Source organism: Ceratotherium simum, chromosome 19 (genome assembly GCF_057802395.1).
Source record: "Ceratotherium simum simum isolate JZ-2026a chromosome 19, ASM5780239v1, whole genome shotgun sequence".
NCBI lineage: Eukaryota > Metazoa > Chordata > Mammalia > Perissodactyla > Rhinocerotidae > Ceratotherium > Ceratotherium simum.
Genome location: NC_141918.1, coordinates 38,984,917 through 39,057,005, shown reverse-complemented (window position 1 = coordinate 39,057,005; position 72,089 = coordinate 38,984,917). Strand labels below are relative to the sequence as shown.

Sequence of the window (72,089 nt, the reverse complement as noted above, 5' to 3'; positions counted from 1 at the left end):
GGGAATGTTTTAACCACAATTTGGACAATAATTTAAAAGACGATTCTGAAGAAAGAGTCCTTTACTACCACGCAGTTAATCTGCTCCAAATTACCTTGCCTCCTCTGAGGACTAAAGGCGACCTCTTCCTTTACTGCTCACAGACCTGTATTTAACCCACATGTTTGCCACCACCCCCAAGTCCCCAGAGACACAGTGGCTTGGGTCTCTTGTAAGTGCAGCATCCCTCTCTAGAATTTTAAATCAAATGGCTGCAGCAATATAGGATCCAGAACAAAAAGCTAAATCACAATTTTTTTCTGGAGCACACTTTTGATATAACAAAATTACAAGGCAACAGAGAAACATAAAAGATAAGTTATTTAGTTTTACTGAAACGATTAAAATAGAGGCAGGATTTGAGAAAGCACCCAAAATATAAAACAAGTTGATTTGAGAATGTTAGTTATGTCCATTTTCTACTATGTCTACTCTATGAAAGAAAAATCTAGAAAGGAGGACAGTGGCAAATGAAACTAACTAATAGCATCTGGGCTTGTTTGGGCAAAGCCCAGAGAAAGGTAGTCAGTCTAGATTCATTAAGCACTATGGGTACCCAAGGGACACAGCAGGTTCTCACAGAGCCCTCTAATCGGTTTTTGATTTTCAGAAACTCCTGGGGGACACTCTGTGTGTCTTAACAGTTTCTCCAAACACTGAACAAGGACCAGGCAGTGTTATCTGCATCACTAATTTCAAGCCTTTTCAAATGATAAACAAAACCCACATAGCAACAATGAACAGACCCAATGTGTTGGTGTTCATCATTTACAATTTTCCTGCTTGGAAAATTGTATCAGCCCTTCAACCCACAAACTCTTGTTGAGCTCCTACTGTGTGCCGAGCACTAAGCCAGGCTGCCCTCAAGGACTTCACATTGTAGGGAAGAGCTAGAGAGGCGGATACAATAATTTCTGATTAGTGAAATGGAAGAGGTAAACACAAAGTGTAATGAGAGCAACGGGGAGTATATTTAACCCAGACTGGACAGTGGGGAGCTCAAGAAAGTCTTTCTGAAAGAAATGATCTCTCGGACTAGGTTTTTAAAGGTGAGCAGGAGCTGTTCTAACAAAGAGGTCAGGGTGAGTCGGTGCTGACAACGATGGTCCAGGCAGCCAAGAGATGCTGTGGAAAAGCACAAGGCAAAAATCAGAATGATTTTTGGGGCTGGTATTTGGGGTTCCATCTAGCATGGAGGGGAGGGCACAAAGGGTTAAGGGTGGTGAGGGAGATGCTGAGAGGTGGAGTTAAAGAGGTAGGCAGAGGCCAGACCTTGAAGGGCCTCTGTATGACTTATGGAGTGTGAATTTTATCCTAAAAGCATTAAGAAGCCATTGTGGGATTTTAGCAGGGAAGCTCACAGTTTAAGATTTGTATTCTTAGGGCTGGCCCAGCGGCGTAATCGTTAAGCTCACCTGCTCCGCTTCAGTGGCCTGGGGTTCACAGGTTTGGATCCCGGGCACAGACCTACGCACCACTTATCAAGCCATGCTGTGGCAGGCGTCCCACATATAAAGTGGAGGAAGATGGGCATGGATGTTAGCCCAGAGCCAATTTTCCTCAGCAAAAGGAGGAGGATTGGCAACAGATGTTAGCTCAGGGCTAATCTTCCTCACCAAAAAAAATATATATATATTTGTATTCCCACCACAGCTAAGATAGGAAATGGACCCAAGATCACAGTGGTGAGACAGTTTTGCTCAGGATTAAGTAGGTGTCGTTCCCCTATCAGTAGAAGTACAGGGGAGAAGGAACACTTGGAGAAGAGAAAAGAGGGAAAGAAGAGCTCAATTTTGGAAATGTTAAACTTGTTGTACCTGTGATATGTCCCAGTGAGTGTGTCCACTTTGATTTATGTAAGAGGTTTCGGATGGCGCTACATATCTGGGACACAGGTGACCGTTGGTGCCATAGAGTCAGGGCTAATGCTCAGTTGGTATGCTCTGGCACGGCTCCATCAGATGCTGTGGCCAGCGTGTTCCGATTTGTCAGTGCCCAGCCGTGCCAGTTGTTAATATTGTGACTATCACCTCTGTATGAGATGATACAGAATAACAATAGGAAAGTGTTGCGGATAGAACCCTGAAGAAATGTTCATACGTTTACTGAAGGGCAAAAAAGCAGGAGGAGGAGGAGGAAGAGAGGGAGGAAAAGAGGAGGTGGAAGGAGAGGTCGGAGATTCATAACAGGAAACACCAAGAGGAATGTTTCAAACAGAGTATAGTCAATAGTGTCTGGGGAAGGGGAGCAGGTGAAGGAGAGAAGATTCTGAACACATTTATATTCTGAGAGAGAAAGCAAGGAGGTGGAGGCAGGGTAAAGCAGCAGAAGGGAGCTGAGAGGAACACTGGGATGACATCCCTAAGGAAATAGGAAAGGATGTGGTACAGAATCTTCTACCACAAGGGCATGTGGATCTATATAATTGGAGGAGGAATTAGGATAGGATTGAGAGAGAGAATGTAGCAGAAAGTTAAGGAAGCTCCTCCCATGATGTAGATGGCAAGAGTCTCAACTGGGAGCCTTCAGAGAGGTGATATGTAGAAAACTCGAGAAGAATGCTGTCGGCTGAAATGTGAGGCGTGGCAGAGGCAGCTCACCAGAGCTAGGCTGGAGACTGTAAACTTATAGATCCTCACTGAAGGATAATTTTATTTTTCTAATAGCTCTCCAGAGACTGGGTATAAAAACAGAAGAGGTAGTCACCTGGTTTGATTTAGCAGTAGGGTTTTGCCAGAAAGATGCAGAGGAAAGACGAGGAAGCAAGAGAGTTGTCAAAGAATGTTATTAATAACATCATGACGTCTATACTTCTTTGAGACATAGAAAAGAAAGGAGGGAGAACAAGGAGGAACTGAAGATCAGGAAAAATTGAAGAACAGGTATAATGTGAGTATAGAAATAAGAGGGCTAGAGTAATAGGAAAAAGTGGTGCAAAAAATTGTAGATCTTTAGGATTGTGCAGGTGGAGCAATTCAGATCGCTTCAGTGTAGCCCAAAGCTGAAAGGGGCCGAGTGGTGTGGGGGTTGGTAGAGCTGCAGAGGGTGTTGTCGTTCTGTCCACGTTATAGCCATCCTCATAAGTAACATTTATTTATCACTTTCTATGAGTTGTCCATTGTGGTGAGCAACTGACTTGCATTGTCTCACAGCCTTTTTGAAGTAAGCACCATTATTATGTTTTACACAGGGGAATCTAAAGGTCGGAGAAGTTATGCAACTTGCCTATGGTCACACAATTGGTAGAGGGTAGAGCTGTGTTTCAAACCCAGTTTCTTTGAGTCCAAAGACTGCTCCTTTCAAGAATGATGGTGGGGCTTGGAAGAAGAAGAAGACATGAGCCATAGTCCACAGTCCTTACTGAGTCTGGAAGAGTGACCAGCTCTGACAGCTACAAGGAGGAGAAAGATGAAAGGCCTGAGACTTCAAAGAGAGAGGGCTTTTGCATGAGCGTGCAGGAGTCACGGTTTACTAGTGGTGTTGGGAGTTAGGAGAATGCCCTTCAGCTCCCATCCTGAGGTTCTTGGACAGAGGACACTGATTTGTGATCAGTCCTCTGCAGGTTCTAAACCTGTTGTTGGTAAGAAGTTATGATATTGCCTCCAAAGAAACCTGAGTCCAAATTCGAAGGCAGAAATTAGACTGGATGGTTCCATAGGCCCAACCATACATTGCAAATATCTGGAGTGCCCAGGTAAATAGGACAGAGGAGGATTTAGGCCTCTTTAAAGGGAGCCAGCCATAGCCTAAATGATGACATTTCTCAGGGAGTGGAATGTCTGCTGAAAAAAACAAAACAACACAGAGAAGCTATCATGTAGGCTTCATAAGGAAAACAAGGCTTTGGCTTCTAGGCAAATCATTCTTATTATTGAAGACCCTTGAAGGCTTTGCTGATGACCTCAGTCCTCTTGATCTCCATCCTTTTGGTTCCTACAGTCTCTGATTTTGTCTTCTATCATGCTATATATTATTCATTGTTGTATATTTGTCATTGCTGAATGCCCAAATAAATAGCTTGTTCATTCTAGCCAAGTGCTAAGCACACTGTAGGTGCCTAATAGGTATTTCTTGGACTCTCTGGAGGAAGTGATGAAAGACTTTAATGTACCATTTTGTGTTTGTTTTCATCATCTCTTAATATATATTTCTACAGCTTAGACATAGTCTCAGTCTCCTTCTGAGAATTTGAAGTCCATTAGGCAAGATGTGCTCTGGGAGTAGAAGAGTCATAACATAAAATCTCCAGGAAAGGTGGCCTAAACTTGGCCTCAACTCTGTCCGCCATGCAGAGACAACTGGGAGAAAGAATACCACCAAGAAGGAAATGGGCCCTATGGAATCTTCACAGACTTAGGCTCTCAGGCATGACGCAAAGGTAAGGAGAGTTTGGAGTCCACTTTTGCTATTTAACCAAAGAGAAATGATTTGCTTTGCTAAAATAGAAATTACATTTTCTGAACAGCATTGAGAATGATTAATAATTCCATTTTCTCCATCCCATTCAAGCCTGCTCAGTGCAATGGTGTATTGTTTAACCAAGAAAATGTATCTCCTTTTAAGGACATGGCCAATGGGAGACTTCCAAAGCTGTTGACAGGTAGGTTATTTTTGAAAACTAGAACATGTCTACTCATGAGGACTGGGGAGCTGCAGAAGAGAGAATTTAATAACAAATAAATTTGCCTCAGGCTCACAATCCACTGCCCAGTCTCTAAAGACCATGAAATATCTGGCCCATAGATACATATTACTGCTAAACTTCATCAAACAGATACATGAAGAGTCTTTTAACTCTCAGCAAAAGATTAGCTGAACAGCCAAACTGGTCATCTTCACTCACCTTGGAGAGTAACGCAGAGAAGGCTGCATTGGTCTGCCGCCCACACAAGATCCTCAATTATATTCAGTCATTTGCCTGAATGAACTAGGAGCTAATACATGAGACAGAACCTGAATGGATCCAGGCAAAAGCTAAGGGAAAGTTTAGCTCTTGAAAATAATCAATATGCACACTCTGACTACCTCAGGCAGATTTGCTTTTTGTTTATTCACCTGTTTGTTTTTTAGTGTGCTTGACTCAGCTGAAGTAGGCTGTAGAGTTTAGTAAGTATGAGGACCAGCACAAAGGATGGCCTAGAGTGAGAGGAGAGTGGCGTTGACGTTGAGAGGCTGGCTGGGGGGACGTGAGGAGTTTGTGCTTTATTCGAAGTTGGATGAGAAGCCTTGGGTGGGTCTTGAGAAGGGAGTGGTGTGATCTGATTTTGTTTGTTTTAGGATCCCTCTCCTGCTGGGTAGAGGGTGGGTTTGAGGGGCAAGAGTGGCAAGGCGGGGAGACCGCTGGCTCCACCTAGGACGGCAGCAGTGGGAATGGAACTTAGTTACGAGGTCCAAGGTAGAGGCAACAAGAGGTAATACTCAATAATTGAATTTTTTCAAATGGAAGGAGCAATAGAATTAAGAACGAGCCATGGGATGTATCATTATTTTTGATCATTTTACTAGGATTTTATCTCAAACTTGAAAATGTTTATAATATTTTTATCCCCCAAGTCCAATAAACACCAGATTCTGATAATGAAAAATAGCAAGTTAAATGAGCAAAAACTCATTTGTTCTGGTCTATTTACAGCATTTCATGTAACGGAAAATAATTATGAAAAGGAATGTTAAGTCTGGTGGAAGTATCAATAATTGTTCTGGAAGGAATTCTACCTAACATGATTTAATAGGCTTTACAAAATTCTACGAACAACCAATTTAAATTTGACACACCAAGATTTAAATCTATAAAATGACTTTGCACTTAGTTTCAAACACTGGTGTTAGAACTGTCTCAATCACATATCTACTCTTAAAGTGAATAAACATTAACAAATATCATAAGTGGCTGTGAGTTCATAAATTTATACAAGTGTGTAAGAAATATCCAGTTATTGTCTTTAAATCCATTTAAGATCAACTCTGATCCCTCACCCCACTCAATCCTAGGGCAGTAGCTCTCAACAGGTTCTTTGACTTCCAATTTCTTTACTCCAAGGGAAATCTCTCCTATCCCCTCTCTGTAACTTAAAAAGCATTCCCCTCTGTTCTCCTCTGTACCTCAAATAATCACTTCAATGAGATCAGACTTTTTGGAAAACAAAAGCCAGAGATTAAAGTATATTAAAGGCGACTTTAGTTTTTGCCCCTAACAGTAATTTCTCCTAAGGGCTGGACTTAGAGACTTCCTTTTAACAAATAGAATATAGCAAAAGCATTAGGATGTCACTTCCATGATTAAGTCAAAAAAGATTGTGACTTCTGTCTTACTGGCACTCTCTGACCCTCTTGCTTGTTTGCTCTGACAGAGACTAGCTGGCATGTTCTAAGCTGCTGTACAGAAAGGCCTCTGTGAAAAGAAACAGAGAGGCAGTGAGGAACTAAGGCCCTCAGCCCACCAACCCTTGAGAAACCGAATTCTGCCAACAACCACATGGGTGAGCTTAGAGCAGCTCCTTCCCCACTCAAGCCTGCAGATGAGAGGCGCCCTGGCAACACTGATGCAGCCTGTGAGAGACTCTGGAGCCAAGGACCCAGATAAGCTGCACCCAGATCTTGACCTACAGAACAGGGAGATATAAATGTTTCAAGCCACTAAGACTTGGGTTAATTTGTTATATATCAATAACTAATACAAATTGCCAGCATTTGTAGTGCCCTTGTCAAAGTATGAAGTTCAGAAAGCCAGTGGAAGGGTCTTACACTGTTCATACACGCTACCTATCAAACGCCTGGTCCATTATATGTATTTAAAAAATGTGTTGATGAATGATTGAGTAAAACAAAGAGACAGATACACCATAGACAAAGATCTTGAATAGCTTTTTTTTTTTTAATTTTGTAACTTTTTGAACTAGTAGAAAATTGAATAACTGGTAGTGTTTTAATAGGGTCTTCGAGATAAATGATGATATGTGAAAATTTATACCAGAGTATAAGCAATATACCATATTAAAAATGATGTAAAGTGATCATTTATTATTAATTATTAATAAATAATATTAAGATATTAAAGTTGAGACTGAAAATTATGCAAATCATAACAAAAATTTCCCCTTTACTTTCCATATTGTTCACTATCTGGATCGTATAGAAACAAATAAAATGAACATTCTAACTGTAAATGGTAATGTTTGTTCTTTTCACATCCCGGAAAGGGCAGAGCTGCACTTGGAACAAACACTGGTGCTGAGGAAGACAAGTTTCTTTAAGCAAAAGACAAGCAATGGGAAGGGAATATGTTTTTTAGGCCAAATCAGACCTGCCCCGTAGAAATGTGACTCTGGAATCTACCACATTCCTCTCACGTTTTCGACCCTAGAACGAGGTCTGTGCATTTGCCAATGTCAGCTAATGACCCAGGGAGTAGTTGCCAGATGAAGCAAATAAAAATACAGGAGACCAGTTAAATTTTAAATTTCAGATAAACAATGAATAATTTTAATATAAATATGTCCCCCCAAATTATTGTTATTTACTTGGTGGGGAAGAGTGGAGCTTCCCAAGGGAGGGCAGACTACTCGATGAGGAGCCCTGAAAGAGGCTGCTGAGCGAGAAGGCTGGAGAGGAGACAGAGAATGAGGAAGCGTCCACAGGTGACACTGAATAACTAAGTGAGGAGGCTGTGGTGTTCCTTTATAAGGTACAAGATGGCGAGTTGGTAATATTAAGTTATAAATGTTGTGCCTTGATTGGTTTACTTAATTGAACCCACGTCTAAGCGGCACCATTCACATTGAAGACCTAACGATTGTCTGTTGCTTACCACAAGTTTGCAGCAGAGGGCAGTAAAATGTCTTCGAGGAAGAAGCAGTTATCAGTCAGGCACCTACTAGGAAACTGAGCCCAACTCGGATGATTCAAAAGACTTGAATGAAGAGACTGTTCACTACTCCTCCCATGTGTGGACAGGCTAAGGAAACCAATAAGGGATACTGCACTTGGAGATTAGCAAGAGCAGGAAGCCATCACTGCTCCCGAAGGAGCAAGGCAAGGAAACGGTGTTACAGAATCCAGTGGGCGCTGGAGCTCGGGTGGAGGTGCAGGCATGGACAGGTGCAGCCACCACCAGGAATGCAGCCTCAAGCAGGGAGGGAGAGGGAATAAATGTCCCATCTCGCCTGCTCTCTACTCTCCTTCTGGGGTTTCCCATTGGCAGAACTCAAGCCTGTTGACAAAGGGGCCTAAGTGATGCTGTCGGGAGAGGTCGGCCTCCCAAGGCAGGGAAGTATGGAGAACAGATTGGTCCCAGAAAAAAAACACAGCAAAACCGGGTCCTTTTCCTAAGTCGCACAGAGGCACTGTTTGGACTAGCAGCAGCCCGACTTTTGTTAAAGAAGTGCTTAAACGCCCATCAGAGTTCTATAAATCTAGCCTGTGAAGTCAAGTATCGTGGTAACTTATTAATTACTTAGCGAGTACGAATCAGTATGCCCGATTCCGGGGCAAGAGATACTGGTAATAACAATAGTGAGCATTCGTGGCTCGCTCACTCTGTTCCAGGCACTGAACTAAGTGCCTTACAGGCATTGTTTTATTACATCGTCAGGCCAGCCCTATGAGTTAGACGCTGTTATTTTTAATGACATCTTACAGATCAATAACTGGGCTGCGTGGAGGCTAAGTAACTTGCCTATGTCACGAGCTGCCCAGACGTGAAATCATGTTCATCTGACTGCAGACCTTGGTCCCTGGCCTCAAGGAACCTAGTCCAGTAGCAAAAACACTGGTTATTGTTAAATGAGAAAAAAAAAAAAAGGTTATTGATGGGGCTGGCCCGGTGACATAGTGGTTAAGTTCAGTGCATTCCGCTTCATCGGGCGGGGTTTGCAGGTTTAGATCCCAGGCGCCGACTTACACCACTCATTAGCCATGCTGAAGCGGCAACCCACGTAACCTGTGGGAAGCAACAGACAAAACTGAGGAAGATTTGCACAGATGTTAGCTCAGGGCTAATCTTCCTCACCAAAGAAAAAAAAGGTTACTGATAAATGCTATGTTTGCGGTAACTGTAGGGAGTCATGAAAGAAGAGAGGTGGGGCTGCTAACCCAGAACACAGTGAGGGAGAGGGCAGGTGGTTATGAGGAAGCTGTGGGGAATGCGGACTTCATCTAAGCGATGGCATCTGTCTTATAACAGTTAAGTTACATGCCGCTTTGCAGTACAGCTATTTTGTGCACAGCCCATGTGCCTACGTTAGTGGTCCTCAGACCTGGCTGCACATTAGTATCACCTTAAAAAACTTCCTGGACTCCATGCCAAGCCATTTAAATCAGAGTTCCTGGGAATAGAGTGCTGACATCAGTGTTTTTAAGTCCTCCCCAAGTGATTCTTCTGTGCAGCCAGAGGCGAGAACAGATGTATTACTCTAAAATTTCTTATGAGTTAGGAGCAATGTCTTATTTGTCTTATAGCTTATAACTTTGCCTTACATATAGCTCCATACTTAATTGAACTAACTTGAATCAAATAGCTAAAGGGGATAATTCATGAATGGGAAAAATTATAAAACTGTATTTAGATTACATAACATGGAAGGGAGGAGAATAATTTCCTTAATTAATGCTCTTTTCTTTGAATCTGCAAAGGGCATAGAGCTCTTGTACTTTTCCCAACGACTTACGGGCACACACAGTTTTTCTCAAGAAGCACTTATTCATTCAAGTGTCAGGAAACTAACTGAGCTATTTCCATCTACATGCCACAAATAGCATTTGCGTCAGAGGCAAGAAAATCATGCATGGGAAAACTATATGAGAGGACCTCACCAGCATGGGTGTGCCCCGGCGGAGACACATGACATGAGTAATGGTAAAAAGAGAGTGGTAAAAGTGTTGGAGTGCCTGGAATGGGAAGACAGCAGAGAAACAAACCAGCAGGGGAGAAATAGAGTGTGTCTGGTCACTCCCCTGTGCTCTGTGGCACATTTCCTGGCTCCTCAGGTTGGATAAACCTGAAGCGTGGATCAGGGTTGAGCCAAAGGGATTTGAGGAATTGCAATGAAGTAGTGCGTTTGCAAGCTTGTGATATCTATCTGCATGAGTTGATTTGAATGGGGGAAGGAGTGGGTGGAGAACATCTGCCTAGAGAAGCATTTGCTCAGGTGCATGGGAAAGGAGAGACAGAGGGAGACAGCATGTGTCTGTCACCAGGTGGACAAGTGTCAGAGCCCAGTGGAGAGAAGTACAAGGGCACGAACCAGCAGGACTTGGCTTATTCTTGCTGATGGGAATAACTCCTCCAGCTGCCAGAGCCTGGGTAACACTCTCGCCCCATTCTCAACACCCTTCAATTTAATGTAGACAGACGTGACATTCACTTTTTTAGGACAACCTAAATATAGCCATTAAGCTTTTCAAAAACTAAAATAAGTGAATGAGGAAATTTGGGTTAATGAAAAATAAGGCTAAAAATTACAGTATTGAAGACAGAGCTGATAATAATACTCAATAAAATTAGAACAACTACTTGGTTCTGAGCATCCTTGTAGTCAGTGCAAAGGGAGAAACAGAATCTGTTGCATGATGATGGACAGTGTCAATAGGAGAAACATCAGCTAGTAACTCAGAAGTACAACGAATTCTTCACTCCAGAAGCCCCACACCTGAATATTCTCAGGAGACACCAAAGGAAACTTTTCTCTTATGAGGTAGGGATGTATATGTCTAATCAATTCCTATACTCTGATAGAAGAATTTGGTCCTTTCTATTTCATGTAGCATATGCAATAGAAATATGATTTCTCCAAGTAAACTGCCCTTAAATCATGTGTCTAGCCATGAAAATAAAACAAGAAAAATGAACACAATGGATATGACTCTACCCCTAATGAAATGGATAGGTGTTAAGGTGACCTCAGAATTTTGTTTCAGTTGACTGATTTGTCAAATGCTATTTTTGATACAACATCACTGGGAAAAAACAAAGAATACATAAATATTCACCACACAAAGACTAGCATATTCAACACTTGCTATTTTCCATCTGATAAAGATCATTAAGAAGTGAATCTGACTTCATCAGAGCCAAATATGCTTAATAATCACTTTGTTGAAATATGCTGATGCTGCAACTCTTTTTGAGAAATGGGATTTATACAACAAGCCATGGGTAGCAACAAGATTACTGCCTCAAAAAATGGCCCTTATTTTGTCTAGTTTTAAGGCAGTTTGGAGTGATGTCAGCAAGATGGTGAGACAGGAGTTTCCAGCGCTTGTTCCCCCGCAGAAACATCAATCTGAACAACTATACACTCATGAAAATACCTTCACAAGAGCTAAGGATTTCAGGTGAGAGATTACAGCACCCGGATGGAGTACAGAAATAAGAAAAGATGCATTGGAGAGGGTAGGAAGGACAGTTTCACATTATCCCCAACACTCTGCCCCCAAGCCCAGGCAGCGCAGCACAGACACACCCTCCCCATGAGGGAAGGAGAGTGAAGTAAGTGCCTGGCTTCATGGTGGACCCTAGCACCAGGCCCACCCCAGTGACCCGGGTTCCAGGCCAGGCTAGCTCCACCACCAGGCTGGACCCCACGGCCCAAATCTCCAGACTGGCTCCTGTGATCCAGCCTCCAGGCCTGCCCTAGTGCCAGGTCAGCTCCTGTGGACCCAACCTCCAGGCCAGTCCCATGGATCTAGGCTCCACACCTGCCCATAAGGTCCCAGATTCTAGGCCCACTCCAGTGCCAGACCAGCCCCTGTGGCCCCAGGCTCAAGTGGAACCAGGGTCCAAGCCTACCCCAGCAGATCTTGATGCTGGGCTGGCCCCCACAGAGCCAGACTCCAGAACTGCCCCTGTGAACTCAGGCTCCAGACTCACCCTAGCACCAGGTTGACCCTCAGAAATCCAAGCTCCAGGCCCACTCCCATAGGCCCAGGCTTCAGGCCTAACACCCCGGTGCCACACATCAGGCCTGCTTCTGTGAACGCAGGCACCAGACCTGCCTCCAGTAGACCCTGGCACCAGGTCAGCCCCAACAGACTCAGAACCAGGCGCATCCCTGTGGACCCAGGTACCGGGCCAACCCCAGTTGCCAGGCCAGCCCTTGCAGACTCATGCTCAAGGCCCTCCCCAGCATCAGACTGGCCTTTGTGGATCCAGGCTTCAGGCTGGCCCCCAAAGATCCAGTCACCATGCATGCCTCCAAAGAACCATTTTCCAGCACCACTCCAGTTGTCCCCATTGCCTGGTCAGCCCCTGTGGACCCAGGATCCAGGCCTGTACACATGGAGCCAGTTCCTAGTCCTGCTAGCACGGACTCAGGTGCCAGGCCTGACCTAGTAGCCCCTGTAGGCCCAAGCACCAGGCCTGCCCACCTGCTGACCCAGACACCCTACCATCCTGCCCAAGGACTCCAGCAACAAGCCAGCCTGTGGACACCAGACAACCCACCCAGAATCTCTGGATGAGATGACTGGTGAAGGACTTTCCCTGTCAAAGCCAGTCTGTAAAGACTAGAAGAGGTGTTTACTTCCTCAAATGCACAGACACCAACACAAGGCCACAAGTATCATGAATAATCAAGGAAACAGGACACCACCAAAGGCAGCCAACCCTAAAGAGATCTATGAACTGTCTGACAAAGAATTCAAAGGAGAAATAAAGACTTTCCTAGACAAAAAAAAACATGTGGAAGTTCATCACCATTAGACCTGCCTTACAAGCAATGCTAAAGGGAGTTCTTCAAGTTGGAATGAAAGGACACTAACAACATGAAAACATATGCAAGTATAAAACTCAGCGTAAAGGTAATAATACAGACAAATTCAGAATACTCTAATATTATAATGGTGGTGCATAAATCACTTTTAACTCTGGTATAAAAGTTAAAAGACAAAAGTGTTAAAAACAACTATAGCTACGATAATTTGTTAATGGGTACACCATATATAAAAGATGTAAAATGTGACCTCAATAACATAAAACATGGAGCGAGGAGAAGTTAAAGTGTAGAGTTTTTGTATGCAGTCAAAGTTAAGTTGTTATCAGTTTAAAACAGACTGTTATAAGATGTTTTTTGTAAGCCTCATGGTGACCACAAGTAAAAAGTCTGAGAAATAGAGAAAGGAATCAAAGCATACCACTACAGAAAATCATCAAACCACAAAGACAGCAAGAGAGGAAAAAAGGAACAAAGGAACTATAAAACCATCAGAAAACAATGAGCAAAATGGCAATAGTAAATCCTTACCTGTCAATAATTACTTTAAACATAAACGGATTGAATTCTCCAATCAAAAGGCATAGAGTTGCTGAATGGATAAAAATGCAAGATCCAACAATCTGCGGCCTATAAGAAACTCACTTGAGCTCTAAAGACACACATAGGCTTAAAGCAAAGGGATAGAAAAAGATACTCCACGCAAATGGTAACCAAGAGAGAAGTCTATACTTAGACAAACTAGACTCTAAGTCATAAATTGTGAAAAGAGACAAAGAAGGTCACTATATAAAGACAAAGGGGTCAATTCATCAACAGGATATAAGAATTGTAAATATATATGCACCCAAAACAGGAGCATATAAATATATAAAGCAAATATTAACAGCACTGAAGAGAGAAATAGACAGCAATACAATAATAGTAGGGGACTTCAATATCTCACTTTCAACAATGGACAGATCATCAAGGAAGAAAATCAATAAGAAAATAGTGGACTTGAACAATAACATAGACCAAATGGATCTAACAGATGTATACAGAACCTTCCATAAAACAGAAACAGAATACACATTCTTTTCAAGTCCACAAGGAACACTGTTCAGGATAGATCATATATTAGGCCACAAAACAAGTCTTAAATTTAAGAAGATTGAAGTCATATCAAATATCTTTTCTGACTACAATGGTATAAGACTAGAAATCAACAAGAGGAAAAAACTGGAAAATTCATAAACATGTGGATATTAAACAATACACTCCTGAAAAACCAATGGGTCAAAGAAGAAATCAAAAGGGAAATTTAAAAAATATATATTGAGACAAATTAAAGTGGAAACACAACATACCAAAACTTATGGGATGCAGGAAAAGCAGTTCTAGGAGGGAAGTTGATAGAGATAAATGACTACAAGAAGAAAAAAGAAAGATGTCAAATAAACAATCTAGCTTTACACCTTAACAAACTGAAAAAGAAGGACAAACTAAACCTAAAGCTAGCAGAAGGAAGGAAATAATAAAGATTAGAACATAAAAAAATGAAATAGAGACTACAAAAACAATAGAAAAGATCAATGAAATAGTTGGGTTTTTCAAGAGAAACAAAATTAATAAAACTTTTAGCTAGACTAAGAAGAAAAAAGAGAAGATTCAAATAAATAAAATTATAAATGAAAGAAGAGACATCACAACGATACCACAGAAATATAAAGGATTATAAGAGATAACTATGAACATTTATACACCAACAAATTGGATAACCTAGAAGAAATGGATAAATTCCCTGAAACATGAAACCTATGAAGACTGAATTATGAAGAACTAGAAACTCTAAACAGACCAATAACAACTAAGGAGATCAAAGCAATAATCAAAAACCTACTAACAAAGAAGAACCTAAGACCTGACAGCTTCACCGGTGAATTCTACCAAATATTTAAAGAAAAATTAATGCCAATCTGACTCAAACTTTTCCCAAAAATTGAAGAGAAGGGAATGCTTCCAATCTCATTTTGTGAGGCCAGCACTACCCTGATAATAAAGTCAGATGAGGACACTACAAGAAAAGAAAATTACAGGCCAATATCCCTGACGAACATAGATGCAAAAATCATCAACAAAATACTAGCAAACCAAATTCAACAGCACATTAAAAGGATCATACACCATGATCAAATGGGATTTATGCCTGGGATGCAAGGATGGTTCAACATCCAGAAATCAATAAATGTGATACACCACATTAACATAATAAAGAATACAAATCATATGATCATCTCAATAGATGCAGAAAAAGCATTTGACAAAATTCAACACCCTTTTATGATAAAAATTCTCAACAAATTAGGTATAGACGGAATGTACCTGAACATAAAAAAGACCATATATGACAAGTCCACAGCTAACATTATATTTAATGGTGAAAAGCTGAAAGCTTTTGGTCTAAGATCAGGAATAAGACAAGGATACCCACTCTCACCACTTCTATTCAATATAGTACTGGAAGTTCTAGCCAGAGCAATCAGGCAAGAAAAATAAATAAAAAGCATCCAAATAAGAAAGGAAGAAGTAAAATTGTCTCTGCAGATAACATGATCTTAACCCTAAAGATTCCACCAAAAATCTGTTAGAACTAATAAACAAATTCAGTAAAGTTGCAGGATACAAAGTCAACATACGCAAGTCAGTTGAAATTCTATATACTAACAACAAGCTATACAAAAAAGAAATTAAGAAAACAATCGCATTTACAATAGTATCAAAAAAATAAAATAGGAATAAATTTAACTAAAGAGGTGAAAGACCTGTACAATGAAAACTATAAAACACTGATGAAAGAAATTGAAGAAGATACAAATAAATGGAAAGATATCCCATGTTCATGGAAGGAAGAATTAATATTGTTAAAATGTCTATACTACCCAAAGCAATCTACAGATTCAATACAGCCTCTATCAAAATTCCAATATATTTTTCACAGAAATAGAAAAACTATCCTAAAATTCATATGGAACCACAAGACTGTGAATAGCCAAAGCAATCTTGAGCAAAAAGAATAAAGTGGGCAGTATCACACTACTTGATTTCAAAACATACTTACAAACTATGGTAATCGAAACAGCATAGTACTTTTATCTGATAAGGGGTTAATCTCCAAAATATATAAAGAACTCATACATCTCAACAACAAAAAAACTAACAACCCAATTAAAAAAATGGGCAAAAGACCTGAACAGACATTTCTCCAAAAAAGATATAAAGATGGCCAACAGGGACATGAAAAGATGTTCAACATCATTAACTATCAGGGAAACACAAATCAAAACTATAATGAGGTATCACCTCACGCCCCACAAAATGGCTATAATTAACAACACAGGAAACAACAAGTGTTGGAGAGGATACGGAGAGAAGGGAACTCTTCTACACTGCTGGTGGGAGTGCAAACTGGTGCAGTGTCTTGACATGAGTAGAGCCATGTTTGGCTGTTCCATTAGCCTACAGCCACCAGCACACAAAGAAATATAAAGCTGCTTTCTGTGTGGTGGGAACTGGCATTTTTCCTGGGAACTGGCCTTTCTGCCATGGAGATAGTTGCAATTTGTAACATCTCAAGGTCCTTTGGGCATCGTAGCCTGGGGCAGACTGGCCATCTGTGCCGGGCTGGGATGATAACCAGGGAAAACAATGCATGTACACAACTTCCAGGCTCGGACGATAGCCAGGAGGCTCAGTGCACATATGCCACTGATAACCATTTGTGCATGGGAACACTGAATGCTTGCTCTGTAAACTCTGTAACTGTTTACTCTGGAAACTACCAATGCTATATAAACTGCTGGAGATTGAGGCCTGGTGAGAGTCTCACCTGTGGAGGGGACGCCCTGATCGGGACCTCTGATGATCGGATTCCCTCCCAGCCGTGTCAAGTGAAGGGACTGTCCCCAGCAGTGGGGCGTGGATGTTGTGAGTAACTGATCTGATGTGTTCTCTTTTCAGCCAACCTAGTGTTTCTCTTTCTGGTTGATTTGTGTCATTTCTCTTCAGTCGACGTGGATGTTTTCCCTTTCCAATCAATCTGATGTTTTTCCCTCTCATTATATGACCTATTCAGATCTGCCACTATCTCAGTTGATGTGGATGTTTTCCCTTTCCAGTCAAGCTGATGTTTTTCCCGCTTAATATTTTACCTATTTGGATCTGTTTGCAGACTATCGCCTTTACTCTCCTCTATATAATAAAATATACCTTCAGTCCATTTGTTTGGAGTGGAAAGTTTCTTTTACATCTCTGATCAAATCCCCGAACCTCTCATAACATGCAGCCACTATGGAAAACAGTATGTAGATTTCTCAAAAAATTAGGGATAGAAGTACCATATAATCCAGCTATTCCACTGCTGGGTATTTATCCAAAGAACATGAAAACACCAATGCATAAAGCTACATGCACCCCTGGTTCATTACAGCATTATTCACAATAGCCAAGACTTGGAAGCAACCTAAATACCCATTAAGGGATGAATGGATAAAGAAGATGTGGTACATATACACAATGGAATACTACTCAGCCACAAGAAATGATGAAATCCAGCCATTTGTGACAACATGGATGGACCTTGAGGGTACTATGCTAAGCGAAATAAATCAGAGGGAGAAAGGTCAAACACCATATGATCTCACTCATAAGAAGATAAAAACAACAACAAACAAACAGAGACAGTGATTGGATTGGTGGTTGCCAGAGGGGAAGGGGGGAGGGAGGAGGGCAAAAGGGATGATTAGGCACATGTGTGTGGTGATGGATTGTAATTAGTATTTGGGTGGTGAATATGATGTAATCTATGCAGAAACAGAAGTATAATGATGTACACCTGAAATTGATACGTTATAAACCAATGTTACCGCAATAAAAAAAAACAAAAAAACCCAGTATGATACTGACATAAAACAGACATATAGACTAATGGAATAGAATAGAGAGCCCAAAAGTAAATCCATGTATTCACGGTCAATTGATCTTTGACAAAAGTGCCAAGAACACATGATGGGGAAGGGACAATCTCTTCAATACGATGCTGGGAAACCTGGTTTTGCACATGCAGAGGAATGAAACTGGACCCTTATCTTACTCCATATACAAAAATCAATGCAAAATGGATTAAAGATTTAAATGTAAGATCAGAAACAATAAAACTATCAGAAGAAAACATAGTGAAAAATCTTCTTGACATTGGTCTTGGCAATTATTTTTTTGGATACGATCCCAAAAGCACAGGCAACAAAAGCAAAAATAGACAAATGGGATAGCATCAAAGTAAAAAGCTCCTGCACAACAAAGAAAACAACTGACAGAGCGAAAAGACAGTCTAGAGAATGGGAGAAAATATTTGTAAATAATATATCTGATAAGGGGTTAAGATCCAAAATATACAAGGAACTTATATAACTCAATAGCATGAAAACAAATAACTTCATTAGAAAATGGGCAAAGGATCTGAACAGACATTTATCAAAAGACAACATACAAATGGCCAACAGATATATGAAAAAGTGCTCAACATCACTAATAATCTGGAAAAGGCAAATCAATAACACTATGAGGTATTACGTCGTACCTGTTAGAATGCCTATTATCAAAAAGACAAAAGATAAGTGTTGGCAAGAATGTGGAGAAAAGGGAACACTTGTGCACTGTTGGTGGGAATGTAAATTGGTGCAGACATTATGGAAAACAGTACGGAGGTTCCTCAAAGAATTAAAAATAGAATTACCATATGACCCAGCAATCCCACTTTTGGTCATTTATCCAAAAGAATTAAAATCAGGATCTTGAAGAGATATCTGCACTCCCATGTTCATTGCAGCACTATTCATAATAGCCAAGATGTGGAAACAACCTAAATGTCCATCAACAGATAAATGAATAAAGAAAATATGGTATATACATACAATGGGATATTATTTACCCTTTTTAAGAAAGGATTTTTAATCAGAGAAGTTTCTCTTTTATCTGTTTTATATTTAGGACTTCAAATAAGATTTTTGAAAGAAACGGGTTCTACATCTTTGTAAATAAAGGCTTTGAAAACTACTGATCTAGATCAACTCTGACAAATGAGCAAATAGAGATCCGCAAAACTTAATAACTTGTCCTCAGTTGCTAAACTAGAACTAAGAACTGCTTCTGATTCCCGAAAAATTGTAGTAAAATTAATAAATCTCTGGAAAGACTTATCAAGAAAAGAGAGAGATAAATACAAGTTATCAATATCACAAGTAAAAGAGAAGACATCACCATAGATCTTACAGATATTGAAAGAATGATAAAGGATATTATAACAACTTTATGCCAATAAAATTCAACAAGCTAGATGAAGTGAACAAATCTCTTGAAAAACACAAAATACCAAAGCTTATTCAAGAGGAAACAAATAAATATCCCAAATAGACATAAATCTATGAAAGAAATTGTGGTTATAATCAAAATCTTTACCACAAAGAAAACTCCAGGCTCAGAACGCTTCATCAATGAACTCTATCAGACATTTAAGGAAGAAATAATATTAATCTTAAGTAAACTCTTCTATAAAATAAAGGAAGAAGGAATGTTTCCCAACTTGTTTTGTGAGGCCAGCATATCCTTCATGCCAAAACTAAATATATTACAATAAAAAAGCATAGACCAATATCCCTCACAAATATTTTAAAAATCCTCAGCAAAAATTAACAAACTCAATTCAACAAAGAATTGATATAATATATAAAAAGTATAATATATCATGACCAAGTGGAGTCTATCCCAAGAATGTAAGATTGGTTTAACATTTGAAAATCAATGTAATTTACCACATTAAGACAGTAAAGAAGAAAAGTCATATAATAATTTCCATAGATAGAGAACAGAAAAATGGATAAGATTCAATACCAATTAATGATTTAAAAAACAAAAACTTGCAGGAAACAAGAAATAAAGGGTACTTTCTCAATCTGATAAACAGCCAACACCATACTCAATGGTGAAATATGGCAATGCTTCCCTTATGACTGGAGAAAAGACAAGGATGTGTACTCCCTCCAATACTGCACTGGAAGTCCCAGCTAGTCTGATAAGGCAAGAAAAGCAAATAAGAAACATAAATATGGGAGAGAAAGAAGCAAAACTATTCTTAATCACAAGTGGCATGATTGTATACAAAGAAAAAAATACAGCTTCTACCAAACAGCTACTAAACTAATAAGTGAAATTAGCAATACCACAAGATATTAAAAAAGCATCCATTATCTAGAAATAAACCTAATAGATGTGCAAACCTCTATACTAAATAAACACAAAACATTGCAGAAAGAAATTAATGAAACCAAATAAATAGAGAGAGATATGATGAACATATATTGAAAGACTCAAAATTTTTAAGATTTGAATTCTCTCCAGAATTGATCTGTAGATTCAATGCAATCCTAGGAAGCTTTTCTACAGACCTGGAAAAGCTGATTTTAAACTTTATTTAAAAAAGCAAAGGGTCTAGCATGGAAAACAAACTTGAAAAAGAATAAAGTTGGAGGAATTACACTATATGATCTTAAGACAAAGTATATTAATCAAGACAGTATGACATTGGTATGAGCTGAGAAAAGCTGATCAATAAAACAGAACAAAGAAACTAGAAAATAATCCACATACACATAGTCAATTATTTTGACCAAAGTGCCAAGCTAATTCAATGAGGAAAGAATAGTCTGTAAAAAAATAGTCCTGGGACACTGGATATTCATACATGAAAAAGTAGCCCACAGCACTTATTTCACACCATATACAAAATTAGTTCAAATGGAAGTTGACCTAAATATAAAAGATAAACCATGGAATATCTACTAAAAAACATAGAAAAATATCTTTTGTGACCTTGGACTACTAAAATATTTTTAGACAACAAAAATCAGTTACCATAAAATAAAAAATTGATAACTTGGACTTAAACAAAATTAAATATTTTTGCTCATCAAAAGATATCATTAAGAAAATGACTAGGTGGGGCCGGCCCTGTGGCATAGCGGTTAAGTGTGCGCGCTCCGCTGCTGGCGGCCCGGGTTCAGATTCCAGGCAGGCACCAACGCACCACTTGTCAGGCCATGCTGTGGCGGTGTCCCAGATAAAGTGGAGGAAGATGGGCAAAGATGTTAGCCCAGGGCCAGTCCTCCTCAGCAAAAAGAGGAGGATTAGCATGGATGTTAGCTCAGGGCTGATCTTCCTGACAAAAAAAATAAAAATAAAAAAGAATTAAAAAAAAAAAAAAAGAAAATGAATAGGCAAGCCACAGACTGGGGATAAAAATAATTTTAACACATATCTGACAAAGGACTTGTATTAGAATATATAAAGAACTATACAAATGGGAAAATGTCTTGAAGACACTTGACAGAAGGTATATGAAAGGCCAATGAGTGCATGAAAAGGTGTCCAACATCTTTAGTCATAAGATAAAAGCAAAATAAAACTACGATGAGACACCATTTCATCCCCATTAGAATGCTAAATAGACCAGTAACACCAAATGTTGGTGATGGTATGAAGTAACAAACTCTCATCATTGCTGTTGGCATTGTACCACCACTTTGGAGAACTCTGGAAATATACTGGAAGTTAATTATACATTTATTCTTCGACTCAGCAAGTATGTGTGTGTATGTATATATATATGTGTGTGTGTCTATATTTATATATACATATATATATATACACAGAGAGAGAGAGAGAGAGAGAGATGTACAAGACTGTTTATAACATCCTTATTTACAGTAGCCAAAAACGAGAAACAACCAAAACGTCCATCAATAGGAGCCTGGATGAACAAAATGTGCTATATCCATACAATAGAAAACTACTCATTAATAAAGGGAACTACCAATACGCTTAACTAAACAGATGAATTTCAAAAATATCATGGTAAGCAAATAAATCTAGACACAAAATGTTGCATATCTATACCATTTACATGAAATTCAAGAACCAGGAAACTAATCTATAGTAATAGAAATTACAACAGTAGTTGCTTCTGGAGGTGAGAAGGAACTGACCAGAAAGAGGCATGAGAACACTTTCTGTGGTGATAAAAATGATTTATGTCTTGTTTTGGGTAGTGTTTACATGGCTGTATGAAATTGTCAAAATTCAGGGAAACAACACTTAAGATCTATGTTATGTTAATTAAACCTTAAGTTATAGTACATAAATTATACCTTAAGAATGTTGGTTAAAAAAAAAAAAATCAACCCACAGGATTTACCTATTCTTCTCAGAAATTTCCTCTTTGTTCTGATCAGATCTTTATTTTGAAGATAAGGCACAGCTCATTGCTCTCTAAATTCTGCCTTTAACCTCTGACCAAAATTATTACAAATCTGACCTAACCCAAAGAAGCAATAGCATGATAAAAATGGCATGTAAGTAATTATTTTTGTACCTGTGCATAAGCAACTGAAATAAGGATCTGACCTGATGCAAGAATGGAGAAAAAGCTTTCACCAAATGTCCGGCAAGTGCAGGCACACAACGGTTGGACACAAACATGGTAGAGATGCTGACATTACACTGTTTTCTTTGGTAACTCCCAAAGCGTCCTTGTGTAATCTCCTCTCCTTGAATCTCAGCTGGCCTAGTGACCTGCTTTAACCAATAAAGGCAGAAGCCCTGGCAGCTTTTGCTTTTGTACTCTTGTGAGCCCTGACCTACCATGTAAGAAGTCTGGCTACCCCACTGGAAACACCACTTACAGAGGCCATATGGAAACACCAAGTGGAGAGGGAGAGGTCATGAGATTACATGGAGAAGAACTGAGGAATCCAGACAACAGAAAGAACAAGGCACTAAACACAGGACCCCAGCAGAGTCATTCAAACCCTCACCATTGGAGACTTCCTAGTGGAGGCATGAGACACGCAAGTCAGGAAACCATCTTCGACATTCTAGCCCCAGCAGACATGATGTGGAGCAGAGACAAGTCATCTCTGCTATTCCCTGTCCGAACTCTTGACCCACAGAGTGGTGAGAAACAATAAAAGTTCTTGTTTTATGCTAGTCAATTTTGGCATACTTCATTATTTAGCAGTAGATAATTAAAACACACCTAAAGGGATAAGCTCCACAGGGAAAGTTGAGGCCAGGAGGAGAAAGGGGTAAGAGGCACTATGAGAATGAATAGAAAATTAAAGAACCAGGGAAACTGAGGCAGATGCACAATCCTGAGGAAGCAAGAAGATGCCAGAAACATAGAATTGTGCTTCAGACAATCCATTCCACCTATATCCTGCCTTTAGCCCACCACAATAGAGGTAAAATGTCACTGTGTCAAAGTATGGTCCTAGGACAGAACAGCCTTAAAAAACCTAGCTATTTCTGCCAGTTTGATCATGAAACCTAAGCCATACTGACTTCTTTAAAAGGTTTTAGTCTACATCTCCATATCAAGATTCTCCATATGGTTTTCAACTGAGTTATACACTTGAGATTGCCTTAATCCCAAATTTCCTAGATGAGGAAGGTGTTCCTTAAAAAAAATAATTATACACTGATAGCATGCTATTATTTATATATACACTCTTATGTATATGCTATATACTTCTATATATTTTATATATATATATATATCTGTAGCAAATTAAACTCCAGATTCATTTGTGAAATTCTGCAGGGGGCATCAATCTCCATCTGCTAGGCCAGTTGCACCACCAGTATGCGGTGCTGTTTTGAGAGCCACATTTAAGTCGCAGATAAAGGACACAGTAAGTCTTGCAGTAACTGAATTGTCTGGACCTGGCTCCACTTGAGAAGCCGAAAAGTCTTCCACAACTGACTTACTAATAATAGTTGAGGTTGTTCAGAGAGTAACAAAACTATTAGTTGCCCCCCTCTTTTTTTTCTTTTGCCAATGTCTCCATTTCCTTATTTGGGAATTTTAACGATGCCTGCATCATAAAATTGTTATGAGGATTAAATAATATGTGTAAAATGTATAAAATAATGACTGGCATAAAGCAAGCACTCAATAATAAATCTTTTCTATTTTTTCCATATGTACCATATTATTTATTCATCAACAGAAATACCTTATCATTTTTACCCTCAAGTCTTTCTCTCTCGCTCTCTCTCAAGTAGTCTCTCCAGCAAGACAGACAGACCTCATTATGTGATGGCTCAGGACTCCAAGAACAAAAAAGAGGAAGCAAATCTTTAAGATGCAGACTTGCAAGCTGCAATGTCACTTCTGACACATACCATTAATCATAGTCAGTCACAATGCCAGCCCAGATTCAAGGAAAGGGGAAACAGACTACCTCACGGAAAACTGGCAAGGTAACATTGTAAAAAACCATGTGGGATGGGAACTATTGTTACAGCCATCTTTGGAAACACAATCTACCACAAAATGCAAATTAAAACTACAGAAAAACATTTCTCATCCATCAAATTGGCAAAAATCTAAAAGTTGACAAGACTTCAAAGAAATAGGCACTCTCACATACTGTAAATGGAAGTAGAGTATAGTACAGGTCCCGTGAAGGGGAACGAGGCAATAATTACCCACTGACACGGCAGCCATAACCCTACTTCTACGTCCACGCATAGAATATGTACCCAAGCTCATTTTGTTAACTTCACTTTTCTTTTCCTGGGCCCACAAGAAGTGGGGAAGCTATGATTTTTTTTCTTTTAAATTAATTAAAACCATCATTAATTGACATGCTACGAGATCATGGCTGGTCTTATATTCCACCTCATGAGCTGAGGGCCTCAGACTTTACCCCGTGGGGTCTGGTTCTGCCATCAACCTGCTAGTCTGCGTCTCTCTGTATGGATGAGCTTCAGCTTCCATGTCTCTCATACATTAATATGGAATGAACTCATCTGCCTGGATATTCCTCATGCAACCCTGTTAATCTCCTGAATACTCTCTATCTGGTGTTGTACCTCACACTCTAAAGTCAATGACAGACTTATCAGGACTATTTTCAAACACACATACATATCCCATGTACACCTGAACACAAGCAGGTTTATTTCTCCAAAATTATCCCTCAGAAAAGTCATCTTTCTCCAGGCCAAGCGAAATCTCTTCACGGGGAGCACTCTAATCACTTATCTGAATTGCACGTTATATTTGGGGAAATCACATTAGATTGAAGCCACTTCGATCAATGTTACGTTCAGAGGGCTAAAAAAGGTCACCAGATAAATTATTTAAAAACAAGAGGCAAAGAAATTTAACAATGATTTAGTCACTACTCTTGGAGATACGACCTCAAAAACAAGCATAGGACATGTAACAACAAGCATTTTAAAGATCATTTTTAAGAACAATATAAGTGGTTACAATGTGGAAGTCACTTATCTACAGGGTGAATGAAAGAAACTGCTAACTTGATATTTATACAACAGGTAATTTGAAGCATGGGACTTCTTATAACATTATGCGTGTATAAAACATTACTACCTTTCAAAAAACATTACCTTCTTTCAAATAAACTTAGACAACAAGCTGACAAGCTTTGAAAAACTGGTAGGTGTCTCAGAATATCAAAGACAAATGTGAAAATAGGGAATAGAACTCATGAGCGGGAAAAAGTGAACATATTTCAAATAATTAAAATACGCATATATGTTTATCTCTAAACTAGGGTGTATATACGCAAATCTAAACAAACTTGTTTACAACTACCCTAGAACATATTTTAGGCATCATCACCACCCTCCCCCAAAAATTCACACTTGACCAAAGATTCTGAGGCTTAGCACTGCCGACATTTGAGGCCGGATATTGTTTTGAAGGCTGTCATGTGCGTTATACCATATTTAGCAGCATCCTTTGCCTCTTCCCACTGGATACCAGTATTATTCCTTTCCCCTCTCAGCTGTGACAAAACTGTCTCCAGACACGGTCAGATGTCCACTGGAGGGCATAATCACTCCAGTTGAGAACCACTGCACTAGACAAATGCTGTCAAACATCTCCAGTTAAGTAACTTCCACATTTTTATGTCCCATTTTCTAATTATCTGAAATCTAATTAAAATATAGGTTCTTCTCTGGAGAACAGCTGGTTACTATTATCATTACTCATCTACTCCATTAAATTTTGTAAAAATAAGAAATTTAAGGCAGTTGTTATGTACAGCTGTTACTGAAGAATAACATTACAATATACACATTTATCAAAATAAAGGGTTCACAGAACCAAATCCATTAAAGATAAGCAGTTGAAATCAATCTTCATCAGAATGGAAATATTAGATACTTTATACAAGTATAACCATGCTGTTAGCACTTACCTACATTCTGATTTTTTCATTTTGCTCAGGCTTCCCTTCTCCGAGACAAACAACAGATTTTTTTGTTGTCCTCATAAAAGAAACTTCAATTGTAACTACTAAATGAAGGGGAGTATAAACATGGTCAAAAACAGATAACCCAAATAGTTTTACCTGGGAGTACATCTATTTTTCGTAATCATCTGGATATGAAACCAGATGCTAAAATTAATTTATAGTCTCTGAATCTCTAGAAGATAGATGGAGGGAAGAGAGAGGAGTATAAAATTACTTGAAAAATTTGGACCAAGGTTAACTACTTATTAAGGATAACAATGTGCATTATAATTTTTTCCAAACCTTTTATTTTCACGTGCTGATGTCACCGTTTATATCCAGACAATAACCAAGTACAAAACAGAACGCAAGAGTCTTAATTTATAGTTTGTAGTTCAAAAAGAATCTCTTTATTAAACCTGTTACAGTAGGATCCATTTTTTAAAATATAAGTACAAAAAAATTCTGGTAGGATTGTCACCAAAAATGTAATCAATGAGCAATGGTATAAGAAGTTATTTTCCTTTACGTTTGCTTCTCCGAATTCTCTAATTTTTTCTATAAAGGATGTGTATTTTTTTTCAAACCTTAAGCAAATTCTTTTTGCACTCCCCTTTTCCACCAATTTTATCAGTTTATGCCCTATCAACTAAGATTCTTGTACAATTGCTGACATTAATCTAGTTTCCTGGGTTTTATTTCAAACTATCCTTAACTTTCCCTACGCTAATTTTTGTTAAAGGCATTTCCTATTAACCAAAGTTAAAATGTGGCCTTTGAAAAACTTGATTTCAGATGAAAATTATGCATAAAAAGCCAACTATCTTATAATTAGACCCCTGTTAGAAAGTGAATACTCTATGCAATGCAAGACAAACCACAGTTCTTACCTTTCTATTTCCCGTCCAGACAAGAACTGTCCCATTTCTTTTTAAAAAAGTACACATATACATTTTTCATTTGGCATTCCATGTTCAGTAAAAATCAGTTCAGATTTTAATTACTGTGGAATCTTCACAATTCTAGCAATGGCAAAGCTGAATTTTATCTCGCTGTTATCTAACAAAAAGCAAATAACATTATAAGATTCCAAATGTTTCACCTGGTAAAAATGAGAATATATTTCAATAAAGAACATACCACCTAAAAAAATAGTATTGCTATCTAGTCATATGATTTTCTCATTAGATTTCTGCAGGCCCTACAGGTTTAGAATAAACGTAGCATTCACATAATACTATAGTCCATGAAAAGAGTATATTCTTTTATTGTTTTTGTTCATACATGTTAAGTTTCAACTTTCAATAATAAAATTCAATAAATTTGATTCCTTAATAATAAAAACTTGCTTTACACATTATTTACATGTTGCCAAAGTCTACAGCCATACAAAACATCACAAGGATTTGACTCTATGCATGGTACCATCACACTGAAGGAGGGAGCTAATCAAGTAACATACATTCAAAGATTAAATTGTAGATTTGCACAGTGTATTTGGCACTGTCATTAACCTTCTAACACCTTCCTCTCTTAAGACAGGCATTATTAGGCCTTACTTACAATATACCATAATTTGCTCTTCACATCAAAACCAGCTTTCAGACTTTGTAACAGTAATCAGTTTTAAAAAACAAAATACAACCAGAAGTGGGAATGGAATTCAAGCCCTCCAACTTCTTGCTACACTCCGAGCTGCCATCCACAAAGCAGGTTTAATGTGATAACTTTTCCATTGTGGGGAGTGTCAAGAAGAAACAATTTAAAGACAATATCCCTCAATACACATAAACAATGCTTTTCTTTAAAATTATCAGTTCTTCTTGGGAGTACAAAGGGAGCCCTGATAATGCATAACTAGTGATGACTGGGGCAGGAATTATAGAATGACCAATGCCTTTCAAGTTGTGGAGATTGTACTAGCAGGGGAACTCATGAGGAGCAGGATCTGGAATGCCAACATGTGAATTAAGAATCCTTAGCAACTTGTTTAAAGGGTCTCTCCCCAGGATTATAACAGACTCAGCTCACAGATTATAGATTTACTCTGATACGTAACATTAACAGCTATGAAATGGAAAAAGAAAATAAAAGGAGAAGAAATCAACTATAAAACCTTTGGCTATACCCCCAGTGGATAATTTATTTGACTAACTTCATTTTAACAAATGTTAAATCACTTCAATCAAGCCCATTAAATTTATTTCATTAAAGCCATACATATTCCAGAATGTTTTAAAAAGACATACGTTTACAAAGCATAAACTCAGTCTTAAACTAAGGCAAAAATGCCTCAAGAGAACATGGATCACAGTACAGGGGGATAGATATAAAAAATTCTCTGGTAAAGTTTAGAGATACACTGTAGCCTCACACAAAACTTTTAGCAATAAATTAAGACAAAAAAACAAGTCTTATGATGTACAAAGGTCTATGAAGTGCAAAGTAATATCACTGAACCAAAATTTAGTTTAATCATTTTATTTCAAGTGTATTTTTAAAATCGTAAATGGGGTTTTATAATCCAAAATCGAAACATTTATTCTTCATAGCTTCAGAATTCGACAAGCAATTCCAGACCCTGCTTTTCAAATCCAGTCTTCTTTGCTATTTTTCAGACTTCTGAAACCTAGTATTTAAACTACTCCATTCTAATTTTAGATAACAATTATACACTTGTTGATAAGATTTTTCTGAAAACAGTCCATCAAATATAAAGTACGGTTTCTGTCCAAGGATCAGAAGTGAGGGAAGAAATATTAAACACCTATCAAAAAATCATTTACTCATTTAAAAAAATAACAGAACCAGTACTGTTCTCTGTCATGAAAGAGAACAGGTAAAATTAATTTAAATTACTTTTGTAGACTTTGGTAATATTGTATTACCTACATGGGTCTCAATCTTACTTAAAGATCTTTCGTGCAAAGTCACCCACAGGATTTACTGAGTAAAAATCCTGGGTTCTAACATGGCCCTAAACGTGCTATTCCAAAGAGGAACAGGTTGCTTTTGAGGAAGAGCTGCCTTGGTCACTTCCCACAAATGTTTATTTTAAATAAACACAGATAACTGAAATATTTTTCAAACTAACTTTGGGTACTATCTAGCACAGTGCCCACCAAACAAAAAAGAAAATCAAAACTTTCTTTCTTTTAGGAAACTTTCTACCTTTAAGATTACAACCTTTTCACCTTTTTTTGACTGCCTAATACAATATTTAAATTTTTTAAATTCTGTATTTAAATGTTGTAAAGTTCTTTTTCAAATGATCTTCACAACCCAGAACACAAGACACCAGGGCAACACTCTCAAGTCACATTGTTTGACAATAACAATGAGACGAAAATGGACGGACATCTGAAAACAGGTATTCATTCCCCTTGCTCCAAAGTTGAGCAACTTTTTAACACGTGAGCAAGAGAACTCCACTCCTCTGGAGATCTCTCAAACTCAGAATGCTTCCATTTAATGAGTCAATATATTATTCTTAAAAATGAAAGTTTGGTCACCAGGAAAGACTGAACGAAAATAATTCCCCTGCTCCCAAAACGACAACCAGAGAGTTCTAATCAACCCCTACCCTCCCCACAAAACAGGGAAGTAGAGGGGCTGAAGCCTTTAAATCTGAAATTCCAGCTCCTAAAACACTGTTGCTATTTGCTCAAAGGTGCAGGTGTACATAGTTCCTTCTCCAATACGGCCCCATTTATCAGTTTATTTCCATACACACACGCACACACACACACATACTCACTCACACATACTCTTACTCTCAAGTAAGACACTTTTTTGTGTTTGTTGATAAATTATGAGGATTATGAACTAGGTGTGTAGAGGGTTTCATAGGTGCTTTGTAAACATCAGAGTCACTTGGGTCCTTTTCTCCAAAAGCCTGAAATCGGATTATACAACCAGGGATCACTACTTTCCCAGACGCTGTTCACAGGCTGCATATTGACGAAGGGCAGAGAAAAAGTCCTCATAACTGATGTTCAGGTGGGAAGGCAAAGAGCTGAAAAGAAAGCACAGAGGAAAAAAACCAATTAGATGATATACTGTAATTTGGAGGGGGAGGAACCAGAAGAGTAATGACCAAAAAGAGGATAAGGACAGAAGAAAGTAAACTGTAAACGTATGCCAAACCATTTCTACCAAATGATTGTAAAACTTACCGTGAAACAGTTCAAATAAAAATAATATCTCCTTCTTTCCACAAGAAGAAAAAATCAACGTGTAGTGAGAGAGAGATTCAGAACCTATTAAAGTATAAATCTAGATTAATGCAAAACTGGAGATCTATTTATAAAGGATCTCACTCAAATTCACTTCAAGAACTCGTCTCTGTCCGAGTAAAGCCAACACTGAAGGTTTATGAAAGCCAGGCTTACGGCAGGCAGAGCAGCACACCACTCCCAAGTAAGGATATACTGAAGCCGTGTGACAGGCACCAACAAATGAACAGTATTGATCTCCACATGTCCAGTTGCTCAAGGGGGGGATTACAGTGTGAAGACCAGCACTTTAAAGGCAGAGTGAACATATGGCCAGAGGGTTCCCCTTTAAGTATTTTAAGCGCTTAAAATAATTTTCAGTAATTAACATGAAAAAAACCTCTAATTTATACAGCTTTATTGTCAGGCTTTGGAAACTCCAAACAGAGCCAAATACGGGTCAGAGCACAAGAGTCACATTCAGCATTCTACAGTCACATACGTGTACCCACAAACAAGGACTGAACAAACCTACCACTCGGGCAGAATGAACTCCTGCCTGATCCCGTGGTTCTCCTTAGCGAGGCTTTCTTTATCCTTCCTTTTTCTCCCCCTGCTTTCTTGAGATATAATTGGCATATAATCTTTATCCTTCCTTTGACTGGCAAGAATTCTGAAACAAGTCACCTACTTCCCTTCATCTCCTTATCTCTTAATAATCTCTGCTATCAACCTTCTATCTTACTCACTCTACTGAAATGATATCCTCAAAGGACAAATCTAATGTCATTCCTCTTGCTAAAGCTTGCTTCAAACGTCCTCTTCAAACTACCCACTTTCCTAAGTCTTCCTCATTTTACCTCCTTCATCAACAGCCTCATCTCCTATCACTCAATTAGCACTTAGCGCCACTACCCCTCAGTGCCTCAGAAGTGGTCTTGCTATTTCCCGCTCTGTTCTGTCAGGGCTCCACCCTTCTACTTCTCCACATTATGAATAACACATTTTCCTGTCATCACGGTGCTTACAGTCTGGTGGGCAGCAGACAGACATACAGCAAAGCTCAATATAACGTTACAGAGCTACGACAGACATATGTATCAGATCCCTGGGAAAGCCTGTTAGGTGCTAGGTATCCATTATCAGATTTAAATCCTCAACTCCATTTTAAAATGCCCATTTACAAATATAAAGAAGTATAAATAGCTTTCCAAAGTCATGTTATTGAGCTGCATAGCCAAGATTCAAACCAACATCTATCTGTTCTAAAACACACTCTTCCCTAAAACCACTCCCAAGCTCACAAAGCATCATTGCTACCTTTCTCCGAGCCCACCTGAAAGGCACCTGAAATGACACGGAAAACCATCGGAGAGGGGCCAGCCTGGTAGCGCAGCGGTTAAGTGCGCACTACGCTTTGGCGGCCCAGGGTTCGCAGGTTCAAATCCCGGGTGCGCACCGATGCACTGCTTGTGAAGCCATGCTGTGGCGGCATCCCATATAAAGTAGAGGAAGATGGGCGCGGATGTAGCCCAGAGCCAGTCTTCCTCAGCGAAAGGAGGACTGGCATCGGATGTTAGTTGAGGGCTAATCTTCCTCACAAAAAAAAAAAAAAAGAAACAAAGAAAAGAAAAGAAAATCCCTGGAGAAAGAGAGACAAGAGAAACAAATGCTACTATAAGGAAACCCAGAATCTGGAGATTTGGGTTCTAATTCCACTATGTTACAAGCTTGATTAATGTCTCATTTTCCCCACCTATAAAACGAGGCAGCACCAGATGATCTACAGCCCTTTCTGACCCTAATATGCTACATGTTCTTTTCTACCTTTTTATTTGATACCCTTTTCCCCTCCTGCCCTCGAGCTTGAGGGCTTTCTTAAAGAACCCTTGCTACTGTGCTCTTCTATGTACACTTCAGAGAAGTCCTCTATTTTCATAGATTCAACTAATTCTACTTCCTAGGTACTGACGATCCCCAAATGTACTAGACTTCTCCTCGAAGCACCAATTCGACATCTTCATCTGCCCTCCTAAGTGTTTCCATCTAAACAGACTATGGCCTCAAAATCATCTTATCCCTGAATTCAACATCTTTCCCTCAAAATCAATGCTCCTTTGACTTCCCGTTTCTCTCAATAACACCATAATTCACGCCTTTAGGCTTAAAAACTTAGGAGTCATTTCATTTCTTCTCTAACTTTTACCACAATTAGTAAAGTGCTAGGCCTGCAAATATACTTGATAATTACTTCTCATGAGAGAGAGAATTTGAAGTATTTTCCTCCCAAGACTCATTTTTAAATATATTTTAAGGCTCCTAGGTCTCTCCTGTATTTTAAATCAGGGGTCAGCAAATACAGCCCGGAGCCTGCCACCTGTTTTTGAGATAGAATTTAATAGAACACGGTCACACACGTTGTTTACATATTACCTGTGGTTGTTCAGCTACACTAGCAAATGTGGAGTAGTTGCAAGAGACTATCCGGCCCTTTATACAAAAAGTTTGCCAAACTCTTTTCTAAATAAGCAATTTCATTCTCATCACTGTATTCTCCCCTAAATTACAGCTATGGCCTGTCTTCACTTGTTTTTTTACCTCATCGCTTCCCAAATCCAATTTACTCTAGTACACAGGTGCCAAACGAATCTCCCAAAAGCACCATTCCCGCATTATCCACAGGCTCAACGGTTTCCTACTGCCTGTCGAAACAACTATACACATTCCTTACACTGGGTTTAAAGACTTCCCAATGTCAACACCCCAAACTATGTGATTTCACCTTATACTACTATCTAACACTAACTCTCTGCTCCGGTGTGGCCACTTCCCTCACTACTTCTTTAAAATGTGATGCCATTATCCGCCCCACACACAGTTTTTCTTTTTTCCCCTGACTGTCCCCTACATTTCTCACCTTTCTAATTACAAAAATTATATCCATTTTACATATCCCGGATCAAGTCACATTGTTTCCGTAGAATCAACAGCTCTAGCCACAGAGATCTCTCACTCCATAGTGTCAATACCAAACATTTGCACAACCACACACTCTCTTATGTCTGAGTCATTTATATGTCTTTATTTTACCACTGACACTGTGAAATACCTGAGGGAAAGGATCCAGTATTATAATTCTTTGGGAATTCCCACCACAGTACAGTGCTGGGCTCAAGAAACACTTGCTGAATCAAATTAAAGTCAGTCCACTTTTCATTACTTACACAATCTCAGTCAATCTGATGTGCCAGGGAAGAAAGCCTAATGTGCTGTCCACAGGACCAAACTTCAGTACTAAATCAGGATCAGGGAAACCATTTGAGCCTTGGAAAGAAAGAAATACACATGAACTTAACATGTACTGTTTACAAACAAAATGACCAAGGGCAAAATCTGTTCATCAAATTGGCTTCTTACACTTTGAGGATCTGTTCTCTTCAGATGCTTTATTTGCATGTTTCTATACCCCTAACCCACTGCCCAAAATATACTTTAATATCTATGTTATTTCCAAATGTGGAAGTTTTCCCTAAAGTCCATTTAACTGGACTGATTACCTGATAAGGAGGGGTACCCCAACTCCCACCCTAAACCCTCCAACCCCCATATCCCACCTATCTTTCAAGACTCAACTTAAGTGTTCTCTTGGTATCCTGGGAACTGCACTGCTTTAAAGGCACGAAAGCCTATTCTGGCCACAGGATCAAATAACTTCAGAGATGAAAGCAAACTTAAAAACTATCTACTCTCCTTCCTTCCCCCAAGCCCCTCATTTTATAGCTAAGGACCCAGAAAGATCAACTCCTGGCTATACCGTATAAAAGTCCTCAGTGTTCCCCAGAGCCCGAGCCCCTAGGAGGGGAAAAGGAGACCCTACACCTGCCTCAATAAAGCCATGGCCTTCTTTTGCTTTACAAACTGGTTCCCATGAGCGACCTGGCTTGAGAAAAAAAGGGGATAAGGATATTTCAACTGCATAAAAATAAAGTAAAATAAACTTTTACTTAAAACTCTTAAAATAAAGAGTCACTAGTATAACAGAAAAGATGCTATAATCCAAGAGACCCAGGTTCTGACATTTTCTAATAACCTCAGTTCTGCCTCTAACTTTCTTGTCACCCAAGCTCTCCAGGGCTTAGTTCCATCATTTGTTAAATAAGGAGACTGGATTAGACGGGCCCATCCAGTAGCAATTAGAGAATTATTCCCATAACAAAGTCTCTTTAAAAGCCCACGTTGGCAGAGTGAATGGACTAAGCAGCAGAATACATGTTCCTCTGCCTGCTGAGAGAGTCAGTTCTCTTTAGTGAAAAAAACGACAAGAAGGGACTTCTGGCTAATAGTGATTTGGAGGATCCTCTCCAAAAAAACATGTATCAAACTGGACAAAACCAATCAAGGGGACTGGATATTAACCAGAAGGAGACAACTGTTCTTTAAAAAAAACTATAAACAAAACACCAGCCAGAGCTTCAGGTAAAAACAGTAAGAGTCTTTGGCCTTCCTGCCTGGGAATGCTCCCAACCCCACGCCTCTACCCCAATCAATCACAGAGAATTGTAGTTTGACCAGCACAAGGCTGACAGCAAAAACGAGCAGACTTGCTGCTTGCTGACAAAAGATATGGACTCAATGTGGAATTGGAGGTTGTGGGCAGGAGGGAGGGGGTGATGGTGAAAACCTAAGGTTTTACCAACTAGAAGTGGCAAATTCAAAAGGAACAAAAGAGGAAAACCCACAGTTTTGCTTGGAGGTTGTAGCTCCAGTTAGGACAAGCAGTATAATGGCCAGAAACTTCATAGGGAGCTCCTGGAAATAAGGGCTCAGATAAGCTCTCCACACATCCATGGCTGAGGAAACTACACAAGCAAACGAGGAAGGAGGACGGGCGGGAGACAGAGCGGCAAGAAAGCCCAGTGAAAAGTAATAGCCAAGGAGACTTGAGAACTAGCTTGAATGCACTCTCCAACATCACACAGAAATCCTGGAAGGCCTACAAACTAAAGGTATTTGAGCAAAACCAGTGTGCAAATCATTGGCTGACACAATAAACTATGCAGACACAGAAAGTCAGAATAAAAAATAAATAGAAAAACTGAGCAGAGACAGGAGTAGTCATCTTTATTTATAGACAATGTGTTCTTATACTTAGAAAATGCTAAGACTTTACAAAAAGAACTAATCATGTGCCGCATAATGATGTTTCGGTCAACAACGGACCACATCTACAATGGTGGTCCCATAAGTTTAGTACCATACACCCTAGGTGTGCAGTAGGCTATACCATCTAGGTTTGTGTAAGTACACTCTATGATGTTTGCACAATGACAAAATCGCCTAATGACACATTTCTTAGAATGTATCTCCCTCGTTAAATGACACAGGACTGTACTAGAACTAGTAAGTGAATTTTAGCAAGGTCACAGGATACAAAATCAGTATTAAAAAACCATATATCATCAACTAACAATCCAAAAATAAAATTCAGAAAAAAATCCCATTAACAATAGCATCAAAAAGAACAAAATACTTAGGAATAAATTTAACAAAAGAAGTATAAACCCTATATCCTGAAATTATAAAACATTGTTAAGAGAAAAATTAGGACCCAAATAAATGGAGGGAAATACTATGTTCATGGATGAGAAGACTAAATATTGTTAAGATGGCAATTCTCCCCAAACTGAGCTACAGATTCAACTCAATCCCTATGAAAACAGATATCAAAACCCAAAACAGGGGTTGTTTTTGGAAACTGACAAGCTAATCCTAAAATGCGTATGAAAATGCAAAGGACCCTGAGTAGCCAAAGCAAAAAGCTTTTCCTCAAAAAGAAAACCAAAGTTGAAAGACTTACATTACCTGATTTCAAAGCTTACTTCAGTAGGCTACAGTAATCAAGACAGTGTAGCATTACAAGGACAGACATATAGACCAATGGACTAGACCAGAAAGCCCAGAAATAAATTCACAGATTTATGACAAACTGATTTTCAACAAAGGAGCCACAGTAATTCAAGGGGGAAGAAGTCTTTTCAACAAATAGTGGTGAAGGAAAAACTGGTACGTTTTACCTCACACTATCACAAAAATTAAATCAAAATGATTACAGACTTAAATGTACCAGCTAACGCTATAAAAATTCTAGAAGAAAACACAAGAGAAAATAATTGTGATTGAGGATTAGGGGAAGATTTCTTAGATATCACATCAAATGCATGATGCATAAAAGAAAAAACTGATAGATTAGATTTCATAAAAAGTAAACACTTTAAAAGAAACCATTAAGGAAAAGAAAAGGTAAGCCATGAACTGAGAGAAAGTATTTACAAACCACATAACTTATCACCGGTAAAAAACTTGTACCCAGAATATATAAAGACCTCTTAAAACTCAAAAATAAGACAAACAACCCATGAAAAATAGGCAAAATCTCTGAACAAACACCTCACCAAAGAAGATACGAATGACAAATTAGCACATGAAAAATGCTCAATATCATTAGTCATTAGGAAAATGTACACTGAAACCACGAGATACTATTACACATCCACTAGAATGGCTAAAATTAGAAAAAAAAACTGATAATACTATGTCATGGCAAAGATGTGGACAATCTAGAAACCTCTACTTTGCTGGTGGAATGTAAAATGGTACAGACTCTTTGGAAAACAGTTCGGCAGTTTCTTGAAAGTTAAACATTCACTCACCACATGATCTAGTAATTCCACTACAAGTTATCTACTCAAGAGAAAAGAAAACATGTCCACATAAAGTCTTGTATGCAAATGGTCATAGCAGCATTACTCCAACAAACCAAATGTACATCAACTGATGGATAAACAAAACGTGGTATATCCATAAAATAGAATACTATTCACCAACAAGAAGTAATGAACTACTGGGCCAGCCCGGTGGCATAGTGGTTAAGTTAGCACACTCCACTTAGGGGGCCCGGGGGTTCCTGGGTTCGGATCCCAGGCATGGACCTACACACTGCTTATCAAGCCATGCTGTGGGGCAGCATCCCATACACAAAATAGAGGAAGAGTGGCACAGACGTTAGCTCAGGAATAATCTTCCTCAAGCAAAAAGAGGAAGCCAGGCAACAGATGTTAGCTCAGGGCCAATCTTCCTCACCAAAAAAAAAAAAGGGGGGGGGGAATGAACTACTAATACATGCAACGTGAATGAACATCAAAAATATTACACTAAACAAATAAAGCAAGACTTAAAAAACTATACATTATGAGTCCACCTATATAAAGTTTCTAGAAAAAGCTATAAAGTATAGTCAGAAAACAGATCACATTTGGGGTAGAATAGGGGATTAACTGCAGTCAAAAGGGAACTTGTAGGGGTAACAATACCAGAGGGTTTGCTTCTATCAGATTAAGGAGTTAACTTAAAGACTATGCACATTTTCATTTATCATGGGTCTACAACCCCCGAAGGCAACATCTGGGCTCAACACTAACTTAACACTACCTGAAGGACCACCTTTGGTCCCTGCATCATTTTTAGGACATCCTCATAAACTATTCTCTGATTGGGGCCCTACAGGATCCAGGAAACAGTCAACATCCCAGCAACCTCTGACCAGAGAGCACCTGTAATGGCCTACTTTAAGCCTATTTATTCAGCCTGAACACAGCTAGGCAATGAAAGAGTAGAGAATAGGAGAGTAGGGTGAGAAGTGAGTAGTCAATGAAAGGAAGCAGTTAATGAGACCAACAGGCCAGACAGGGACTGTGTTCTGTGACGGACATATGTCAAAGTGGAAGAAACAAAGAAAGGAGAGTTAAACAAATGACTGAGTTAGATAGAAAATGCATGATTAATAACTAAGGTAAATGGAGACTCTATAAATGAACAAAAAATATGTATCTGAAATTGTATAGCTACGGAAGCTGTAAATGGAATTTGTTAGAAGTATTGCCTTTCTTCAAAAGGATGAAGGATAATGCTAGTAAGCACAAGGATCATTAAAGTTAACACAAGTCAATCCTCTGAGAACAGGAACAAGACAAGGGTGCCCGCTCTTGCCAATCCTATTCAACATAGTACTGGAGGTTTGGACAGAGCAATTAGGAAAGAAAAAGAAATAAAAGGCATCCAGATTGGAAAGGAAGAAGTGAAACTCTCGCTGTTTGCAGAAAACATGATCCTATACATAGAAAACTCTAAAGAATCCACCAGAAAACTATTAGAAATAATCAACAACTACAGCAAAGTTGCAGGGTACAAAATCAACTTACAAAAATCAGTTTCATTTCTATACACTAATAAAGAACTAGCAGAAAGAGAACTGAAGAATACGATCCCATTTACAATTGCAACAAAAAGAATAAAATATCTAGGAATAAACTTAACCAAGGAGGTGAAAGATCTATGCACCGAAAACAATACGACATTATTGAAAGAAATAGAAGATGACATAAAGAAATGGAAATACCATTCAATCCATGAGCATGAAATACCTATATGAGAGGGTGCATTACCTCACCCACCCACCCCAGCCCGCCCCCGCCACTACTTTGCCCTATGCATCTCGTACATTTAGCTGTTCCTGAGTTGTATCCTCTATAATAAACCCGTAACGTAAGTATAGTGCCTTCCTGAGTTCTGTGAACCATTGTAGCAAGTTATCAAACCTTAGGAGGGAGTCATGGGAACCTCTCTTTACAGCCGGTTGATTAGAAGTACAGGTGGCTACAGAATTGAACTGGCACCTGAAGCGGGGGCAGTCTTGTATGACTGAGCCCTTAAACTTGTAGAGTCTGACGCTAACTCTGGGTAGTTAGCATCAGAATTGAACTGAATTGCTGGACGCTCAGTTGGTGTCTGGAGAATTAGAGAATTCATTGTCGGTGTAGGAAAACATCCCAGAGGGAGGAAAGCTGACAAGTAGAATTCCTGTTTTCAAGAATATTCATCCCTCCCCCCGAAAATCCTCTTAGGTCCTCTCCTTTACCAGTAAGTCCTCATGTAAGTGAGCTGACTACAAATTTCATCATCTCAAAACCATTTTCACATGTATGTCTTTAAACTTCAGAGACATAACAAGTATAACAACAACAACAAAAAAATCAGGCTTTATAGTGCGAAAGGAACCTAGATGTTCTCCTTCATACTGTATCCTTGTGGGACAAAACTAAAAACAAATACACGTGACTTACTAAGTAAACTGTCTAACATATCTACATCCAAATCTGTGGATTTCTTTTGCTGCTGGGCTACTAACTGGCAAAAGTCCTGAGCAGCTCTCACAATATCTGCTTTTCCATCTTCTGGGGACAGCACCTTCACTGCTGATTGGCAATTTAAAACTGGAGGAGAAAACAAACAAGACATTAAAAAAAAAATACTCTATTCCAGATATATTTCACAGTCAGTTTCAAGAAACATTAAGTTCAGACCAAAATAAAGGTACAGTTCTTACAGTAAACAAGAATCACTCAAGCCCTCCACTTTCAATATCAAAACATACTTAGCTGCTGTCCTCTGAAAGGACCCATGCATCACATCTGTCTATATATTTAAATACTGCCTTCTTTTCAAAGTGCTCAGAATGACCTTTTATCTGTGAATAAATCCTCTATAGAGAACAGGAATTTTAATTATAGGGTAAACTATAATTTCCACTCATCTAAAACGCCACCTACAATCATGGTACAGTTACCAGTAACCCAGGATAGAAGACAAAAATAACAACTGTAGGAAAAAAATATGTTTCAATGGAATATGCATTGTCTACCGCACACACATCCACCTTATCAAATTCTGATTCTATAGAAGCTATTTTACAATTGATAGGATACTAGGTAAGTGATAGCAATGCCAAATTCTTGTCTGGTAGAGGTTCAATTATCTTCCCTCTAATCCCACAGAAAAGCCAGTTTTGCCTCTATTTACATATTCATTTCAATATTCCTGATCTAGAAATGTGTCCGTTCTTTGGATTCTCTTGAATCGGTATAAAATCTGCCTGGCTCCTGGTTATTTATGAGTTAAATAAAATCTTTAACGTGTGTTTATTTTTTAATGTCTATGAGAGTTATGATTTTATCTTTTTCAGAAAACAATCTTTTAACAAGATAAAGATAGAAAAATCTAAATCTGATGATTAAAGATGTTGACAATAAAGACTAACAGGGCAAAATGAATGAATAAATACATGAATGACAGGATTTTCCTTGAAACACAAACATATCTGCATGTTAGCTATTCAACTTTACATTCACGCTTACCTTGATCATCTTTGTCATTACTATTTGCAAACTCTGCTGAGTATTTGGAACAATCTAAGCCCAGAAGTTCCTGCTGTTGTTTTAAAATTTCATCCATCAATCTGGAATTATTTCTTTTGAAAATACCTTAAAAAGAAAAAAAGCAAGTAAATCCCAACTAGGTTAATTTATCTTCTTCAATAATTAATGGACGCCAGTTGTGAAAACAACACTGGATCTAGAACTGAACAAATTCCAAGTGAAGCAGTGATGACTAATTCTAAACTAGAATCTAAAAGGAAAACATGACCACAAAACTTTGTTAATACAAGAGTCTGGTCTCAGCCTAAAGACAAAAAAAGGATAGGGTAACTACTTAAGTGTCAATATGAATGTGACAGAAATTTAGATCTAGAAAGAAACCAGACAAAACTAACAAACCCAAAATTTAGTAAATTCAAACAAAGCACAGAAATATACCACATAAAACTGTTTTTGATCCTCCAACCATGCACAGAAAATTTAACTACTATCATGTCGTTGAGAAAGATGAACTATGAGACATATATTTAGTATAACACCAATATAGAGAGCTCTAACTAATAACAAGCGACAAGTTTTTGGCATTTTCAGAGAGGCCAGCCTTCTAGTGGCCATTGCCTTTACGACCTTTATCAAGTGTTTCTCTTGGTCAGATCTGACTTTAAAACATTTCAAAGATTAACTAGGAGAGAGAACACAGTAAATATATACAAAATAGCATAGATTATGCTGAATATGCTGTACACAAATGCTAACGCGGCAGGACATGCGTAACAACAGTTCAAAGATAAAAGCAGTCTCCTTTGGTAGGAAAAGGCTTGGTAAGATAAGCAAGACTTGAGCTGAGCTGATCTCAGAAAGTTAGAAGAAAATGGAGAGGATATTTGAATGGGGAAAAGGCTGAACAAAAAGCACTGAATGCTCAAAAGACAGACAAATGCTGCTGGTACAAAGGACCTGAGAAAAGGCGCAAGGGGATAGGTCTAATTTTTATTTCATTTTGCTTACCCACTGGGTAACCAACGATTTCTGGGCAATGTGGAAATGTATATCTGTAGGAAAATTAACCTGGCAACAGCACAGAGAAGGCCAGGCAGCAGACTATTGCAGTAGTCCTACCTAACCTGATGAAGCAATGGAAAAGGATTCACTACAAAGGAAGAATTGAGAGAATCAAGAGCATGACTTAATTACAGGTGAACATAGAAAATTCCATGGCCTTAAATCTGGGTAACAGAAAATGATAACTCTTTTTTTTTTTTTTTGGTGAGGAAGATCGGCTCTGAGCTAACATCTGTTGCCAATCTTCCTCTTTTTGCTGAGGAAGATTGGCCCTGAGCTAACATCATGCCCATCCTCCTCTATTTTGTAAGTGGGACGCTGCCACAGCATGGCTTTATGAGCAGTGCGTAGGTCCAGGCCCAGGATCTGAACCTACGAACCCCAGGCCCCTGAAGCGGAGCACGCAAACTTAACCACTACACCACCAGGCTGGCCAGATAACATTTTTTAAAGTAGAGAAATTCTACAAAGAGAACTGGTTTGAAGAAAAAGATAAGTTTAGTTTTCGATAGCTGATGATAGAACATTAAGGTGGGGTTTAGAGGCATAAGCGAAGGATGTTCAAAAGAGGTCAAATAAGCACCGTGTGGTAGGGCTCTCAGCTGTTCTGCTTACCAGGGGCTAGCACAGGGCCTGGCACAGAACACTCAACACACAAATGTCTGCTGAGAGAAGGCGAAGACGACGGGTCAAGGACTGGCTGGGGATTGGGAAAGGCTTCTTTAGGGTAAGTGACATTTCAGCTGGCCCAGGAAGAATTAGGAGAATTTTACAGGGGTGGGGCTGGGAAGGTAACATAACAATGGATGAAGCACGGAGGTGTAGACGTACATTTGGGAGTCATCCTCCTTAAGGTGAGAACCACACACACAAGAAACGATAAATAAAATTTCTAAAGGTAAAAGAGTATACGTGGAGAAGAGCAGAGGGCTAAGGATATGGCTCCTTACGAAAGCCACAATCATAAGACTCTAAGCTTGGAAATAAAGAGGTGAACATTTTGTAATACCCATATCCAGAGCAAGATTAAACAAAAAAAGATATTCCCAAATACAAAGAAAATTTTTAAAACAAGGTGATTAATATCAGGAGCTATTTGAACAACAATGTTTAGAACAGTAATACTTGTGTAGCAAGCAATACAGATGTATAGGATATAATCATTATCCTCAAGTCAATCATAAAATTCACATGTATGATACAAAAGCATATACTACAAAACAGCACATATGATATATTACGAGACTTCCAATTATCTATGCAAGAAAAAAATAATAATTTAGACCACACTTTGGTCTATATTGTAGGTATAAATTATGGAAGGCACCTGAATTTCAAAATTTTTTAAATTTAAAAACATAAGATCTGCATAACACTACTGCCAGGACATGAGTTTATTAAAAATAAAATGTTAAATTAATCTTTTTCTCCTATGAACTAAGATTTATTCATTTTAATAGTAACCCAACACTAGGAACCCTTGTTTTTATCTTTTCACACCACACTGATCCCTTCCTTTGATAGGCTAAAAGACCTATGCTTCAATTCTCGGGAATTCGCTCATCTTTACCTTTGTCTCCAGATTAAAATGGGGAAGTTTTTCAGGAACTCTTGCTCTCTCCAAGGCAATGGATGACAATCTTCATCACCAAACTGGTCACTACCTCTTCTCAACCTTTACCCTTTCCTCCTCAACCTTTCTGAAGCAGCACCATCAATGATCACCCTGCTTCCTTCTCAAAGATCCTATGCTCATTTAAGCTTGTCTGAATGTCCTCTCCTGGTTCAACTCCCAATCTGCTCCTTGAATGGCCCCTTCTCACCTTGCACTGCATCTTCTTCCTCTTTCCACCCTAAGTGGAGATGACTCAGAGCTCCTACCTCAGCCCTCTCTTTCTGTCCATGTGCTCCTCCTTCTCTGATTCTAGCCACTCACAGGAGTTTAAAACCACTCAGGACCAGGACAAGGGGAAGATGCTTGAGGCAAAATTTAAGGGGGCGCCAAAAAAAATCAGTAATTAAGATAAATAATGACAATGCAAGATCTTTAAAAACTTAAAATTAATGCAAAACATCTATGATGTACAAAGCATTAAAATTTTAAGTAAAAACAGGATCAGCATTTGGCTCCTAACATTTCCAGTTCATTTAAACATCTAATCCTACCTACAAGTTTTGTAAGCATCTGAAAATAAACAAGTCTAAAACCTGGCAGCTTATCTTTTCAAGCTGGCTCCCAAACACTTATATTACATCAAGTTAAAAAAAACAATAGAGAAGTACTGAAAGTGTAAAACTTATATGCATTTAGGGATAAGGCCTGGAAGAGAATAGACAATATGAGAACAGTAAATGCAAAAGGTTAATGGGACAATAGGTGATTTAAAATCATAACTGCTATATAATTTAAAAAATAGCCCTTCTTGGGGGGCCGGCCCCGTGGCATAGCAGTTGGGTGCGCGCGCTCCGATTCTGGCGGCCCGGGTCCGGATCCCGGGCGCGCACCAATGCACCGCTTGTCAGTGGCGGCCTCCCATATAAAGCAGAGGAAGATGGGCACAGATGTTAGCCCAGGGCCAGTCTTCCTCAGCAAAAAGAGGAGGATTGGCACGGATGTTAGCTCAGGGCTGACCTTCCTCACCAAAAAAAAAAAAAAAAAATAGCCCTTCTTCTTGTTCTATTTCTAATACAGGCATCAGCACCTGCCCAGTCACCCAGGCATCTATCTTCTCTCCTCTCTAGCACTATCACCAACACCCCCCGCCGCACCCTGTTAATATGCTAAACCCACATACTACTCTTCTACAACAATATTTCCTCTACCCATTTCCTTTTGTCCATTGTCCCCACTGTTTCAAGTAATAGTCTTCTTCTTTATAAAATTAAAAAAATATAAAAACCACCTTCTAATGGGTCTTTCTGTCCCTTCTAGGAAGTATCACTAGATTGACTATCAGATTAACCTTCTTTGGGTACATCTTCAGTCCTGGCACATTCCAACTTTAATATCTTCAATGGCTCCCAAAATGCTTAAAGTATTAAGAACAAACTGCTCAGATCAGCATTAACGTTCCAGCCTATGCTTCCACACTTGGTGGGTGGAAATAACTTACGTTTATGAAATAAATGAATCTTTCTGTTTCTGTATAATACTCTAACCTTAGCAAATTAGACTGCCTATGTTCCCCCCCAAAACACATGCAGTGACTCCAACCTCCACCCTTTGTTCTGCTCCCTTCCCAGCCCCACACCTGCGAAACTCTCCTAATTCTTCCCAGGCCAGCTGAAACGTCACTTACCCTCAAGAGGCCTTTTCCAATCCTCCAAGCCAGATGTGCCCCATTCCTCCTCTGACTCACCTCACCCCCTCCAAATACACACATTTTGTTCAAATTCCTTAATAAACCAATAGTCTCCTTTTTATTATAGTTAGAGCTTAACTCCTCTACTGAAGTATAGTCTTACTTGTGAACTTGGGTCTTACCTCTTTTCTCCTAAGGCACCTTCCACGTAGCAGGAGTTCAGTGTTTACTTAATAAACTAAATTATCAGTGCACAGTGCCGCCTAACAACAACAAAACCTAGATGAACATGTCACTGAATGGAATTTTTTAAGTTTCCAGGAAGCTCTCACAATAAAAGCAGACAATTCCTTATTGTACACAGGCAGAAACTCTATTAAAAAGGAAGAATATTAAACAGAGGCCCAGTTACAAAGTATCTTTTATAAAGAAGAATTTCATAAAGATTTTTTTTTATTTTTTTATTTTTTATTTTTTTTGTGAGGAAGATCAGCCCCTGAGCTAACATCCATGCCAATCCTCCTCTTTTTGCTGAGGAAGACCAGCCCTGAGCTAACATCTATTGCCAATCCTCCTCCTTTTTTTCCCTTTTTCTACGCAAAGCCCCAATAGATAGTTGTATGTCATAGTTGCACATCCTTCTAGCTGCTGTATGTGGGACGCCGCCACAGCATGGCCCGACAAGTGGTGCGTCGGTGCGCGCCCGGGATCTGAACCCGGGCCACCAGCAGCGGGCACAGTTAACCGCTAAGCCACAGGGCCGGCTCCCACAAAGTTATTTTAAACAGAACCTTTGTCTTGGCTGATTTGGATGAAGACATGAAATAAAAAAGTATACTTTCTGAGAAGTGCTAAATGTATAGATAAGACATCATCAGCAAGATGATTCCTGATACCTCATAGCTTGACACCCATCCAGAAATCTGACTATACGCTATGGTACTTATCTCACTTAACCATACAATACTATCAGCTTACAACTCTCTTCAGAATTCAAAGTCTACACACACACACTTCACATGATACACAAGAAATGCAACAAGATATATAAGAGTGTCTTTGACTGAGATAGGCAATTCCTCTAGCAATATCATAGTATATACATGTGGACATTCTTTTTCTCATATCATAATTCATCTTGTTTGCCTTCATAGAATCTAAAGTCAAAATGACATAATAAAAGTAAAGAAACTATCACAAAAGTTGCAACTACAGGGGCTGGCCCAGGGGCTCAAGCAGTTAAGTTAGCGCACCCCGCTTCAGCGGCCCAGGTTTCGCCAGTTCAGATCCCGGGCGCGCACTGACATACCGCTTGTCAAGCCATGCTGTGGCGGCGTCCCATATAAAGTAGAGGAAGATGGGCACGGATGTTAGCTCAGGGCCGGTCTTCCTCAGCAGAAAAAGAGGAGGATTAGCAGATGTTAGCTCAGGGCCGATCTTCCTCACACACACACACACACACACACACACACACACACACACACAAAAAAAGTTGCAACTACATATACTATGACATCAGGTTTTATTCAGAGTTTGAATGATGTTATCAAAAAAGATCTCTTTGCTGGTGGGTGAAGAATGGATTATATAGGGGCCAGAATAGAAATGAAGACCAATCAGGAGGCTACAGCAGTAACCCAGGTGAAAGATAATTATAACTCAAAGTTGGGTGGCTGCAAAGGAGAACTTTTTCTACAACATGTGGCAAATTTAGGACATATTCTAGAAGTAAGACCAAGGAGGCCTGCTGACAGATTACAGGTGGAACATGATATGATGTAGGAGACTCACATATGACCTCTAAGTGTTTAGGCTGAGCAACTGATTGGAATGTAGCAGTATTTTCTGAGATGGGAAAAACTGTGAGCAACACAGGTTTTGGGGGAGAAAATTCAAGAGAACTGTTTTGGACATGTTAAGCGTTTGAGATACCTAATAAAATAAAAGTAGAGATGTTAAATAGAGAGTTGGATACAGGAGCCTGGAATTATGGGAGAGATCAGGACTAGAGATACAAAGCATACAGATGATATTTAAAGCCAAGGGATCAGAGAAATCATCTAGGACAGGGGTCAGCAAACTACTTCTACTGGAACACAGCCACAGCCATTCACTTATGGCTGCTTTCTGGCTAGGTCGGGAGAGTTGAGTAGTTATGACAGGGACCACCATATAGCACTAAGCCTAAAATATTTACTAGCTGGCCCTTTAAGAAAATGACGAAGATTGGCAACAGACGTTAGCTCAGGGCTGATCTTCCTCAGTAAAAAAAAAAAAAAAGAAAAGAAAAAGTTTGCTGACCCTGATGTAGGAGACCGAGTAAACAACAGAAAGTCAAAGGCATGCACACAACACAAAACTCTAGGACACCCCAACATATAGAAGTGGAGCAAACGAGGAGAAGCCAGACATAAGTCTCAGAAGGAACAGGCAGTGAGAAAGAAGAAATCCAACCACACGAAACATCATAGAGGCCAAAAGGGAAAATATTTCAAAGACAGTGGAATTAAGTATGCCCTATCCACCTATTAGATTATATACTGTATTCAGGTACTTTATTGGAGTCTTTAAAAATCTCTGCTATATTAGTTAAAATGACATTTTAGAATTATTTATAGGTTTCAATATTCGATCTACCCTTACACTCAAGCATGTACACATTAACTGAGTAATAAAGCCATGACACACACACTTTTTTCAAATTAAGGGAACCAAGTAACAAGGAGTTTAACTAAACAAGTATTCAGTCAGTAAATCTTATCTGTATCCCTTAAATACTGCTTCTTTTAAAATTTATGTGAAATGAATGACCAATTCTATAAAATGAGACTTCTAAAATACGTGTTTAATATATCTTCTTTTAATCTGAAACCAGATTTTTTTTTTTTTGAGGAACATTGGCCCTGGGCTAACATGCATGACCATCTTCCTCTACTTCATATGGGATGCTGCCACAGCATGGCTTGATAAGCGGTGCATAGGTCTGGACCCAGGATCCGAACCTGCGAACCCTGGGCCGCCGAAGCAGAGCGTGCAAACTTAGCCACTATTCCACCAGGCCGGCCCCTGAAATTAGTTTTTTATGTGGTTATTCCTTCCCTTCTATAGAAACAGAACTTTTAAGAAATATCTAACAGCAAGTATTTATAATGACAAGGGAATGGAAGGGGAGAAAAGTAAGATAAACACTGAAACAATCTCTCTTAATTATAAAGCATCTCACCAGCTATGGAATTAAAGTAACATTTCTTTATAAATAAATGCCCAACCTTCAAAATAGGCTACCCTTTTTCTTCTTAAACTAGACACCTAAGTAAGTTACCTATGGTTATCCTCATTTAATTCTCTAACAATCCAATTATAACACTATAAGAGGCAATCTTCAGAGGAGAAAACATATACTTATGGAGCAATTATTTAAAATGAAAAAAAAAATCTACCATTAAAATTTTACATGAATGAAGTAGTCATAACAAAATAAACCTTATAAGCCATTAAACAATTTTATTTCAAGAGAGCCCCAGGATACCTCATAGAACAATTATACTGGAATTAGCATGCGATAGCAAGGGAACAGAAATGTATAATAGTGGCACAGTATAAGGGAATGAGTCCTGGGTTTGAAGTCCCAGCTCTTCAGCAGGAGAGATGTGTAAAATGAACAAGCCACTTGGGCTTTCTCGGCCTCTGGCTGCACATTTTAAAAATGAGAATATCTTCACAGACTCTGCTCACCTGACAAAGAAACAGTACAATATAAAGCAGGAGCTCCATAAAATTAAATTTAGTTGATTAAAAAAGTAAAGTATAGGGCCTGCCCAGTTGCGTAGCAGCTAAGTGTGCGCGCTCCGCTGCAGCGGCCCCGGGGTCCGCAGGTTCGCAGCCCAGGTGCGGACAGATGCACTGCTTGTCAAGCCATGCTGTGGCGGCATCCCATATAAGGTAGAGGTAGAGGATGTTAGCCCAGGGCCAGTCTTCCTCGGCAAGAAAAAAAGAGGATTGGCATCAGATGTTAGCTCAGGGCTGATCTTCCTCACAAAAAAATAAAATAAATAAATAAATAATCGTCTACAAATTATTTGTCTCCTGTAGATATGCACCACTTTACCAAGGCTTTAAGATGACCCAACATAATTAGGAATAGTACTAAAAGTGACTGTATTGTGGTCACATTCTCTTACCAGTGGAAGTCAGTATAGCGTAACGATTAAATACAAAAGCTCTGGAATAAAATCTGGTTCAAATTCTAAATCTGCTCCTTACTAGATATGCGTTCTTGGATTTCTAAGGCTCTATTTCTTGATTTGTAAAACTGCTAAGAATTTAATGCACTTCTTTGCATAGTATCTGGTACATAGTAAGAGTTCAACAAAGAGTATTTATTACTATTAAGTAAAGGTTTATTTTCATACATAGATCCAGTACTATGGTTAAATAGAAGGGTACTCAGAGAATGAGGTTATTTCAAAAGTTAACAAAAGCAGGATAGAGCTTTTGAAAGACAGAGCAAAAGTGGGCCTGGAACAGTTGAGAGGGGCTACCTAGGAGGTGACAGTCAGAATGGACATACCAGGATCGACGATAGCCTTTTGACAGGTAGCTAGCCCTTTGGCAGAAAAAGGAAAAGAGGACATTCCAGGATGCTAAGATAAATGTGAAACTCTGTACAGAGGTGAACTACACAAAGATGAAGATTAGGAATAGAATGCTCCCTTACACGAGTTTCCACAGGAGGGAGGACAAGTACTCCAGTTTGTATTGTTTGGTATACCAAAATGTAATCACATTTATATCTGAACTTTCAACACTTCTGGCAACTCTGTATTTCAACATAAGGAGAACAATACTTAATAAAATCATACTTCGCAATAGCATCTGTGTCAGTGTGCCACATAAGTAAACTAGGGCATACTATGTTCTTTTTCCTCCATTATTTTAAGGCTTCTGGGTATTCGTTTTGGGAAACAAATTACAACTCAGTTCATTATTCTTATCTACAAGAAATGCAGCCATTCTTTCAATTCAAGCTATACTCTGTAGGAGACGCAAAAATGAGGACAGACAGCACCTGTGGAGCTTATAATCTAGCATGAAAATTCAAGCACATACACGTATGACTACTGCTTTATAAAACAGAGAATGGAAGCACCTTTAGAGATGTACAAAGTTCTAAGGAGAGTCAAGGATAGAGCAAGATTAGGAATGGAATAGTCAAGAGAGACTACCTAAGAGGTGACAGCTAGGATGGACTTACAAGGATCAACGATAGCCTTCTGACAGATAGATAGTCATTTGCAAGGAAAAGGAGATGAAGACACTCCAGGAGGAGGAGGAAACATCAAGTAAACTAATTACGGATGCAGCAACAGGTATATAAAATAGCGAGAAATAGGTTGGGAAGGCTGAGGGCACACTGGGCAGACCTTTTTAATGCTCGTGTGAGAGATCTGTACCCAAAAACCATTTCATAAGTCACCTAGCATGGATTTACAACTATGGAAGTAACACTAAAAAGAGGACCACAAAAGATTTCATCTTGTTACTGAATTCTCACACAGAAGGCAATGCCTTATTCTGGATCACTCCAATTTATAGTAAGTAATATTAAAACCCACCCCAGTTTATCCTCACTCATGAAAAGGAACATGAAGGATGAATAATTTGATGTAAGGCAAGTAGCAAAGTATCCTTTGATTTGTGTTATGGTAAAACTTCAGTGTGCAGATGTACTATATAGACAGCTAGATAAAAATAGAGATGCTCAGGTCCCACTCTCCTAATTTGGTCTGATCAACAACTGTGTTGAATCTGTATTTTTTTATAACATCCCTAACGACTCATTCACAGATGGTCCATAGACCATGTTTAGAAATATACTGCCCTACAGCAAGGTTCACAGCATGGCACCAATACAGCCAGGCAATATGAACAGTTCCATCACTGAAGATAATAATACATACCCAGATAACGTGGATCTAGGCGTACTTCAAGTGAGACCCAGGCCAGCACAGCGACCCCAAGGCTATAGCACCAAAAGCCCCTTAACTCCAGTTTTTGTACCATCCCTATTATGGTCATTTCTTAAACTATAATCATGTAGACAAAATAGTTAAATCTTACTAGATTCTGAGCTCAAGAAATTCCTGAGAAAACAACTTCAATTTCTGATAGATGAAAGAATTACTGGCAGAAATTATTACAATCAACAAATATTCCAGGGAAATTAAAATAAAAAGAGCAGTTTGCTGACCGAGTCAAACGGTAAATATCGATGGATTTTTTACTCTAAAAATCAAATATAATCTAGATCCAACTACAGCCAGCCCTGGTGGTCTAGCGGTTAAACTTCGGTGCTCTCACCGCCGTGGCCCAGGTTCGTTTCCCAGTGAGGGAATCACACTACCATGTGTCTGTTGTTACACTGTGGTGGCTGCGTGTTGCTGTGATGCTGAAAGCTATGCCACAGGTATTTCAAATACCAGCAGGGTCACCCAAGGTGGACAGGTTTCAGCAGAGCTTCCAGACCGTGACAGACTAGGAAGAAGGACCTGGCTACCACTTCTGAAAAAAGTGGCCACGAAAACCCTATAAATAGCAGCGGAGCACTGTCTGATACAGCACCGAAGATGAGAGGATGGTGCAAAAAGACCAGGCAGGGTCCTAAGGTCACTAGGAGTCCAAGCCGACTCAACAGCACTAACAACAAAGAGTCAACTATAATCGGAATGACTACTCATTTAAACACAAATTCTTGGGTGAAGGGGTATATATGACAGGAAAAACGTAAGGTGGTACAGTAGCTTATCTCCAAGATGGCTGCCATCATTCCCCCCACCCCCACCCCTTCTGTACAAGCCCTTTTCTCATTGAGAGGTAAAGTGTATTTCTCTATTTTCTTGATTTGGGACAGACCTGTGACTTCTCAGACCAAGGGAATACAGCAGAAGTAACAGCGCATGATTTCCTAAGCTACATCATAAGAAGCCCTGCAGCTTTGACCTGTGGCTGGGTCTCTGGAAACACACTCTGGGGAAAGGTGGCTATCTGTAAGAAGTCTGACTACCCCGAGGCCACTATTAAATAAGGAAACGCAAGCTGGCCACGTGGAAAGACCATCTGAAGATAGACGACCAACCCAGCCTCATTTATTCCAGCCATCACAAACAGGCACCAGACATGTGGTGAGAAACCTTTAAGACCCAGCTACAGTCTGACTGCAACCTTATGAGTGGGACCAACACCAAGGAAGAACTGCCCAACTGAATGGAGTCAACACATTAATTGTTGTTTTAAAACACTTTACTTTGTGGTAGACTACAAAGCAACAAAGAACCAGAACAGTTGTCCAAGCCTTCATCCCACCTCATTTCTCAACTTTTCATTACAGTCATGAGCCACTCAGCGACACTTCGGTCAACAACAGACCACATATACCACGGTGGTCCCGTCAGATTAGTACCATAGAGCCTAGGTGTGTAGTAGGCTATACTATCTAGTTTTGTGTAAGTACACTCTATGATGTTCACACAATGAAATCACCTAACGACGCATTTCTCAGAACATATCCCTGTCATTAAGCGACGCATGACTGTACATAAACTTACCTATTATATTCACTATTCCCAACACACTACTCAATGCTGCTGTTTGATAGTCTAATGGGAATGTTGCCAATGGCGAATTCCCCATTCTCACACACACACACACACACAACACTGTACTGTTCACGATAATCCAATTTCTAGCTGTTTTTGCTAGACCTAGCTCAGGTGTCACCTCCTTCCTTACTAAGAACATATGGGGGTAACCCTGCTCCTCAAGGATTTTTCTCTTTTTCTCTCCTTAAATAAAGTCTCTGCCACTCACTAGCATTCATATATTAGCTTGTATTAATTTTTAGTAGATATTCCTAACTTAAGTGTAAACTCTTTACGAGACACTATTTCTTGTACTCCTTTGTATCCCAGAGCTTTGTAACACACTAGGTACTCAGTAAATGTGATATTTATGAGTATGTCAATAGGATTTTTTTATAATTTAAACATCTATATAGAAATAAGTTAAACATCTATATAGAAATAAGCTTAAATAAAAGTTTGAAGAAACTGAATAAAGCTTAAATATCTGTACCTCCCCTGAAAAAGGACAATTTTTCTCACGTCTCCTCATGGCTGGCTCCCTCTCCTCTTTCGGGTCTACACTAAAGTCACTGAGGCCTTCTTTGGCCACCATATTTCAAACTGCACCCCTTCTGCCACCATTGACTCTCAACTCTCCCCGTTCTTTGCTTTATTTTTCCTCATTGCACTTATGATCTAATATACCACATACTTTACTCATTTACAATATCTGTCAGACTTCCACTAAAACATAAGTTCCGTGAGCAAAGGGATTTTTGTCTGTTTTGATCACTGCTGCACCCCCATGCCCAGGACAGTACCTGGTACTTCACAGATGCCCAACTGTCACCTGCTAAATGAATGAACGAATGAATCAAAACCAAGAATGGCTAAATCAAAAGTTTCCTATTTCAAACAATGAAATTATCTCTTATCCCTTAAAAAATAATTAAAACTGCGTTAACAGTAGGACACAAGGTGCTCTAAGTCCATTCACTGAAAATGCTCCTTAAAACTCCTTTTGGTCATCACTAGTTGGTTAGCTTGACTTCTTCCTTTTCATTACCAATCAGTTTCCTTTTAGTGAATATGACACAGAATACTTCTGATTTACACCAGCAATTCCATAACAGGACTTGCCGGAACAAGGAAGTGTGGCAATATTAGCATCTGTGTTAGCAGGCACAGTCACCAAGTTAGACAATTTAGCTATACATTTTCCTTCCCTACTGGAATCACCTGAATGTAAGTGATTCATTTATAAGTCAACTTACTACACTGCTTAATAGCTTTAACTAATTCCTATTTCTGCTTCACATTTTTTCCCCAGACAATATTTATGTTGCGCTGCTTTAAGCAAAGACTGTGTTGCCTCATAACAGTCTCATGATTTCTACTGGTCAGCGAGTTCATGGGCAAGTTCCATAAAATGTCAGCCCCTGAGTATACTAAACTTTACCCTACAGGCTAAGTCATCCTTTGATGTCACCATATTGCTTGCCGGCTGCAAGGAAGGTGGTAGTTACTGTCTGATCTTGACCTACCTTTTCTGACAAAACCTCACACTGGAACCTATCTAAAGATTTAAAGATTAAAAATCAAGTTGTAGCTTCTGTGGAGCATACTGGTAATTTAAGTTATTGAACAGAGACTAAAACATTACTTTTCTTTCCTCCATACCAATACTCCTAAATCATTCTTATCACCACATCATTATCTCTAAGGAAATTTCACTGCTTTCAGGATTTGACTGAAACCCACACCGGACATTTAGAGCCTTCCTCAACCTTATCTTCTACTCATTCTTCAACATCGGGCTTAAATCCTGTCTCCTCTGCATGAACTTCTCAAGTTCCTCCACTTAAAATATCTCTCCCTGCTTCTCATAGTAGTTACTTATTCCCAACACTTCTTGTTATTAATGATGCCACTTATGTGAGTGTCTACTCCCCCACAAGCCTGAGAGTCCAAGGAATTAAATGTAAGATTCCAAGGAACGTGCTTAGCACAGTGCTTCAGGTTTGTAGCCACCCGATAAGTGATGAATTTTTGTACTTACAAAAATTCCTTATGGTGAAATTCATTCTCTCAATCAAAACTTATGAGGACAATTATTGTGTCAAGTACTGTGTTCGCCACTGAGGATCAACAATCGCACACCATCCCAGACCTCAAAGACAGAACGTGACCATTTTCCTTTCTGCCTATCCAGTCTCTCTCATACTTTTCATAAGCCCACTCCAAGTGCCACTGGGCCCCAACCATTCACTTATGCATAAATCTTCCACAGCTTGACTGTGACTTAAGAACAGTGCCTTGAAATCTCTCTGAAGAAACAGTCTGGTATAACAAAAGGGCACATATGTAAAAAAGCACAGACTGGCTAAAATTTCAATCCCCCTATTACTATCTTTGTGACTTTGGACAAATCAGTGAATTTTGTTAATTCTCGGCTCCCTCGTTTGTGAACCAAGGGTATACAAAGCCATCTAGCTTACTGGAGCATTATAAAGAATATTAAATATTTTTTAAATGTATACAAAGTGAATGAATCGAATTCAGAGACTTAGATGCTCAATAAAGCTTATCTCCCTTCCTCGAAAGCTCTAGCGCCGTAAATTGCACTTAAGGGCCTCGGGACCGGGAAACTCGTGGCGCCGGGAGGGCTGCCGTGAGCTGCGGTCCCCGCGGTCAGAGGCGCCCCGGTCCCCCTCCCCGCGCCGGGTCTCACCTTGGTGGTCGTAGACGCTAATGTAGGAGATGCCCACGGCCATACACCACACCACGAGGCTCGCGATGTCCGAGAAGCTGGGCTCTTGCTCCTCCTCGGTGATCAGCAGGCCCATGTGCACAGGCAGCTTCTCCAGGGAACGGCCGTCCGCGCGCCAGCGCAGCCGGAGGTGGGCAGCGGCCGGGCCCGGCCCCCCGCGCGGGTGCCGGTGGCGCCGGCGGTTCCTGCCCGCAGCCGGGGGCTTGCGGAGCGTGAAGCCGAGCGGCGCTAGGACCGCGGCGGAGGCGGCGCGGCAGCAGCGCCGCCAGATCCAGTTCCAGGTGCCGAACCGAACGCGGAGCCAGGAGGCGAGCGTGCGGTGCAGGCAGAGCAGAGCGTGCAGCACCCGCCACACCAGTTCGTACAGCCCCGTCATACTCTCGGGGCGCCCAGGCGCCCTCCCCTCCGGCCCCCCACACCCGCGGCGCGACGGCTTCTTATCTGCCCCTGCGGCCGACGCGGGCCATCGCTCCGCGTCCCCCCGCCTCCCGCGCCCGAACCCTTTCTCCTGCCACCACCTCACCTCGCCCCCGCCGCCATCTTCCTCCTGCCTCCACAGCCCGTCCCCGCTGGTACATGGACAATTCTGATTGGCCGGCGTGGAAGTCTGACGCGGCTTCTGGGTCCGAGGATGTGGCCTAGCCCCGCACGGCGAGAGGGTGCGCGCCTGCCAACCAGGTGAGCCGGCGACCGAGGGCGCCCCCTGGCCGTGTGGGGGGCGAGGAGCAGATGCCACCGACGCCGGAGCGGGACCCCAGTCAAGAGCGCGTCCTCTGGTTGGAATGGGCGATTTCAGAGACCCCGCGTCCCTCGGGTCCTGGGCATGTTATGCCGTTTCCTCTCGCGGCCCCGCCAGAAAGTGATTCCAAGGTGTGAAAGTGGCCCAAGTGGATTGGAAATTACAAATACAAGAGAGAACCTAGGGGTAGAAAGTAGCCTTCAGCAAGCGTTGATGCTGGGGGTCAACCAGGGTCCCCAAAAGGAAGTGTCTGCAGAGGCAGGAGTGTGCCACTTCGAGAGGTCCTGCTACTGTTCTGTAGACAAACCCTCCAGCTGAGCCTAACTCTTCCTAGAGTGGGAATGAGGTCTTTAGTAACGTTCCTGAAACACAGTTCTGTCCCTGTCATTCCCCTGTAAACGGAATCCTTACTGGCTGTTCATTGCTTGGTGCATAAAAGACAGGCTCCACCACCTGGCAGTCCAGTAACTTCATTCTTTATTCATTTATTCAGCCAGCGATTATTGACCACCAGCACGACGGACCTCAGTTACTACCACTATTTGCTGTAAACTGCCCATGCAGCCATATCATCCCCTTCACACAGCCTAATGTTCCAGCCAATCTGGACTACAAACTGGCCTCCAGGCCAGTCCTGTACTTCCCTGCCACAATTCTATACCATTTTTGCCCGTTTTGCTCAAGCTTGTCCCTTCTCCTGAATTCCTGTTTCCCAAGTAGGTATTGCCCAAACCCCAATCCATGTCCCAAGACTCATCCTACATGCCACATCCTCAATGAAACTTCCCTTGATTCCCTAGCCTGCAGTTCTCTCTCCTTCCTGTAATTCTCATGGCTCCTTGTAAATTTCGTGGCTCTATTTATAGACTTCCCTGTTTCATATATGTGTGTGTATATATATTACATGTTGTATATAATATGTTACATATATATAGTATATGTTATATATGCTTTATATATATATAATAAAGTAATTGCATTTTCATAATGCCTACCTAATCTTTGTTCTCTCAAGCTCGCTTTTCCCACTGGGAAACATCTATTGACATCTTGGCTTCATGCCTTAATGTTTCAATCATTATCTCTTTTTAAACTAGTCTCATTTCCATCTCTATGACTCACTTTACTTTATTATTATTTTTTTTCCCCCCAAAGCCCCAGTAGATAGTTGTATGTCATAGTTGCACAGCCTTCTAGTTGCTGTATGTGGGACACAGCCTCATCGTGGCCGGAGAGGCGGTGCGTTGGTGCCCGCCCAGGATCCGAACCCGGGCCGCCAGCAGCGGAGCGCACGCACTTAACCGCTAAGCCACGGGGCCGGCCCTCACTTTACTTTAAAACTTGAATCTCATATTCATCTCAAAGTTTTCCTTCCTTTGGCAGCTCAGCCTGAGCGAGTGAGGTGTGCACCAGGTACACCCTTCACGCACTTCTATCTTTCTCACCTTCCTCTGCACCTGCTCCTCTGGTGATGGGCAGAGAAGAGGGACAGGGGAAAGCCTGTGACCAGGAAAGCCTGCAGTCTTCTTCCTCAGTGGCCATTGCTGGGTGTGGATGAGGATGACATCAAGGAGCTCATAGAGGTGGTTCCTGAGGAACTGACTGATGAGGAGCTGTTGGAACTGGAACAGGAGTGCATAACTGAAGAAGAGGCAAGAGAAAAGGAAACTGCAGGAGAATAAAAAGAAGAAGAGCCCCCAAGAAAATTCACAGTGAAGGGTTCAGCAGAAGCTTTTGCAGACCTCCGCAAGCTCCTTAAAAAGTTTGAAAACATGGACCCCAACACCAAAAGGTTTTCATTAATAGAAGGGAATGTTCAGGGCCGGCCCCGTGGCTTAGCGGTTAAGTGCACACGATCCGCTACTGGCGGCCCGGGTTCGGATCCCGGGCGCGCACCAACTCACTGCTTGTCTGGCCATGCTGAGGCCGCGTCCCACATACAGCAACTAGAAGGATGTGCAACTGTGACATACAACTATCTACTGGGGCTTTGGGGAGAAAAAAGGAGGAGGATTGGCAATAGATGTTAGCTCAGGGCCAGTCTTCCTCAGCAAAAAGAGGAGGATTGGCACGGATGTTAGCTCAGGGCTGATCTTCCTCACCAAAAAAAAAAAAAAAAAAGAAAGGAATGTTCTTGGTGCATTATCTGTTTACAAGCAAATCTATGATGGAAAAAAGAAACAAACCGAGCAAATCACCATGGATATATCTTTGAAAAGAGTGACACTTCCTCAAGAAGAGCCTCAGGCAGGTCCTTCAGGAGGTATTCCAGAAGAAGGCGTTGTTATCATAGGAGATGACAGCTCTGTGCGTCTTATTTCCCCTGAAGACCTTCCAGTGGGACAAGATGTGGAGGCGGAAGACAGTGATATTGATGATCCTGACCCTGTGTAGGCCTAGGCTATTGTGTGTGTTTGTGTCTTTGTTTTTAACAAAGAAGTTTAAAAGGTAAAAAAAAGTTAAAAATTTTAAAAATATAAAAAAGCTTATAGAGTAAGGATATAAAGAAAGAAAATATTTTTGTACAGCTGTACAATGTGTTTGTGTTTTAAGCTAAATGTTATTACAAAAGAGTCAAAAAGTTAAAAAAAATTAAAGTTTATAAAGTAAAAAAAGCTACAGTAAGCTAAGGTTAATTTATTATTGAAGAAAGAAACATATTTTTTAATAAATTTAGTGTAGCCTAAGTATACAGTGTCTATGAAGTCTACAGCAGTGTATAGTGATGTCCTGGGCCTTCACATTCCCTCACCACTCACTCACTGACTCACCAGAGCAACTTCCAGTCCTGCAAGCTCCATTCATGCTAAGTGCCCTCTACAGATGTACCACTTTTTATCTTTTATACTATATTTTTACTATACCTTTTCTATGTTTAGATATGTTTAGATACACACATACTTACCATTGCGTTATAATTGCCTACAGCATTCAGTACAGTAACATGCTGTACAGGTTTATAGCCCAGAAGCAATAGGCCATACCATCTAGGTTTGTGTAATTACACTCTATGATGTTGGCACAACAACGAAATTGCCTAATGACACATTTCTCAGAACGTATCCCATCATTAAACAATGTGTTACTGTATACACGTTCAATCTAAACTTTATGGACTTCTCTCTTTTCTAAAGAGTTTCTTTTTTTGTCATTTTCAAGAAAAAGGAGTAAATGTGACACTATTAGGAAATTTGGGTGTTCAGAATATTAAGTTTGGACTTCTTAAGCATAATTAATCTCCCCCCCCCCCCGCCACCCCACCAATTCTACCAGGGACAGAAAAATCTACAGCCTCAAAAGATATTAAGTCCCAAACATTCTAGGGACAGTATTTGATTTCTCTTCAGTTTACAAAAATGCTTTCAGTTACCTTAACTTAATCCTCACAACCAACATATGACCTATGTAGGCCAGTTAGAACCATCTCAGTCTTACAGAAGAGAAACTGTTAGAGATGAACAATTAAGGCTAAAGAGTAAGGGGCTGGGCTCTAAGACACACCCCTTCAGCCAGCTCATCCTCCTACTCCCTTCTCTGCTTCCTCGTCTGTAGTGTGGAGATGTGCTATGGAGATAATGCTCTTCTTGTCCTCATTTGATTGTTGTAAGGATTAGGGCAACACCATACATGAAGTGCTCAGCACAGTGTCTGGTCAGTAGTGAGAGCTCAGTAATTTGGTCTACTGCAGAAAAAAAAATGAGACAATTTCAGTATGTTTTTTAGAAAGGACATGATCATATACTACATTTTTCGTTCTTGACAACTGTAACCTTATGATTGAGCTAGTACAAATAGCCCTTAAAATGGATCATTTTCTCATTAAAAGGTAAAAGCCTCTTTAAGTAGAAATACTTAGGCCTGGCCCAAGTTCAACTGCTGGATCTTTAAACATGAAGAATGATAATATCGAGAAAAAATGTTGAGTCAAACAGTAAACTTTGATTTCCATCAGGCCACATTCTAAGAAGAACAGAGCTAACTATAAGAATTTAAAATGAAAGTTATTTAAATATATTTAATAGATTATTATCAAATATGCAAGCCCAAAAAATGAGACCCTGAAGTTTTATTTAATATTTTTAATGATATCCTTGCAAATGAAAGCTTAAAGTCTTCAAACTAAAAAAAAAAAAGATACATGGAAACATAGCATGCTCAATTTTTCAATAAGCTTCTTGAAAATTATACACAGAAAAGAAAAAGACACAGTTATGAGAACAATTTCTTAGTCATTCATGAGAAAACTTTAATAATGCTGTATTTGGTTGCATATCATTTATACAGCAAAAGAGAAGATGATCTATTCAGTTACTGAAAAGTTATTCTTCCAGCAGCTATGGATCTAGTACATGGAATTTGTATGATAAATCATCTGATGAATTAAAAACCGTACCTGTTCAATTGCAAAGCACTTCAAAGCGATGCTGATTACTCAGCTACAACCTGTTATGGATAGTGCAACCAACACGACAGGACAGATTTTGCAAGCTGCGCGATACTTTCAATTCATGTCAGATATAAGAATGTGGCAAGGCATTTATATATAAGATTGGTTGTGTTGTCTAAATTTAATCCCACGTACAACTAGATTAGATATGTATATTTAGTTTGAAAAAATTGTGGCTTAAGTATACAATAGTTCCCCTTATCCACGGGGAATAAGTTCCAAGACCCCCAGTGGATGCCTGAAACTACGGAGAGTACTGAACCCTATATATACTATGTTTTTTCCTAGAGATGCATACCTATGATAAAGTTTAATTTATAATTTAGGCACAGTAAGAGATTAACAATAACTTATGATAAAATAGAACAATTATAACAGTATACTGTAATAAAAGTTATGTGAGAGCCAGCCCTAATGGTTTAGTGGTTAAAGTTTGGCGCTCTCACTGCTTTGGTGGCCTGGGTTCGTTTCCCCATCTGAGAACCACACTACCCATCTGTCAGTTGCCATGCCATGTGGCAGCTCACATACAAGAACTAGAAGGACTTACAACTAGGATATACAACCATGCACTGGGGCTTCGGGGAGGAAAAAAAAAAAAAGAGGAAGACTGGCAACAGATGTTAGCTTAGAGTGACTACTTCCCTGCAAAAAAAAAAAAAAAAAAGTTATGTGAATGCGGTCTTTCTCTCTTTCATTCCAAACCTATTCCTGAATCTGTGTAACCATCCCTTATTTGCAGTAAATGGGATGGTGCCACTCTTTTCAGGGGATCCCTTGCTGAATTCTTCATACAGGCTCAATGCTTTCTGGCGCAACACGTTGCCATCAGTTGGAATACATTTTCTGTTCATGTCTTCCACCCATGCATTTAATGCCTTTCCCATCTTAACTAAGCACTTATCACGCCCTGTGGCCTTAACTTTTGCAGTTTGAGGTGCAACAGCAAAACTAGCACGAATTTCTTTTTCATTTTCTTTTTTGGGGGGGGGCGGGGGAGATTAGCCCTGAGCTAACATCTGTCGCCAATCCTCCTCTTTCTGCTGAGGAAGATGGGCCCTGGGCTAACATCCATGCCCATTTTCCTCCACTTTCTATGGGATGCCACCACAGCCTGGCTTGATAAGCCGTGCCTTGGTGCACACCCGGGATCCGAACCACAGGCCGCTGCAGCGGAGTGCGAGCGCTTAACCGCTACGCCACTGGGCGGCCCCGTGAATTTCTTCGCCCCGTGAATTTCTTTTTCGTTCTTCACAATTTCACAGATAGAAAATTTGCTCTTCTGTAGATCTCAGCAACTGCAGCATACAATTTTTTTTCTTTCCTTATTAAGTCAACAACTTTCACCTTTCACTTAAAGGAAGCGTTTTTATGGCTTCTCTTTGGCGCATCCGAATTGCCAGCATCATTACTCTTGCGCTTTGGGGCCATCGTTAAGTAAAATAAGGGTGACTTGAACACAAGCACTGTGATAAGGAGACAGTTGATCTGATAACCGAGTCGGCTACTGAGTGACTGCCAAGTAGGTAGTGTATACAGCGTAGATATGTGGAAACACTGGAGAAGGGGTGATTCACGACCCGGGTGGGAGGGAGCAGGACAGCTCAAGATTGCATCAAGCTAATCAGAACAGCGCACAGTTTAAAACTTATGAATTGTTCATTTCTTGAATTTTCCATGTAACATTTTCAGACCACGGTTGACCGCAGGTAACTGAAACCACAGAAAGCAAAACGGTGGATAAGGGGGGACTACTGTACATCAAACCAGGAAAACTATAAGGAAATTACAAGTGATGGAGAAGCAAATATGGCAGGGAAATGTAGTGGAGTTTGTTTGCTTGTTTTAACTTCTATGTGGACAATTTCAAACACATTCAAGTGTGATGAACTCCCATGTGTCAACGTAAATAGTTACTGATTCATGGACAAATCTATATCCCCATTCACTTCCCCCATAATATAGAGCTGAACCCCCATAATGTTGTGAAGCAAATCCCACACATCGTATAATTTCATCCTACCTCAAGTGATAAGAACTTTTTAAACATATAACCACAATACCATTATCATACCTAACCAAATTAACAATAATTCCTGAATATCATTAAATAGCAAATCAGTGTTCGAATTTTCAACTGTTTATATACCATAAATTTAAAAAATTTTTGTATTTTGCACTTTGAATCAGGATCCATGTGAGAGCCATACTTTGCAATTGATTGATATGCCTCTTAGGTCTCTTTCAACCAATTGGTACCTGTCCAATTTCTCCTCTCAGTCTTTAGTCTCCTTGCTTTCTCTTCCAATTTATTTTTGAAGAAACCGGATAGTCCTATGGAGATTCCTACTGTCTATATTTTGCTTTGGTGTAGTTTAGCATGTTCCTCCATCCTCTGTAAGATATTAAAAATTTATACCAAGAGTCAACAAACCATGGCCATGGGCCGATCTGTTCCAATTCCTGTTTATTTATTTTATTTATGTTTTAAAAATAGACTTTATTTTTTAGAACAGTTTTAGATTCACAGCAAAATAGAGCAGAGAGTACAGAGAGGTCGTATTTCACTTTAATGTTTGAAATTGCCTACATAAAAGTAAAACCCAAAATTCCACTCCTTCTGGCATTCCAGACATGTAATATTTCATTATTATTCAGTTGCAAATACTTTATTTCCAATATGATGTTTTTGAGCATGGGGTATTCAAAAGTGCATTGCTTAACTTCCAAACACTTGGGAGATTTTTTGTTATTGATTTCTAGGTAAATTACATTGTGTCCAGAAAACATATTATGAATGATTTCAGTTATTTGACATATTGTACGGCCCAACATGTAGTCAATTTTGGTAAATGTTCCATGTGCACTTGAAAAGCACATGGAATTTACAGCTTGACCTGACAGCTCTGTTGGCCTACCCCAGCTCCCCTCCTATGTTTCCTCACAGGCCCTGACGTCCTATGTTCCCTACAGGCCTTGACCTAACACATCTCTTACACGGCTACTCCAGTCTTGGCATCTGCTTCTTAGAGGGTGTGAACTAACACGAACCCATTTACCCCGCTACCTTTTGTGCTATTTTTGCAATATATTTACTTGTATATATATTTTAAATCCCACAGTACATTATTTTTTTTTGTCTTTATTATTAACACTTTAATTTTTTAGAGCAGTTTTTAGGTTCACAGCAAAATTGAGGGGAAGGTACAGAGATTTCCCATATACTTCCTGCCCCCACACATGCCATAGCCTCCCTCATTACAACATCCCCCACCAGACTGATACATTTGTTATAATTGATGAGCGTACATTATCACATCATTATCATCACAGTCCATAGTTTACATTACAGTTCACTCTTGGCATGGTGCATTCTATGGATTCAGATGAACAATGACATGTACCCATCATTATGGTATCATACAGAGTATTTTCACTGCCCTAAAATTCCTCTGTGCTCCACCTAAACGTCCTTCCCAGGTGCCCTTCGCAAACTCTTGGCAACCACTGATCTTTTTACTGTCTCCATAGTTTTGGCTTTTCCAGAGTGTCATATAGTTGGAATCATATAGTATGTAGCCTTTCAGATTGGCTCCTTTTACTTAGTTATATGCATTTAAGTTTCCTCCATATTTTTCATGGTTTGATAGCTCATTTCTTTTTAGCACTGAATAATATTGGATGTGTGGATGTACTATACTTTCTTTATCCATTCGCCTACTGAAAGACATCTCAGTTGCTTCAAAGTTTTGGCAATTATGAATAAAGCTTCTATATACACCTGTGTGCAGGGCATAGGTTTTCAACTCCTTTGGGTAATTACCAAGGAGCGTGATTGCTGGATCATATGGTAAGAGTATGTTTAGCTGTGTAAGAAACTACCAAAATGTCTTCCAAAGTGTCTGTTGCTATTATGATTGAGAGTTCATGTTGATCCACATTCTTGCAGCATTTGGTGTTGTCAGTGTTCTAGATTATGGCCATTATAGTGGTATCTCATTGTTGTTTTCATTTGCATTTCCCCCATGCCGTATGATGTGGAGCGTCTTTTCAGATGTTTATTTGGCATCTGTGTATCTTATTTGGTGAAGTGTCTGTTAAGGTCTTTGGCCCATTTTAAAATCAGGTTGTTTGTTTTCTTATGGTTGAGTTTTAAGAGTTTTTTGTATATTTTGGATAACAATCCTTTAGTAGATGAGTCTTTTGCAGATATTTTCTCCCAGTCTGTGGATTGTCTTCTCATTCTCTTAACAGTGTCTTTTGCAGAGTAGAAATTTTTAGCGTTGTGAAGTCCAGCTTACCAATTATTTCTTTCATGGATCATGTATTGGTGTTGTATCTAAAAAGTCATTGCCATACCGAAGGTCAACTATGTTTTCTCCTATTTATCTTCTAGCAGTTTTATAGTTTTATGTTTTATGTTTAGGTCTGTGATCCATTTTGAGTTAATTTTTGTGAAGGGTATAAGGTCTGTGTCTAGATTCAAATTTTGCATGTAGATGTCCCATTGTTCCAGCACCATTTGTTGAGAAGACTGTCTTTTCTCCATTGTATTGCCTCAGCTCCTTTGTCAAAAATCAGTTGACTATATTTATATGGATCTATTTCTGGGCTCTATGTTCTGTCTCATTGATCTATTTGTCTATCCTTTCATGAACACTACACTGTCTTGATTACTGGAGCTTTATAGTAAGTCTTAAAGTTAGGTAGTATCAGTCCTCCAATTTTGTTCTTCTCCTTCAATATTTAGATGGTTATTCTAGGTCTTTTGCCTCTCCATATAAACTTTAGAATTAGTTTATTGATATCCACAAAATAACTTGCTGGGATTTTGATTAAAATTGCACTGAGTCTGTAGATCAAGTTGGGAAGAATGAACATCTTGACAATATTGGGTCTTTCTGTGCTGATGATTTCTCCTTTCAGTCTTGGGTCAGCTGGTCAGAGAGCTCCACAGATAGAGCCCGCTGAGGTGGAGGTCAACCCAGTGCCTGCCTCTCCCCATCTGAAACACAAGGTGTCCTCACCGGTGCAAAGCCCCCAGATCAAGGCTCTACCATGTCTGTTGCCAAGAGTGTGGCTCCTGAGGAGCCTGCATCAGAGAGACTAAAGCCTGAGACCCAGAAACCAGACCTAGGCAGAAGCCCCTATCTCCTGTTGCCAAGGCTGTTCCCACACCAAGGCAGAGCACTGTCACCAGGCTGCCTGCTGTCCACCCAGCGCTCCTAAGGAAACTGTCCTTCATGCCTACCCCACGTACCCAGGATCCTGAGGACGTGGTGCAGGCTTTCATCAATGAGATTGGAATTGAGGTATTGGACCTGTCTAGTCTGTTGGAGCAGTTTAAGAAATCAGAAGCCAAAAGGGGTGCCCTCCCCCACCTCCTGCTGACAGCTTGGCTTTAGGAATCTCAGGCAGTGTTGACACTCCCTAGGAGGAGACCCCTAGACCGGTTACAAGCCCCAGAACTGGCCAATGTGGCAGGGCTCACCCCACCAGCCACCCCTCCCCACCAGTTATGGAAGCCCCTGGCTGCTGTCTCACTGCTGGCCACAGCCAAGTCTCCTAAGTCCACCGCCCAGGGGGAAACCCTGAAGCCTGAAGGAGTTACAGAGGCCAAATATCCACCTGCAGCCCACCTCCAAGAAGGGGTCCATGGCCCTAGTCCAGTCCTTGTGGGCTCTGGGGGCCATGACTATTGTGTCGGAGCAGGACCCTCCCCAAAAAGACGCCTGCCCTAGTCTTTCCAGAGGTAGGCTCCCAATGGAATGTCAAACGCCATCAGGATATCACGATCAAACCTAAGAAAGGCCCAGCCGCCCTCCTGCCCCCACACACATCTGCCTCCCAGGAGCCACTTGATCACAGGACTAACAATGAGCAGGCAGATCCTCCAGCCCCTTGCTTTGCTCCATCTGCCTTGCTGTCTCCTGAGGCCTCATCCTGCCGGAATGGATATGGAATATCTCTCCATTTCTTTAGTTCCTCTTTGATTTCTTTCATCATTGTATTGTAGTTTTTCTCATATAGATCTTGTACATATTTTGTTAGATTTATTCCTAAGTGTTTCGTGTTTCATTTTTGAGGGTGCTAATGTAAATGGTGTTGTGTTTGTTTTTTGTTTTTTGTGTGTGTGTGAGGAAGATCAGCCCTGAGCTAACAGTTAATGCCAATCCTCCTCTTTTTTTTTTCTGAGGAAGCTTGGCCCTGGGCTAACATCCGAGCCCATCTTCCTCCACTTTACATGGGACGCCGCCACAGCATGGCCTGCCAAGTAGAGAGTCAGTGCACGCCGCGGATACGAACTGGCGAACCCCATGCCACCGCAGCGGAGCACGCACACTTAACCGCTTGCACCACCAGACCGGGCCCTAGTATTGTGTTTTTAATTTCAAATTCCACTTGTTCATTGCTGGGAACTGTTCTGTAGTCCTATGATTGGGTCTCAGTCTTTTAGTGAGCATTGCCTCTGAACTGTGAACTTCACAAGTGCTTTTTAGTTCCCTAACCCACCCCTTCTACTTGAGACAGGATGGGTAGAATGGGTTGGAGTTGGGTATTTTCCTTCCCCCATATGGAAGGCTAGAATGGGCTGGACTTGGGTATTTTCCTTCCCCTAGGTTGGTTAGGCTCTGATAAAACTCCAATAGTTTAGGCTCTGGTAAAATAGTTTCTCTTGAGGGCAGGCCCTGTTAAGAACAGAATGCTCAGGCCAGCCCCTGTGGCCTCGTGGTTAAGTTCAGCATGCTCTGCTTCGCTGGCCTGGTTTCAGTTCCCGGGTGCAGACCTACACCACTCATCTGTCAGTGGCCATGCTGTGGCGGTCGCTCACATACAAAAAGCAGAAGATTGGCAGCAGATGTTAGCTCAGGGTGAATCTTCCTCAGCAAAAAAAAAAAAAACAAAAAAAAAAGGAAAAGAACAGAATGCTCTGGCATATTTCAAAATGGTTTCTTTTCCCTTCCCATTGACAGAAACAGGACGAGATTTTTCTCCAATATTCACTTGAGAACCTGCTTGAGTTTCTGGAGGTAAAACTCACAAACATGATGGTGGGCTTTGTCTGGGCCTCCCTGGGTTTTTAATTCTCAGACTTGTCCACTCTGAGCCTCCAGCAATTCATCAATTACCGTTCGGGTTTTCCTCCATAGCACTGGTCCCTGAGGAAGTTTGTGCTCAGGAGTTTCTGCTCTGATAAGGTGTAATTCTCTGTATTCACTTCTCTGTCTCTCCAATTTGGGGAGCAGCAGTTTGCCCTGTGACTTCATTTCTCTGACAGATCTGAGAAGAGTTGCTGATTTTTCAGTTTGTTTAGCTTTTCACTTGTTACAATAGATTGACAACTTCCAAGCTCCTTACATACTGGATTGTAAACTGGAAGACTACCATCAGTTTTTTGCAGTTTTATTGGAACGTGGCCACATCCGTTCATTTATGAATTGCCTATGGCAGAGCTGAGTAGTTGCGACAGAGGCCACAAGGCCCACAAAGTCTTGAATGCATACTCTCTGGTCCTTTACATAAAAAGTTGGCCAACACCTGACTTGGATTACAAAACTTCTTAAGTAAAAGGAGCTTTATTCTGACTGGTTTATAGAGGCTAAGTCCAGTATTCCTAGAATTCCCAGAAAGTAAAGAAACTGAACTGTGTACTAGCTTTTTAAGGGAAAAAAACATCACTTTCTCACAGAAACTGTTAGGCCATAAGCATTTTTATAGAAGAATCCAAAATCCTTGGGTAAATCACACTTGTTTGACAGTTTGGGTTTTTAAAAAATCTGTTAACGTTCATTCCCTGGATTTGTCTTCTCATAAAGAGACTAGTTCATCTGAACTTCCTGAACTTCTTGGACTGGGTTATCAGATGAGTTTACTCCCACATAATATTTAAAATGAGGAAAAACATAAATATATGCTCAACAATTTAGAATTATATAAATTCTGATGAACTTTTTATGTCAACATTAATTATGATCTGTAGTGTGTCATTTTAAATAGAATTTCCAAGATCCTGTTAACTTTAACAGTTGGAAATAATATTAAATCAGTTTAATTAATTGATTAATTGATATCAGTTACATAGATAACTTCTAAGTAACATAGAATACTGAAACATAGGTCATGAAGATACATATCTATCCATAGAGATATATGTCTTATATATACACACTATATATATGCATATATATACATATATTATATAAACATGTAGGGGAAGAGGGAGAATCCCCCTCTGCCCTTTCCCTTAAGGTTCTTATGGCTGGCCAAATAATTAACAAGACAGGTTAGCAGGAGAAAATAATACCAAGTTTAATAACATGTATACATGGGAGAAACCAGGGACACTGCGTTTCTCAACACAATAGCAGAAATTCTCATCTAAAATACCATCTTCAGCTAAAGACAAAGGAGGATGTTGGGGGTGGGGGGAATCAGTTACAGGAGATTACCACTAAAGCCCTATAAACAAGGGTAAGGTTATTATGCAGATTTAAGGCCTCACTTTCCACATTGATAAGTTTCTAGAAATGAGGTCATCCCCCCTCTTCCCAATACAGAGAGGGAGATACCTTTACAAATGGAGATTTCCCTTATAAATGTAAATGTTTGCCTGGCAACTCCTCACAGGGCCATCCAGACAATGTGGCCAGAGAGACAGAACTTCCAATAAGATGGGCTTGTTGGTGCCTTTTCTATTGTAACATCTATTCTACATTATATTACAGCCATCAGATAGAAGATCTGTTCCAGGAAGGAGTTACTATGTCAAATTCTTTAGGCAGTTAGTGGGGGAGGTCAAATGTCCGTCAGAGAAAACAATCAAGGTAAAGAGGTATATTTCATGGTGGCCAAATCTTGATCTCCCACAAACACAAACATATATACACACTAAAATATATCTTAGTATATATATGTATATATATGTGCACAGTGTGTACTTTATATATAAAAGATTGACTGATTTGACTATCTAAAGCTCAAAATTTTCTGTAAAGCAAAAGATATCATAAACCAAGCCAAAAGAAAAATGATGGTCTGGGAGAAAATATTACATTCTAATAGAAAAGGTATATTGGTAATATAGCTGACAAAATAGAGATAATATCCCTACTATACAAAGAAATCCTACAAATTGATTTTTAGAAAAGTCAAGGAACCGAATTTTTTAAAATGAGCAAATTATATGAAGAGATCATAAACAGAAGAGGAAATGCAAAGGCTAACAAATATATACAAAACACACCCAACCTCATTAGTAGTCAGAAAGTGAAAATCGAAACCATGAGATCCTGTTTTTTCACTCATCAGACTAGCAAAATGTAAAGACTGAGGATAAATGCTGATGACTATTGAGATACAGGTATGTACAAACATTGCTGATTGAGTTTATACAACCTTTGGAGGAAGTAATCTTTGTAAAATAATCTGTTGGGATCAATTATAGTTAAAAATACCCATAACCTTAAACACAGGGATCTCATTTTGAATTTCGTTATATTTCCAAATGAATAATTATCATGAGCTACTTTTCATACACGTGGACATTTATTGTCTATCTAAACAGTATTATTTTCATTGGCATTTGTGATTTTTTGAAAAGTAGTTGATAAATCCTAAAGCAAAAATGATTTCTGTAAGCCTGAATAACAGTGATCCAACACTGGGCGGGGAGGCAGCAGGAGTTTGTATTGTGGGGAGAGACTCGGTGGGAAGGAAGGACTATATACCAAGTATTTTTCTGAAACCAAGATAGATTGGGATAAGAATAGTCTAAAGGCAATTGTCAGTGACTGTTTTGAAAGCTGAATAATGGCTATTAAATCAAATCCTCTGTACTGAATTCCTAAAAACAGTATTTTGTGAAAGCCTATAAAGAATATTAGAACAATATCTTGTCTTAGAGAGAAAAAGATTGGGAAATCCATCATACCAGCTCTTCCCTGTCAAAAACAGATACCATCTAGAATAAAGGCAATCCTAGGGCTCAGAGATAGTGCTAGTAATGTTCCTGAATCAAACTGTTAAGATAATCCATCATTATTACTGGAATCACACCAGTTCCACAAAGTTTATTCTAGCAACACTGTCCTTTGAGGCATTTTTATCATTCCCTGAGGTTTCAGACTGATAAGCTGGCAAGAGTTCAATTTTAACATTCACTACACAATTGTGTGATGGAAAAACATTGAGTTTCTGGTTGACTTGAAAAGATAGTAGTTATTCATTTGTGTGCATATTTGTTTAAGCAAATTTAATTGAGAGCAAAATATCTAGTCAAATGATGAGTGACCTAACTGAGCCATGACCCCTGGGAAAGTAGAGCTTTAGAAAAATTATTATTATTCTATTTCTCAGGGCTGGTGAAATCTATATAACCTATATATAAAAGGCATGAAAGAGTTAAATGTCAACAGACTGCTCTCCAACCTTCCCCCCATGTACACACACACACACACACAAATGGCTGTTTTATAATGAGGAGACCAGAGTTTTTGGCTACAACACCAGAGCATTATTTGATGAGGGGACCTAGTGAACAACCAGAGAAAAAGATCTCCTTCAGGTGAAGGCGAGTTTTATGATCACCAGCTCGGAGACATCTTTCCCATCTAAAACCAGGACATCCATGAACCTCCTCCCTCTGAAGTAAGGGAGGAAATTCAGAGGTGCAACCACACAGAGATTTTGAGACTTGTGAGCCCCTCTGCAAAGGCATTAGCAGAAAGCCTACACATCAAAAGAAGACAAATCTACGGAGTTTCTTGCTATTGCATATGTTGCGTAACAGAAATTTATAAAGTCTATGAGGAAAAACTTTTTAAAGTTTATAAATCCTGAGCATTCTGTGTAGAAACTAAGAATGCTCCTGAATGAAAATACCAGCTCTGATGAAAGCAGTATATTCACTTGTGACCATGTGTGTGTGTTCCAGAAAGGAGCACCAGTGCCTTCTTTACAGATCATTCATTTCAGTTATTCCTTCTGTGGTTCCAAACCAGGATGAAATTGCCACTCCCTTCCCCAAGGCTGAGTGGGAGACTAGTCTTTCATCTAAGAACAATCAAGCACTTACAGCAATTTAAAGGCTTCAACCAGGATCTGTATCGCCAAGGGAGCAGCCAGAGGAGGGGGAAGACCCAGCAGTGGCTCAGTTCTGAGTCTTGGCAGGTCTAAGCAGGCCTGATTTGAAAACATGACATTCCGGAGAAAGTCTAACTTCTGGTGGCTATCTCTGGACATCCACTCAATCTCTACTGTTTACTTTCTCTGCCATTGGGAGTATTTTGGTGGAAAACCTTGTAAAACACTGCAACAGATAAATCTTACTAATTAGAATAGGAACTAATTTGGATGGGTTTTCAGATTTATTTGCAAGTAGATCGTATTCACAAGTAGATTGATCAAGAGAAAAATATTATTCTACAGTCACACTTTCATCCCCAGTCAGACAACTCTCAAAAGCATGTAGTTAATTAAAAGGAAGGCACAGTGGGGACTGCGGTCAACTTGGGGAAAACTGACTATAACTCAAATTACAACTCTTTTCAGGAAGGCCA

General features: G+C 39.8%; 1 protein-coding gene across 1 annotated transcript; it reads right to left on the bottom strand.

Moving 5' to 3' along the window:
* Positions 1-27,350: 27,350 nt before the first annotated feature.
* NUS1 (NUS1 dehydrodolichyl diphosphate synthase subunit) lies at positions 27,351-55,758 on the bottom strand. The gene is made up of 5 exons (XM_004422260.3): positions 55,307-55,758; positions 40,572-40,697; positions 39,501-39,650; positions 33,546-33,645; positions 27,351-30,122 (listed from the first exon to the last, which is right to left on the bottom strand). Exons 1-5 carry the CDS (start codon positions 55,719-55,721, stop codon positions 30,032-30,034), a joined length of 882 nt encoding a protein of 293 aa, XP_004422317.1. The 5' UTR covers positions 55,722-55,758; the 3' UTR covers positions 27,351-30,031.
* Between the last annotated feature and the right edge of the window lie 16,331 nt (positions 55,759-72,089).

Excerpts from the sequence above, each read along its gene's own strand:
- NUS1 (XM_004422260.3), bottom strand. The coding sequence starts at position 55,721 with ATGACGGGGCTGTACGAACTGGTGTGGCGGGTGCTGCACGCTCTGCTC. Across the intron at positions 33,646-39,500 it reads TATGTTAGACAGTTTACTTA|GCTCAAATGGTTTCCCTGAT; the intron begins GTAAGTCACGTG and ends TTTCTTTCCAAG. Across the intron at positions 30,123-33,545 it reads ATCAGATTGACTGAGATTGT|CTCTTTGCCTTCCCACCTGA; the intron begins GTAAGTAATGAA and ends CTTTCTTTTCAG.